Source organism: Gossypium hirsutum, chromosome A09 (genome assembly GCF_007990345.1).
Source record: "Gossypium hirsutum isolate 1008001.06 chromosome A09, Gossypium_hirsutum_v2.1, whole genome shotgun sequence".
NCBI lineage: Eukaryota > Viridiplantae > Streptophyta > Magnoliopsida > Malvales > Malvaceae > Gossypium > Gossypium hirsutum.
Window position 1 is genome coordinate 19,320,630 of NC_053432.1, and position 72,089 is coordinate 19,392,718.

The window sequence follows — 72,089 nt, forward strand, 5'->3', positions numbered from 1 at the left end:
AGACCAAGTATAAGCATAGCACCTATTAGCCATGTACTCAAGACACTTACCCGATCCGCTGTCCGCGATCGACTCAATAGTGTCGCACACATAGTGTCCATAATGATTCACGAATGTATATTGAGTCCGCACACTCAGTGCTATATAATCAACTCGCACACTTAGTGCTACGTAATCAAATCGCACACTTAGTGCTACATAGTCAAACTCGCACACTTAGTGCCGCATGGTCAATTCGCACACTTAGTGCATCATATTCATTTCGCACACTTAGTGCAACATAGTCAAATCGCACACTTAGTGCTGTACAATTTAATCCCGCGCACTTAGCGCTAAATCTCATGGTCATAAATGGTTATACCCGCACGTTTAGTGCCGAGATCAACAACTCAGTACATCTTACCTCTTTTCTTTTCATTCAACAATTTCATCATCACATACGTACATGCATATATATATATGTATATTTATTCATTCCATTCAGCATCAATACATAAACATTATGACCATTTGAAATAATACCAACTACATGCTTAATGACTTACCTCGTGTTGGGTAAGACGGTTCCAACTCGGCTACTCGATAACCTTTCTTTGCCTTTGCTCGATTCACCTCCTTTAACTCCTTGAGCTAAATCAATAATTTAACTAGTTTAACCATCTTGCTAAACATTCATTCTTCAATTGCACATGCATATGTATGTTTGTATATTCGGCAATGACAATGGTAACTTAGCAACCCTTAATTTAACTTATAATTGTTCGTAACACATTTAAAGCATCCACTCCATTCCATCATTTTAAAGCACATACATTACTCAATATTATCCAAATTCACATTCGGCATTTCCACAAACACACATGCCGATTTCATTCACTCATCTCTAATGTTAATTAAGAAATGCCGAATGTCACCAACTAAATGGCATACACACACACCCACATGTATAAAAGTCATCCACACCACCTATAGCTCATTCGGCCTTCACCCTTACTAGTTTTTCCCATTCTTTTGTCGGTTATATATACATAGTCCTAAGGTAGTATCACGAATGGCTTACATATATATGTATATATATATATAGCCGAATATGCAAAGCTTAACTCAACATCACATAAGCTCCTAAGTGATGGCCGAATATGTATATCTATATATATTCATCAACTATACTATTACCTTTAATTTATCTAATCACACAATTTCATCTCATGAATACTTGACCCATTTCTCACAAAAATGAAACAACAACTAAAATGAACATCCCATTTTTACCCCATATGGCCGATTACTTCATTAGTTACCAAGCTAACAATTCAACAATTTCAACCTCATTACAACCTCTACCTATCCAATATAACATGAACACAACCCTCCACCCCTAAATTAGATTCGGCAATCACTTAACCCCTTTAACCTCAACTTTCAAGTTAAAAGCAATTAACCACTCACCATATCCTACATTACTATCCATTTTAATGACATTAACACATCTACTAAGAGTTTCAAGCTTCTTGGCCGAATTTCAACCTCAAAATCCTAAGTCTAATCTATAGGATGAGTAGAATTTGAACTAACCATCTCAAACATGCATAGATTTTCAAGAATCATTCAATACATACCTCATTCTAGCCATCTTCCAAGCCAAAATCCAATAACCAAATCTCCCTTCCTTCTCCTCACTCACGGCAATAGCCAAAGAAAAAAAGATGAACACTCCCTCTTCCCTCCTTATTTTATTCATCTCTTCCTTTTTAATTCCTTTCTTTAATTTATTTTAATTTACTTACCAATATTAAATAATAAACAACATAAACTTGGAGGAATGGAGTCATGCTTGGCCGGCCACTTATCAAGAATTGGGCACTTTGACATGCAAGTCCCCTTTTTCTTCCACATGCACTAATAGGTCCTCATGCATTGACCTATCACATTTTAAAATTTTCTCATATAAGTCCTATTGACTAAATTCACATGCAATCGACTAAATCGAAGCTTGAAATTTTCACACATTCATGATTACATATTCTAGACAATAAACATCACATTCAAACCTTTTGGTGACTCGGTTTAGCGGTCCCGAAACCACTTCCCGACTAGGGTCAATTTTGGGCTGTCACAACTCTCCCTCACTTAAGAAATTTTCGTCCTCGAAAATCTTACCGGTAAATAGGTTTGGATATCGTTCTTTCATCGAGCTCTCGGGTTCCCAGGTTGCTTCCTCGATCCCGTGTTTGAGCCACAACACCTTAACCAACGGAACCCTTTTATTTCGCAACTCTTTCACTTCACGAGCTAGGATACGAATCGGTTCTTCTTCATAGCTCAAGTCAGATTGAATTTCAACTTCTAAGGGATTAATCACATGTGACGGATCGGATCTATAACGTCGAAGCATTGAAACATGAAAGACATCGTGAATCTTTTCAAGTTCATGGGGTAAAATCAATCGATACGCAACTGGACCGACTCGTTCGGATATTTCGTATGGCCCAATGAATCTCGGGCTCAACTTGCCTTTACGGCCAAATCTGAGTACCTTCTTCCAAGGTGACACTTTAAGAAACACTTTATCTCCCACCTGATATTCAATGTCCTTTCGTTTCAAGTCCGCATACGATTTCTGACGATCTGTGGCTGCCTTCAGACTTTAACGGATTACCTTTACTTTCTGTTCGGCATCTTTAATCAAATCAACTCCGAAAATTTTACTTTCACCAAGGTTGGTCCAAAACAATGGCGTACGGCATTTACGACCGTACAAAGCCTCATAAGGTGCCATCTTAATACTTGATTGAAAACTATTGTTGTAAGCGAATTCAATCAAAGGTACATACCGTTCCCATGAACCACTAAACTCAAGGATGCAGCATCTCAGCATATCCTCGAGTATCTGAATTATCCGCTCGGATTGACCATCGGTTTGGGGGTGAAAAGCGGTGCTAAAATGCAGCTTGGTACCCAAAGCTTCTTGCAATTTCTTCCAAAATCGTGAGGTGAATCTCGGATCTCTATCCGACACGATAGAAATAGGTACTCCATGTAATCTCACAATCTGAGAGACATACAGTTCGGCTAGTTTATCCAATGAAAGATCCGTACGCACGGGGATAAAGTGGGCCGACTTAGTCAGCCTATCAACAACAACCCAAATCGCATCCTTCTTACTTGCGGACAATGGCAGTCCGGACACAAAGTCCATTGTGACTCGGTCCCATTTCCACTCGGGTATCATGATCGGCTGAAGTAACCCTGAAGGCACTTGATGTTCTGCTTTCACTTGTTGACATATTAAACATCTCGAAACAAAGTCGGAGATGTCTCGTTTCATACCATGCCACCAATACCGACGTTTCAAGTCGTTGTACATTTTCGTGCTCCCCGGGTGGATTGACATTCGGCTACAATGGGCTTCGTTCAGAATCATCGGAATGAGTTCCGAATTCCTTGGAACACACAAACGACTTCTAAACCTCAGACAACCATCATCATCAATCTGAAACTCCGATTCCTTGTTCGGAACACACTCAGCTCGTTTTGCAACCAATTCATCATCGACTTTCTGAGCTTCACGAATTTGATGAGTCAATAATGGTTTGGCTTTTAATTCAGCTACTAACACATTGTCAGGTAGAACAGACAAGTGTACATTCATCGCTCGCAAAGCAAACAGTGATTTCCGGCTTAAGGCGTCCGCAACCACATTAGCCTTTCCCGGGTGGTAATCAATGACAAGCTCGTAATCTTTCAACAACTCAAGCCAACGTCTTTGTCGCAGATTCAAGTCTCGTTGAGTCATCAAATATTTGAGACTTTTGTGATCCGAAAACACATGACACTTCTCACCAAACAAATAATGTCGCCATATTTTCAATGCAAACACAATGGCGGCTAGTTCGAGATCATGGGTCGGATAATTTCTCTCGTGTGGCTTCAATTGTCTCGACGCATAGGCCACAACTCGACCTTCTTGCATCAATACGCAACCCAACCCAAGTAGGGATGCGTCACTATAAATGGAAAACTCTTTACCCGATTCGGGTTGCACCAAAATTGGAGCTTCAGTCAAATGAGTTTTCAGTTGATCGAAGCTTTTCTGACATTTCTCCGTCCATTCGAACTTAACATCCTTTTGAAGTAGCTTCGTCATTGGTGTGGCTATCATCGAGAAACCTTTGACAAATCGTCGGTAATAACCGGCGAGCCCTAGAAAGCTCCGGACTTCGTAACATTTCTCGGAGGCTTCCAGTTAAGTATGGATGAAATTTTGCTCGGGTCAACTCGAATACCCGATGCGGATACCACATGACCCAAGAAGCTAACCTCTCTTAACCAGAACTCACACTTACTGAACTTAGCATATAACTGCTTATCCCGCAAAATTTGCAACACTAGCCTCAGATGCTCAGCATGTTCGGTCTCATCTCTTGAATAGACCAAGATGTCATCAATAAACACAACTACGAACCGATCCAAATACGGCCTAAAGATCCGATTCATCAAATCCATAAACACCGCAGGGGCATTAGTGAGCCCAAACGGCATCACTAAGAACTCGTAGTGACCGTACCTCATTCTGAAAGCAGTTTTGGGTACGTCCGAATCTCGAATCTGCAACTGATAATAACCCGATCTCAAATCTATCTTTGAAAACACCGATGCTCCCTTTAATTGATCGAACAGATCATCAATACGCGGTAACGGATACTTATTCTTTATCGTCACTTTATTCAGTTGACGATAGTCAATGCACAACCTCATGGTTCCGTCCTTTTTTTTCACGAACAATACACCCCAAGGTGAGAAACTCGGTCGAGCGAAACCTCTATCCGTCAATTCTTGCAACTGAGCTTTCAACTCTTTTAACTCGGTTAGTGCCATACGATACGGAGCGATCGAAATTGGCGTAGTTCCAGGTACAAGCTCAATGCCAAACTCTACCTCCCGAACAGGTGGCAAACCCGGTAACTCTTCAGGAAAACATCCGGGTATTCACAGACCACCGGCACCGATTCGGGTTTCTTTTCTAACTCCTTGTCATCAAGTACATACGCCAGGTATGCTTCGCACCCTTTCCTTACATATTTCTGGGCCAACATTGCTGATATTACAGCTGGCAACCCCCTTAAGTCCGCAGACTCAACTCGGATTATTTCGTTATTTGCGCACCTCAAATCGATAGTCTTGCTTTTGCAATTCACAACCGCATCATGCGCGGTTAACCAATCCAAACCAAGAATAACATCAAACTCTTCGAACGGCAAAAGCATCAAATCGGCCGGAAAATAGGATTCTCGGATTATTAGAGGGCATCTCTTACACACTTTATCAACAAGTACGCATTGACCCAAAGGGTTTGATACTCGAATTACGAGCTCAGTAGACTCAACAGGTAGAGTCTTACTGGTTGCTAAGGTTTCGCATACATATGAATGAGTAGAACCAGGGTCAATCAATGCAATCACATTAGTATCAAAGAGAGTGAAGGTACCAGTGATGACGTCGGGGGAGGATGCCTCCTCTCGTGCTCGAATGGCATATGCTCTAGCAGGAGTACGGTTCTCGGCTCGATCGGCCGTATCAGAGGCCCCCCTCTGACTACCACCCCTGCCTCCTAATATTCTCGGTGGTCTACCTCTAGATGTCACTCCACTAGGTCTTGCACCTTGAATCTTATTCTTCTCATCCAGCTCCGTGCAATCTCTAATGAAGTGGTCCTTCGAACCGCATCTGTAACAGGCCCTGCTAGTAGACTTGCTCCAACATTCACCTAGGTGTCGTCTTCCACATTGGGGACATTCAGGTTTCTCGTGACGATTATTGCCCACACTAGCTACCGAAGCAGCTCGGGAGCCCATCGATGGTCTTGCCCTGATGGAAATTCCCGCAGTCGCCCTCGACTTATTAATGTCCTCCCTGAACTTCTTTACAGCTGAGAATGGAGCTTTACCCGTCGATCTTTTACGATAATCTCTAGCTTCAAATTCAGCCTTCCTCTTCTCCTTTCCAAGTTCTTCCGCCTTGCAGCCTCGTTCGACTAGTGTTACGAATTCTTTTATTTCCAAAATACCCATTAGTAGCTTTAAATCTTCATTCAATCCTTCCTCGAATCTTTTGCACATAGCAACCTCATAAGCTACACACTCCCGGGCATACCTACTGAGTCTTACGAATTCATGTTCGTATTCAGATACAGTCATACGGCCTTGCTTGAGTTCCAAGAACTCCTTACGCTTCTGATCAATGAACCGTTGGCTAATAAATTTCTTCCGAAATTCCGTTTGAAAGAAGTCCCAAGTTACTCGCTCGTTCGGGACTATGGAAATCAAGGTCCTCCACCAATAGTAGGCTGAGTCTCGCAACAAAGATACAGCACATTTTAGACATTCGTTGGGTGTGCATGACAATTCATCGAACACCCGAATGGTGTTATCAAGCCAGAACTCGGCCCTTTCGGCATCATCAGTTACTATGGCCTTGAACTCCTCGGCCCCACGCTTCCTAATCAAGTCTACAGGTGGCTTACTCAGCCTCACAGGATCAGCGACTGATGGCATTACAGGCTCTTGGGGTGGATTATTCAAATTTGGGAATTGTTGGACAGCCGGGTTGGTTCGGGCATATTGCGCGACCCACTCATTCATCATGGTAAAGAAGGCTTGTTTAGCCCCCTCACCTTGATTATTCGCAGATGATTGAGGTTCAACAGGCGGCGTCCCTTGTGCAGGAGCAGCCGCTACGCTCTCAACGTCATCCGCTAGGGTTCTTTCCTCACCGGGGTCCATTTACTAATCAAAACAAAAACATCTCAACCGTCAGAAGTCATCACACATTTAAACATTAACATTCGGCATGTATAGCTAGACTCATACGCGCTATGGTAGTCCTAGAACCGACTAAACCATAGCTCTGATACCAATCAAATGTAACACCCCGAACCCGAAACCGACACCGGAGTCGAAAACGAGGTGTTAACTGACTTTAACCCCTTATAAAATTTATTTTCCAGATACTGCCCAATCTGTGTACTAGTCGTTTTAAAAATCATATCTTGAGTTTCGTAACTCGAAAATCAGTTTCGTAATTTTTCCCAGAAACTAGACTCATGTTCCCATCTATGTATTTTTTCTAGAATTTTTGGTCGGGCCAATTAGTACAGTTTATTAGTCAAAGTCTCCCAAGTTGCAGGGGTCGACTACACTGACCTTTTCCCATTACGACTTGGATATCTCCCTGCACGGGGCTTCAATACTGATGCCGTTTGTTTCTATGAAAACTAGACTCAGAGAGGAATCTGTACATATATGGTACGACCCCTAATTATCTCTGGTTAATTTATAATGAATTTCCAAAGTCGGAGCAGGGAATCCAGAAACCGTTCTGGCCCTGTCCCACAAAAATCTGATTATCTCTTAATATACTGCCCATATGATCTTTTCGTTACTTCCTCATGAAAACAGAGTCATCGAGCTTCGATTACATAATTTATTCATCAATTAATTCCACTCCTACTATTTTTTAGTGATTTTTCAATCTCATGACACTGCTGCTGCCAGCATCTGTTACGAAAGTAACTAGGTCCATTTCATGCCTACCCTTGATCCAACTCAATCGAACATTCGTGCCATTTTCGCATGGCTTAAAGTTTACATGCCAAAATTCAAACACAACGTAATAGCTTATACATGCCAAAATGTTCTTCTAAGCCAACTAAGAAGAAAGTACCAAAACTTGCTATCCGGTGTGATGACTTCGATGACGGCCTGACCCCGCAAAAATAGATGAGTCCAAGCAACCTATAATGGGTGACAAGGAAACACCGAGTGAGTTTATAACTCAGTAAGTCATAAGCAATGCACTACCATCCATCAATAACATTATCACAAGAGGAAACAAAATGGAATGAGACAATTTACTCCATCCATACCGAACCATACCATAGTTCCTCCAACCTATCGATTCAATTTCATATCAATTCATGCATTCACATTCCATATACTCATCAATAGGACATTGAAGCATTTTCATAAATCAATTTATTTTCGTTACAATCAACGACTAAACGGCCTTTCACCCATCCTACGATAAATTTTATGTACGTGACTTCAAGTATATTTGTCACATAGGTTCAAACTTACCGAGCTCAACACCAAGTATAAGCATAGCACCTATTAGCCATGTACTCAAGACACTTACCCGATCCGCTGTCCGCGATCGACTCAATAGTGTCGCACACATAGTGTCCATAATGATTCACGAATGCATATTGAGTCCGCACACTCAGTGCTATATAATCAACTCGCACACTTAGTGCTACGTAATCAAATCGCACACTTAGTGCTACATAGTCAAACTCGCACACTTAGTGCCGCATGGTCAATTCGCACACTTAGTGCATCATATTCATTTCGCACACTTAGTGCAACATAGTCAAATCGCACACTTAGTGCTGTACAATTTAATCCCGCGCACTTAGCGCCAAATCTCATGGTCATAAATGGTTATACCCGCACGTTTAGTGCCGAGATCAACAACTCAGTACATCTTACCTCTTTTCTTTTCATTCAACAATTTCATCATCACATACGTACATGCATATATATATATGTATATTTATTCATTCCATTCAGCATCAATACATAAACATTATGACCATTTGAAATAATACCAACTACATGCTTAATGACTTACCTCGTGTTGGGTAAGACGGTTCCAACTCGGCTACTCGATAACCTTTTCTTTGCCTTTGCTCGATTCACCTCCTTTAACTCCTTGAGCTAAATCAATAATTTAACTAGTTTAACCATCTTGCTAAACATTCATTCTTCAATTGCACATGCATATGTATGTTTGTATATTCGGCAATGACAATGGTAACTTAGCAACCCTTAATTTAACTTATAATTGTTCGTAACACATTTAAAGCATCCACTCCATTCCATCATTTTAAAGCACATACATTACTCAATATTATCCAAATTCACATTCGGCATTTCCACAAACACACATGCCGATTTCATTCACTCATCTCTAATGTTAATTAAGAAATGCCGAATGTCACCAACTAAATGGCATACACACACACCCACATGTATAAAAGTCATCCACACCACCTATAGCTCATTCGGCCTTCACCCTTACTAGTTTTTCCCATTCTTTTGTCGGTTATATATACATAGTCCTAAGGTAGTATCACGAATGGGCTTACATATATATGTATATATATATATATAGCCGAATATGCAAAGCTTAACTCAACATCACATAAGCTCCTAGGTGATGGCCGAATATGTATATCTATATATATTCATCAACTATACTATTACCTTTAATTTATCTAATCACAGAATTTCATCTCATGAATACTTGACCCATTTCTCAAAAAAATGAAACAACAACTAAAATGAACATCCCATTTTTACCCCATATGGCCGATTACTTCATTAGTTACCAAGCTAACAATTCAACAATTTCAACCTCATTACAACCTCTACCTATCCAATATAACATGAACACAATCCTCCACCCCTAAATTAGATTCGGCAATCACTTAACCCCTTTAACCTCAACTTTCAAGTTAAAAGCAATTAACCACTCACCATATCCTACATTACTATCCATTTTAATGACATTAACACATCTACTAAGAGTTTCAAGCTTCTTGGCCGAATTTCAACCTCAAAATCCTAAGTCTAATCTATAGGATGAGTAGAATTTGAACTAACCATCTCAAACATGCATAGATTTTCAAGAATCATTCAATACATACCTCATTCTAGCCATCTTCCAAGCCAAAATCCAATAACCAAATCTCCCTTCCTTCTCCTCACTCACGGCAATAGCCAAAGAAAAAAAAGATGAACACTCCCTCTTCCCTCCTTATTTTATTCATCTCTTCCTTTTTAATTCCTTTCTTTAATTTATTTTAATTTACTTACCAATATTAAATAATAAACAACATAAACTTGGAGGAATGGAGTCATGCTTGGCCGGCCACTTATCAAGAATTAGGCACTTTGACATGCAAGTCCCCTTTTTCTTCCACATGCACTAATAGGTCCTCATGCATTGACCTATCACATTTTAAAATTTTCTCATATAAGTCCTATTGACTAAATTCACATGCAATTGACTAAATCGAAGCTTGAAATTTTCACACATTCATGATTACATATTCTAGACAATAAACATCACATTCAAACCTTTCGGTGACTCGGTTTAGCGGTCCCGAAACCACTTCCCGACTAGGGTCAATTTTGGGCTGTCACATGAATGGACGGAAGAATGTCAACAGAGTTTCGAAGAATTGAAAAAGTTATTAACTGAAGCACCAGTGTTGATACAACCCGAATCAGGTAAAGAATTTGTGGTGTATAGTGATGCTTCTCTAAATGGTTTGGGGTGTGTACTCATGCAAGAAGGAAAAGTGGTGGCTTATGCTTCGAGATAGTTAAAACCTCATGAGAAGAATTATCCTACTCACGATTTAGAATTGGCTGCGGTGGTATTTTCTTTGAAGATTTGGCGACATTATTTGTATGGTGAAAAGTGCCGAGTATATACTGATCATAAAAGTCTTAAATACTTGATGTCACAAAAAGACTTGAATTTGAGATAGTGAAGATGGTTGGAGTTATTGAAAGATTACGAGCTTGTTATCGATTATCATCCAGGAAAAGCGAATGTGGTTGCTGATGCTTTAAGCAGAAAGTTGTTGTTTGCTTTGAGAGTTATAAACACTCAGTTGAAAATTTCAGATGACGGTTCGATTCTAGCATAGTTAAGAGCAAGACCGATGTTTTTACAAGAGATTTCTGAAGCTCAAAAAAAATGATCAAGATTTGCTAGCCAAAAGAAAACAGTGTGAAGCTGATATGGGGTCAGATTTCAAAATCGGTTCTGATGGTTGTTTGATGTTTAAAAATCAGATTTGTGTACTAAAAAATGATGAGTTGATTCAAAAGATTTTGCATGAAGCACATAATGGTTGTTTAGCGGTTCATCCGGGCAGTACGAAGATGTATAATGACTTGAAGAAAATGTACTAGTGGAGTGGAATGAAAAGAGATATTTCCGAGTTTGTATCAAAGTGCTTAGTTTGCCAACAAGTGAAAGCTGAACACCAAGTACCTTCGGGATTACTCCAGCCTATTATGGTTCCTGAATGGAAATGGGATCGGATTACTATGGATTTTACATCAGGGTTGCCGTAACTCCAGGGAAGAAAAATGCCATCTGGGCAATAGTTGACAGACTGACTAAATCGGCTCATTTTATTCCGGTACGTACAAATTATTCTCTTAATAAGTTGGTTGAATTGTATATCCGAGAGATTGTAAGACTTCATGGGATACCTTTGTCAATCATTTCGGATAGAGATCCGAGGTTTACCTTACAGTTTTGGCAAAAGTTGCAAGAAGCATTAGGTACAAAGTTAAATTTCAGCACTGCCTTTCATCCACAAACAGATGGACAATCAGAGAGAGTAATTCAGATTCTTGAAGACATGCTCAGATGTTGTGTATTGGAATTTCAAGGTAGTTGGGAAAAGTATTTATCGTTGGTAGAATTTGCTTATAATAATAGTTATCAGACAAGTTTGAAGATGGCACCTTATAAAGCATTATATGGTCGTAAATGTCGGACGCCATTGTATTGGACTGAACTCAAGAAAAATCAGATTTATGGAGTTGATTTAATAAAAGAAACCGAAGAAAAGGTGAAAGTGATTCGAGATTGTTTGAAAGCTGCTTCAGATAGACAGAAATCTTATGCGGATTTGAAACGAAAGGAAATGGAGTTTCAAGTTGGTGATAAGGTATTTTTGAAAGTGTCTCCATGGAAGAAAGTCCTTAGATTTGGACGAAAGGGCAAGTTAAGGCCGCGTTTTATTGGACCGTATGAAATAATTGAAAAAGTTGGACCGGTAGCATATCGGCTAGCGTTACCACCCGAATTAGAGAAGATTCATGATGTGTTTTACGTATCTATGTTACGTCGGTATCGTTCGGATCCTTCACATATAATTTCACCGACAGAAATTGAACTGCCACCGGATATGACTTATGAAGAAGAACCGATTAAGATTTTAGCTCGAGAAGTCAAACAACTAAGAAATAAAAGTGTTGCACTTGTAAAAGTGTTGTGGCAAAAGCATGGGGTAGAAGAGACTACATGGGAACCTGAAGAAACTATGAGAAACCAATACCCACACCTGTTTACCGGTAAGATTTTCGAGGACGAAAATCCTTAAAAGGGGGGAGAGTTGTAATATCCTGAATTAGGGCTTAATCGGAATAGTGGTTTCGTGACCACAAATCCGAGATAGAAATAATTATTTTACAATGATTTTGATGTTTATGATATGATTGCATGATTGTGTGAAAATTTCATGTTGAAATTCTATGCCTAAAGTGCTTAAATTGAAAGTAGGGACTAAATTGAATAAGTTGCAAAACTTGCATTCTAGAAGTTTTTAGTATGAAATTGTTTTGGAATATTAATGAGGAGGTCTTAAATAGCAATTTGACCAATTTTAAGTTCATGGACAAAATTAGGACATGGAAGGAATTTTTGGAAAGTTTAGTAGTAAGGGTATTTTGGTCATTTAGTTATTAAAATGAATTAAAAACAAAATTAAAAGCCAATTTTTGTCCATCTTCTTCATTAGCCCGAAATTTCAAGGGTTCTCCATAGCTAGGGTTTGTTTCAAGCTTCCAAGCTCCATAGTAAGTGATTCCAAGCCCCGTTTTTAATGTTCTTTACGTTTTTGGAATCCCGGAAGCTCGATTAAGCTTATGCTAGCAATAATTCAACCTAGGGTTTATATTTGGAAAAATACCCATAGGTGAAATTTGTGTATTTTGATGTTTTATGATAGAATATGGGGTTTTAAATTATGTTAGACAACTTGTGCTACTCGGTTTTTAGTGAAAACAAGTAAAAGGGCTTAATGGGCAAAAATACCTAATAGTCACAAGTATATGTTAGAGAGAGAATTTGATGTTACCATAGAAGGGAAAAGTGATCAGCATGTTATAAAACATAAGAATAAGGAATAAAGTTTAATTCCCGAGCCTAGGGGCAAAAGTGTAATTATGAAAAAGTTTAGGGGCAAAAGTGTAATTTTTTTAAAGTTCGTATTAAATGCTGTTTTGATAAATGTATGTATTAAATAAGATTAATTTGGTATTATAGATCAAGAAAAACGAGATTCAAGTCGTGATCAAGGAAAAGAAAAGATTGTGGACTAAATTGCAAAATCTTTATATTTTGGTACCAAGGTAAGTTCATGTGTAAATAATGTAGCATAAATGTTATTTTTAAGTTATTAATGTTAATTATATGATATGCTGATTTTTAATCGTGAAATATTATGCTTTGTGGTTAATGTTGAGTAATATGCAAATTATGTTTACTACTTGATAAATATGAATTGCTACCGAGTATCGGTTCTGATATTCCATGGAAGACGGCAAATGTGAGATCGAGGGAAAAAGCCCGTTTCAACCTTAGGAATAGATTAGGATACAAGTGACATGTCACTAGGATGGTTGAGCATCTGAACTCGTTGAGTTGAGTCCGAGTTCACTTATGGATGCAAATGTCCGAACTCGTTGAGTTGAGTCCGAGTTCGTGAGATGTAACTAGGCATCCAAACTCGTTGAGTTGAGTCCGAGTTCATTTATGGATGCGAACGCCCGAGCTCGTTGAGTTGAGTCCGAGTTCACTTAGGGGCGGGTTACATGATTTCTTGATTACATATGTGGCACTTATGTGCAAATTATCCATGTATCCGAGTTATATTCCGATGTGTTCAACGGGTGAAATTTCTAGTTTAATGGAAGAGCACTTAAGATATAAGTGACGTTTTGGGTAAGTGTTGTGAAATGGACACTTTGGACAGGTATGTTCTTAACCCTCGGGTTGAAAATAGATACAACAACGATAAGGTGGTAAGATGATGAATGATGTTTAAAGATGTGATATATGTTTTGGTGGTACTATGCTAAAGTTGTTTGGTATATTTGTATTGTTATGTTACTTGTTATTTACATATGAACTTACTAAGCATTTATGCTTACTCCTTCCTTTTCATTCACTGTAGTTTTGAACAAGCCGGCTCAGGAATCGGGACAAGTCGAAAGTTCGATCACACTATCCAAAGGACTTTTATCTTGGTAAATGGCTTGTACAACTACTTAAGTATGGCATGTATAGCAATATACCTATTTTGTGTAAATAATTTTATGATATGGCCATGTTTGGTTGAGAAAATGTTTGATATTGATAAGTCATGGTGATGGCTAATTTAGATCATGTTTAATATCATGGAAGTTTAACAGGTTATCTAGTTCATAAAAATTCATGGAAAGATGAAACTTGCCTTAAAATAGGATATTGCTGCAGCAATGACATGAATTTGAAAAATCACTAAAAATAGTATAAATAGAACTAAATGATGAGTAAGTTATGAAATTGAAGCTTAATGAGTCTATTTTCATATGGATTGAACAAAACAGGAATATAAATTATATTTTATGAGATATTTAAACTTTTGTGAAAAAAGGCCAGAGTGATTTCTGGATCCCCTGTTCTGACTTTAAAAATTCATAATAAATTTTACTAAAATAATTAGAAGTTTTTATTTATATGTAAAAATTCCTTATTGAGTCTAGTTTTAATAGAAACAAACCTCACAGTCATTGAAATTTTTATAGAGATATATCTGATTCGTAATACACAGAGGTCAGAGCAGTCAAACCCTGAAATAGGGGATACTTTAATTAATAAACTGTACTAATTGGTCCAATAAAAAATTATAGAAAAAAATTAGTAAATAGATAAATGAGTCTAGATTCAGGGAAAATTTACGGATCTTGATTTCAAGTTTTGTAACTCGAGATATGATTTTTCTTGTAACTGTGACGCGAGTAGCTAGAAAGCTGTGAATGTAGAAACAAATTATTTGAAGTTCTTAAATTGATAAATTATGTTCGGTAACCCCTCAAGCTCGACTCCGGTGATGGTCTCGGGCGTGGGGACGTTACAATTATTCAGTGACATCTCTTCAATGAACACACAAGCCTCTTCAGGTGTTTTATTATTTAAGGTTCCACTGGCCACTGCATTGACCATCTGTCTCATTGAGGGATTCAAACCATTGTAGAAAGTTTGAACCTGTAGCCATAAAGGTAATCCATGGTGAGGGCACCTTCTCAATAAATCCTTGTATCTCTTCCATGCATCATATAGTATTTCTAAATCCATTTGCACAAAAGAAGAGATATCATTCCTTAATTTAGCCATTTTAGCCGGCGAAAAATATTTGAGTAAAAATTTTTTGGTCATTTGCTCCCAAGTAGTGATTGATCCTCATGGTAAAGAGTTCAACCACTGTTTAGCCTTATTCCTTAATGAAAAGGGAAACAACAGAAGGCGAATCGCATCATCAAAAATGTCATTAATCTTAAAGGTGTCACAGAATTTCATAAATTTGCTAAATGAGTGTTTGGATCCTCGTCTTGCAAACCATCAAACTGAACAAACTATTGTATCATTTGAATAGTGTTAGGTTTCAGTTCAAAATTATTTGCAGCAACAGTAGGTCTAACTATACTCGATTCAGTTCCTGTTAAAGTAGGTTTATCATAATCATACATAGTACGAGGAGTGGGATCTTGATTTACTGGATTTGCAGCAACCATAGGAGGTAGCAGATTATTCTGATTATCAGTTATCTCCTTGGTCGTAGTATGGATATTGTCCTCTCACTCTTCCTCTATGTATTGTACTTCACCTTATTTCTCTTCGGTTTCTGCGAGCTATGCTCTCGATCTCACTGTCAAAATGCAAAGGTCCTAATGGGTTCCTTCTAGTCATATACTAAAGACACCTTCCAGAAGCAATTAAAAAGAAAAATTTAGAAAAGAAAATTTAAACTAAAAATAAAAAGTAAATTGCAATAAAAGTAAAAATGGCTTAAGTAATAAAAATCAAGTGTTCCTAATATCGTAGTCCCCGGCAACGACGCTAAAAACTTGATGGTTGCTAAACTAACTAAAAATTCGACTAAGCCAAGCGCACCTATCGAACAGTAGAATGGTTATGGTGAGACCAGAAATATCGTATCCACAAGGACTAAAAGTACTAGTAATTGTTAACTTTTTATTATCTAGCCTAACAATTAAGAGAATGTTTTAAACTAAGACTAATTATCTAATTAACTAAAATTACGACAGAGATAAAAAATTGGAAAATACTTTTTAGAAAACCGATGGAGGAGACAATACCTAAGGAAGAATCCACCTAGACTTTACTTATCACTTCTGAATTAGACAATTTATTCACTTGACTTATTCCATAGAAATCCATGAGTTATGTCAATATCTCTCCCGAGACTAAGAATAATTGACTCTAGGTTAATTAATCGAAATCTCTTTCTAATTAAAACCCCTATTGTCACATTAACTCGATCTATGGATTCCCTTATTAGATTTAAGTCTAATCCAGCAGATTTATGTTGTCCTATCTCTAGGATTGCATGCAACTCTATTTAATTATGAACGATCTAATCTTAAATAGGGGCTTTTGCTCCAGTGAATAAGCACATCAAAACCTGAATTAATATCTTAAAACATTAAAACAAGGATTAAATCTCACAATCAAGAATAAGAAGTATTTATCATATAATTCAAATAGTAATAAGATTTGTCTTAGGTTTCATCTCCCTTAGGTATTTAGGGAGTTAAGTTCATAACGATAGAGGAAAACATCTTGAAATTGGGAAAATATCAAAACATAAAGAAACCCAAAGAACTTCTAAGGAAATTGAATGGAGATATTCAGTCTTGAATGAGATCCTACTTCTGAGCAAATTTCAATGGCTATCCTTGAGTATTTTCAGATTTCGACTCTGCGTCCTACCTTTGATCCTCTTCTAGGGTGTTTATATAGACTTTGGAATGCCTAAAATAGCCCAAAATTAGCCTTTTCCGAATAGAATTAGACTTTGGCTCGACAGGGACACGACCGTGCGCCACGCCCGTGTGAAGGTGCTCAGGCCGTCTGTAATTTTGACTTGGTTTAATGTTGACATAGCCATGGCACATGGGGGAGTGGCCTGCCCGTGTGTCACACATGGGTGTGTGGATTACCCGTGTGGAAGTGCCTAGGCCATGTGAAACACTAAATTAGGCCCAATTTGTCCTTTCTTGGTTCATTTCTCACTCTTTTTGCTATCCTAAGCTCTCCTGAGTTAAAACATGAAATTAATAGATTAGAAGTATCAAATTCATTAAATCTTATGAGAATCCTTCCAAAAATATATCGAGCATAGGGTAAAAACATGTATATATTATGGTTTATCATAGCGTGTAATGCACCAAAAATCCCAAAATCCTGAACCTTCGTTCTTTTGATTTTGATAAAAATTGTGTTTAATATTCTTATCCAATCAATAATTTTAGTAGGTCTTAGTTAAGGCTTGATTTCGAACCTAGGAATAAATGAAATTATATTTTAGATATTAAAAGAATCAGGGCTGGCAAGTAGTTGGGCTTTTAAATAAAGTTAGGGGAAAATCGTATCAAAAAGCCTTGTAGAAGAGTGGCTAAGTGACGCCACTTAGAGTGTAGAGGGGTGGCGTTAATAGCTAGCAAGGAGGTCCAAGGTTCGAATCCTAGCTTAGTGTTTTTAAGAGTTTAATTTTGGCCTTTTAGAAGGATGGAAGTGGCATGAAAGTAGACTCTAACGGTAGTGTTGAGGAGAGAAAATTAAGGAAAGGATCAAGGGGTTATCAGGGAGAAAAACGAGGAGATGAGAAGGGAGAAGTGATGGAGCCGAATAGGGAATTGGGCATGGGAAAAATTTGGCTATAAGGCTTATAAATAGGTGTCGAATGCTAGGGTATGAAGCTCATGTCGAATTTTCTTCACCCTATTACCAGAAAGTCTTTTCTCTAAAAGCCGAAAACCCTCTGCTTTGTTTTCTTTTTCTTCTTCCTTGTGCCAAATTTTATTCTTCCTCTACCTCATTGCTGACTTTTCTTTCTTTTTCCTTGGAGCTGAATAACTCCCTTTTACCATAAAAATCACACGGGCAGAAACTTTCTTGGCCGAATACTCTTAGTGCTGCCAGTACCCTTTCTAATTGGTCAAGCCTAGTGTAAGTGCTTTGTTCTCATAATTGGGTTTTCCTAAGTATTGAGTATACAGTCCCTCACTTCTTCTAATTAGTTTTGGGTAGGAATAGGTAACGAATCTCAGTCCTTGGATCTATGCGGATTTGCTCCTCATGTGAGAGGCTTTGGTAAGTGCTCTTGATCTTGGTTGGCCGAATGTTCATAGTTAAGGTAAGGGGACTTGTGTTGCATAGGAGTCATCTATTATTCTGGGTTAATAGTTAAGATTAATACAGATCTAAGGAGTACATGATCAAGGAGAAGCTATTTGGGATTTGTGTTCAAGGTAAGGTTAAGGTGAGATTCCGGCTTTTGGTAAAGTATTCGATAAGTATGTGAGATTAATCTTTTTGTGATATCAATTGTAGGTTTGGGCTAAGGAGATCACACCACGCTTGCTTACCAGGTGTGTACATACACTGCACACACACAATGAATCGGCATTAGCTAAAATGCCGAAAAGTCGAAAAGCTGAAATGTCGAGCAGCTGAAAGTTGGGCTACGGTAGTTACACGAGTGCACGAACACTCATGGAGAGGAAACCAATAGGTTGCTTGAGGCCCACAAGCGATTCCGTGGACTTGGGTTGAGAGTTGGCCAAATGGGCCGGAATGGGCTAAATGGGCCTGATGGGCTGTTGGGCCCATAATATGCAAAGATTTATAAGTGATGCTATGTGTTAGAAAATTTGTATGTGAGCATGAGTATAATATGATTTGGGCCTAATGGGCCATATGAAGGTGAATTGGGCCTAGTGGGTCATAAGAATATGAACTGGGCTAGATGGGCCATTTGAATAAGATTGGGCCTAGTAGGCTATATGCATGTATGTAGGGATATTGGGCCTAGTATATGATGACTACATAAAACTTAATTAATTAATTGAGATCATGGATAAGTCATAGGGTTAAGGTGTGGTAACGGGTATATGCATGTCTAGGATTAGATCTAGGGAGAGCTTGGTACTTAAGCAGTCTTAACGACCCACCTCCTCTTCTCTGGAATCCTACCTGGTGCATAGTATTCATTCGCCTTAGCTCGCGGGGCTTGTTCATGGGCCATGGTAAGTGAAAACCGTAATTAAGGGAAAATTATCGAAATGCCCCTAAGGGAAAAAATGACCAAAATACCCCTAGGTGTTGAATGTAAGTTTTGTGGATGTGACATGCATACATATGATGTTCTGCTTAGGTTACATATGGGGTGGGAATTATGGTATGGAGGCAGTATATGAGGATCGCATGGCTGCCTGACAATCGTGGATCCACCGACGGCTTTTAAAGCCCAATATGTAAATGAAGGTAGTTCCACATCCGGGCTACCATTGGTGTATGGGCTGGGTGGGTCAATATTTAATCCCAACATGGTGTATGGGGGACGGGGCTGGTGTGTAGCGGATGGATAATTTGAATGGGATTGCATTGCATGTTTGATGTATGATGATTTTTGAATGCTTGTTTTTCGTCGAGGGTTGTACACACTGAGTTTGTGAAAACTCACCCCCTTTTTTATATTATTTTCAGGTTATGCTTAGTAGACAGTTCGATGTTTGGAGGGACTCTGGGTGGCCAGCTAGCAAGACAAACTTGGACTTTATTTTAAAGCTTATAAGTTTTATTTTATTAAGTATGTTTCAGACCAGATTGTAATAAAATTTTCATTAAGCTATTATTACTTGAAGTATTATTATTTCCATTGTAATTACGAGAAGTTGAACATGGGTTTCCTAAATTATAGTATGTTTTCTACGTTTCCGCAACTTAATTTCTAAATGATAAGTTTTCTTAAATCAAACGCTTAAAACAAGGCTTTCACAACTGAAAGGTGTGTTTATTAAGGTTTCTTTTGTTTAAGAAGGGTTTTCAATGAAAACACGATTTTCACTAAAACAGTTCAATGTAAAACGTCAGATTCGGCCATAACGTCTGGGCTAGGTTTAGGGTGTTACATTTAGTGGTATCAGAGCCCAAGTTGCAAAACTCGGGCTGTGACTTGGGCCTTATTACTTGGTTTCTTTTTGTGTTTTAAAAATAATTTACAATGTTTTGGAAAAGATGAAGTCTTGCTGAGCGACACGCTGAGTCTCCGACGTCGAACCAAGTAAGTATTCTTATTCTAAAGTTTATTTAAATTCTTATACAATAGATAGTTAGAGGGCTACTTTAGATGATTTTATTAGAAGGGAACCAAAGCCCGCAGGAACTTGAAACTGTAGAGGAATTCCAAAAATAATCTTCTCTTTAATTACTTTCATAAAACATTGGGTTAATTATTAAACTAACTAAAACTTCATAAAATTTTTAATCTAGATAATACGCGAATCGACGATGAGTGCTAGAAAAGATGCAAGGGGCCGTGGCCAAGGCCGCGAAAGTTTTAGGGCTGAATCATCGGCATCAGGCCATGTGCCTAATATTGGAGTAGAAGAGGCTCCAGCATCACCTGTGGCTAGGGATGGACCGTATGATTGGGTCGCGAGAGAAGATGCATTGTCGTAGGCAATGCTGAGCATTTTGGAAAGGGTCGTTGGGCCCAATAATGGCAGCAAAAATCGAGGGTCCATTCCGAAGTGACTTCGATCAAACGGGGCTGAGATCTTTAAGGGCGTGGCTAGAGTGGCTCCTAATGTGGCGAAATATTGGCTGAAGGCCACTAAAAGATAATGGAGGACTTGGACTACTCACCTGAGCAAAAGTTGAAAGGAGCAGTGTCACTGCTTAGGGAAAAAGCCTACCACTGGTGGTTGACGGTGAAAGAGGGCACCCAATCGGAGCGGGTCACTTGGGAGTTCTTCAAAGCTGCATTCCAAGGCAAGTATGTGGGTACAAGCTATGTGGATGCTAGAAGGAAGGAGTTCCTATACCTGACCCAAGGAAACAAATAGGTGGCGGAGTATGAGGCGGAGTTTCTATGCCTTAGTAGGTATGCAAGAGTAATGGTTGCAACGGAATATGAGCATTGCATGAGGTTTTAGGATGGACTTAGAGATAGCCTTAGGGTATTGATAACTCCACAAAGGGAGCTAGTTTTCTCGGAATTGGTGGAAAAGGCAAAGATAGCAGAGGAGGTTAAGCGCACTGAGTGCTTAAATCGGGAAAAAGAAAGGGGTATGAATAAAAGGGAGGCTGAGACTTCTGGTGTTGGATAGAGGCCTAGGGCTAAGGCCAGAGTTAATGGGCCAGTTAGAGCAGGGCCCCCTGTTGCTAATCTGGGGGTACCACCTTGTGCTGACTGTGGGAGAAGCCATAGAGGCGAGTGTTGGAAGAGGACGGGAGCCTATTTTGCTTGTGGGTCTATGGAACATAGGATCAGGGATTGCCCCCAAACATTAGGTTGAGAGCCGGTAGTGGGCCAGGGTGGTGCTCAGCCGCCACGGGGTGGACAGCTGCCACCAAGGGGTCGTAGATAGGCCAGGGGCGGTAACGATAATGGACGTAGACGCGGAGCACCAAGTGGAATTGCGAGCCATGCTGAGGCGTGACAGCCAATTTTGGTTTATGCTGCTTGTCACCGAGAAGACGGGGATGCCCCGGATGTGATAACGGGTATGTTCTTTATATATGAGTTACCTTACACAACTTTTATTGATATTGGATCAACACGTTCATATGTTGCATGCAATAGGGCTAAGTCTTTGGGTGATTTGTTTGAAATTACTACAAATGAGATGACTGTGATAAGTCTGTTAGGGCAGTCTATAGGTCTGAATAAGTTGTTTAGGGAGGTACCCTTTGTAACACCCCGAACCCGGAACCGACATCGGGGTCGAACACGAGGTGTTAACTGGCTTTAACCTCTTACAAAATTTATTTTCCAGACACTGCCCAATCTGTGTACTAGTCGTTTTAAAAATCATATATTGAGTTTTGTAACTCGAAAATCAGTTTCGTAATTTTTCCCAGAAACTAGACTCATGTGCCCATCTATTTATTTTTTTCTAGAATTTTTGGTTGGGCCAATTAGTACAGTTTATTAGTCAAAGTCCCCCAAGTTGCAGGGGTCGACTACACTGACCTTTGCCCATTACGACTTGGATATCTCTCTGCACGGGGCTTCAATACTGTTGCCGTTTGTTTCTATGAAAACTAGACTCAGAGAGGAATCTGTACATATATCGTACAACCCCTAACTATCTCTGGTTAATTTATAATGAATTTCCAAAGTCGGAGCAGGGAATCCAGAAACCGTTCTGGCCCTGTCCCACTAAAATCTTATTATCTCTTAATATACTGCCCATATGATCTTTTCGTTACTTCCTCATGAAAGCAGACTCATCGAGCTTTGATTACATAATTTATTCATCAATTAATTCCACTCCTACTATTTTTAGTGATTTTTCAATCTCATGACACTGCTGCTGCCAGCATCTGTTACGAAAGTAACTAGGTCCATTTCATGCCTACCCTTGATCCAATTCAATCGAACATTCGTGCCATTTTCGCATGGCTTAAAGTTTACATGCCATAATTCAAACACAACGTACTAGCTTATACATGCCAAAATGATCTTCTAAACACACTAAGAAGAAAGTACCAAAACTTGCTATCCGGTGTGATGACTTCAACGACGGCCCGACCCCGCAAAAATAGATGAGTCCAAGCAACCTATAGTGGGTGACAAGGAAACATCGAGTGAGTTTATAACTCAGTAAGTCATAAGCAATGCACTACCATCTATCAACAACATTATCACAAGAGGAAACAAAATAGAACGAGACAATTTACTCCATCCATACCGAACCATACCATAGTTCCTCCAACTTATCAATTCAATTTCATATCAATTCATGCATTCACATTCTATATACTCATCAATAGGACATTGAAGCAATTTCATAAATCGATTTATTTTTGTTACAACCAAACGACTATACGGCCTTTCACCCATCCTACGATAAATTTTATGTACGTGACTTCAAGTATATTTGTCACATAGGTTCGAACTTACCGAGCTCAACACCAAGTATAAGCATAGCACATAATAGCCATGTACTCAAAACACTTACCCGATCCGCTGACCGCGATCGACTCAATAGTGTCGCACACATAGTGTCCGTAATGATTCACGAATATTTATTGAGCCCGCACACTCAGTGCTATATAATCAACTCGCACACTTAGTGCTACGTAATCAAATCGCACACTTAGTGCCACATAGTCCATCTCGCACACTTAGTGCCGCATGGTCAATTCGCACACTTAGTGCATCATATCCATTTCGCACACTTAGTGCAACATAGTCGAATCGCACACTTAGTGCTGTACAATTTAATCCCGCGCACTTAGCGCCCATCTCATGGTCATAAATGGTTATCCCGCACGTTTAGTGCCGAGATCAACAACTCAGTACATCTTACCTCTTTTCATTCATTCAACAATTTCATCATCACATACGTACATGCATATATATATGTATATTTATTCATTCCAATCAGCACCAATACATACACATTATGACCATTTGAAATACTACCCACTACATGCTTAATGACTTACCTCGTGTTGGGTAAGACGGTTCCAACTCGGCTACTCGATAACCTTTTCTTTGCCTTTGCTCGATTCACCTCCTTTAGCTCCTTGAGCTATATCAATAATTTAACTAGTTTAACCACCTTGCTAAATATTTACAATCCAATCTCACATGTATATGTATGTTAGTATATTCGGCTAATAATCTCATGCAACTACCAAAGCCGAATCAACTAAATATACTTATGTATATACACATATATCATCATCGAAATCACCTAAGCTTAGACATCGATTTTTAATTTCAAGTAAGTTGCCGAATGTAACCTTACTAAATTCTCATGGATTCAATATACCATTACCATGAAATCAACAACCAAATTCATAGACAATTTAGGAAAATCACATTACAAATCTCATATTAAAGCAAAGACCATGGCCGAAATGCACATATGACCTCATAACAAAAATATTGAACCTTTGGTTGCCCAATTAGCTTAACATCCATCAAATTTTAAATCAAGAAACTCACCTCATCTATAATCAACCCTCAATGCCCTAAAGCATCAAAAACAACATCAAAGAAATACAACCATCCATGGCCGAATGTCCTAGCCGAATTGTTTTAACCATGAGTAACATAACAAGCATAGATCGTGTTTATGGATATACCGTGGCCGATCCAAGCTAATCACCTCCAAAATCATCAACCATTTTCGTTGCATATAACATATATAAATATGAATAAGTTTCATATAATCTCTTAACACATTAATTTCTTTCATCAACAACCTTTCCTTGAACACTTTCTCATGACCGATTGCTCATGTTATCAACAAGGTTCAAGGTTTGAACATGGGCTATTTAAAACATGCATGCATCTCTAAGACAACATTAAACATACCTTGGTCTAAAGGACCACCTTGGCCGAATCTTGTTTCCCCTTCTTCCTCTAGTTAGAACAATTGCAAAAGAAAGAAAATATGAACACTCCTTCTTCCCTCCTTATTAAGCATTCAACCTCCCTCATTTTTCATGCCACAACCTCAAACACTCTCCCTAGGCAAGCAATGGCCGAATCCCTCCCAAGTTCCTTTCTCCCCTTCTTTTTTCTTGGTTTTTCGGCTAGGTGATGGCAAGTATGACACCTTTTTTTTTTTTGTTCCCTTTTCTATTATTAATCCCATCATTTGTTCACCAAAGAAACATTTTAAATTAGAATGAGTGGAGCATTATCACTCCTTGGCCGGCCACCATAAATTTTATGGACAAATTGACATGCAAAACCATGCTTCCTCAACCTATTATTAATTGATCCTTATAATTCATCTATCATCTTTCCTAACTTCGTCAACTAGGTCCTTTTTGAATGAATTCACAATCCTAATGCTAATATTAAGCATTTAATTTCTCATGCATTCACTGTCACGCAAGAATTTATGCAATTAAAACACGAAAATAAATTTTTGGCTCGGTAATGTGGTCTCGAAACCACATTCCGACCAGGGTCTAATTTGGGTTGTTACACCCTTAGTAGTCCAAGGGGTTACCTTTTTAGTGGACTTGATGGAGTCGCCGTTTAGCGAGTTTGACTTAATCTTAGGTATGGATTCTGGTGAAGCACTGAGCCACCTTGGATTGTGCTACAAAGCGAATGGTGTTAAGAACGACAGAGGATAAGGAAGTAGTGGTGATTGGTGAATGTTGAAATTATCTGTCGAATGTGATTTCGGCATTAAGGGCTGAGAAGTTAGTACGAAAGGGATGCGAAACCTTTTTGGCCTATATTAGTAATACAGAGGCTAGGAGCCCTACTGTTAAGGAGTTGAGAACAGTTAGGGAATTTTCGAATGTCTTTCCTGAGGAGCTTCCTAGGTTGCCACCCAGTAGGGAGGTAGAATTTGGAATCGAGTTATTTCCTGGGACGGCTCCAGTGTCTATCACTCCTTACCGGATGGCACCAAAGGAGTTAGTGGAACTTAAGGTACAGATTCAGGAATTGTTGGATTGAGGATTCATTCGACCAAGTGTGTCTCCATGGAAAGCACCGGTGTTATTCATGAAGAAGAAGGATGGAACTTTGCAAATGTGCATCGACTATCGACAGTTAAACAAGTTAACTGTTAAAAACAAGTATCCTCTACCGAGAATCGATGATCTTTTTGATTAGTTTAGGGGAGCTTCGATTTTCTCGAAAATTGATTTGCATTCGAGATATCACCAATTGAGGGTGAAGGAGGCAGATGTCCATAAGACGGCTTTCAGAACTTATTATGGACACTACAAGTTTTTGGTGATGCCATTTGGGCTGACGAACACACCTGTCTCTTTCATGGATCTCATTAATTGGGTTTTCCAACCCTACTTAGATCAGTTCGTGGTAGTCTTTATAGATGACATTTTGGTGTACTCAAAAGACGAGGATGAGCATGATGCACACTTATGGATTGTGTTGTAGACTTTGAGGGAGAAGGAGTTGTATGTTAAATTCAGTAAGTGTAAATTTTGGCTAAGGGAGGTTACTTTCCTCAGACATGTGGTGTCAGCTAAGGGGATTAAGGTGGATCCTTAGAAAATAGAAGCGGTGTTAGACTGGAAAACACCCAAGTCAGTATCGAAAATCCAAAGTTTTCTGGGCTTGGCAGGATACTATAGGCAATTTGTCGAGGGCTTTTCAGTCATTACTGCACCCCAAACTAAGTTGTTGAGGAAAGGGGTACCGTTTGTTTGGACGGACAAGCAACAAGAGAGTTTTGGAAAACTCAAGAAAGTATTAACGGAGGCCCCTGTGTTGATTCAGCCAGTGCCTGGAAAGGAGTTTATGGTTTATAGTGATGCATCGTATGTGGGCTTAGGATATGTATTGATGCAAGAAGGAAAGGTGGTTGTGTATGCGTCACGGCAACTGAAGACTCACGAGGTGAATTACCCAACCCACGATTTGGAGCTAGCTGCGGTGGTGTTCGCGCTTAAGATATGGAGGCATTACTTATACGGGGAGAATTACGTAATTTATTCGGACCACAAGATTTTGAAGTACCTCCTTACCCAAAAGGAGCTAAACCTTAGGCAACGTAGGTGGGTGGAATTATTGAAGGATTATGATTGCATGATAGAATACCACCCTGGCAAAGTGAATGTGGTAGCCAACGTGTTGAGTCGTAGGGTTAAGTCAGATTTGAGAGTTATGCCCGCTCGTTTAAGCTTGTTGGACGATGGTAACTTGTTAGCGGAGCTTCAAGTAAAATCAGTGTAGGTTGACCAGATAAGGAGTAACCAGTTAATGAATGAGACCTTAGGTGCTCATTTTAGACAAGTAGAGAGTGAGGAGACATTAGACTTTGGGATAAATAGTTAAGGGGTATTTTGCTTTCATGGGAGAATGTGTATACCAAAGGACGATGATCTAAGGCAGTCTATTCTGCGGGAAGCACATAGTAGTCTCTATGCTATGCATCCTGGCAGAAACAAGATGTATCAAAATTTGCGTGAGCTTTATTGTGGCCTGGACTTAAGCACGAGGTTGTGGAGTGTGTAAGTAAGTGTTTGGTCTATCAAAAGGTGAAAGCAGAACATCAGTTGCCTTCGGGATTGCTTCAGCCAGTGAAGATTCCACTCTATAAGTGGGAAAGGCTAATAACTATGGACTTTGTTAGTGGGCTACCCTTAACGCCTACTAAGAAGACTCGATATGGGTTATAGTGGATCGGTTAACCAAGTCTGCACATTTTATACCGATTTGCACTGATTACTTGTTACAAAAGCTGGTGAGGTTGTATGTGGCGAAGATTGTCAGATTACATGGAGTGCCAGTCTCCATAATATCAGACAGGGACCCATGTTTCACTTCGCGATTTTGAAGAAGCTCCATGAGGCGTTAGGTACTAGGTTGAACTTCAGTATGGCTTTCCACCCTCAAACTGATGGATAGTCGAAAAGGGTGATTCAAGTATTGGAAGATATGTTGAGGGGATGTGTGATTGAGTTTTGAGGTAGTTGGGAGGACTATTTACCATTAGCCAAATTCGTGTACAATAATAGCTACTAATCAAGCATTGGGATGGCTCCATATGAAGCACTGTATGGGCGAAGGTGTCGAACTCCAACTTATTGGATGGAGTTGGGCGAACGAAGAGTTTTGGGCCCTGAGTTAGTAGCAGATACTAAAGATAAGGTGAAATTGATTCGAGATCGTTTAAAGGAGGCCTCGAATAGGCAAAAGTCGTATGCTGAAATTAAATGACGAGAGATAGAGTATTCAATGGGAGACTTAGTTTTTCTTAAGGTCTCTCTGTGGAAGAAGGTATTAAGGTTTGGATGGAAGGGAAAGATAAGCCCAAGGTTCATCGGGCCATATCGGGTGGTAAGGCAGATTGGGCCAGTCGCTTATCAGCTGGAGTTACCTCCTAAACTAAGCCAGATCCACGACATGTTTCATGTTTCATGTTTCTATGCTAAGGCGGTATCGCTCGGATCCTTCACATGTCATGGCAGTTGAATAAATTGAGGTTAGGCCAGACCTAAATTTCGAGGAAGAGCCTATACAAATAATTGGTCGAGATGTCAAAGTATTGAGAAGGAAGTCCATTCCATTGGTCAAAGTACTTTGGCGGAATCACAAGGCTGAGGAGGCTACTTGGGAACCTGATGAAGCAATGCGACGTCAATATCCTCAACTGTTTGAATCAGGTATTAATTTCGAGGATGAAATTTCTTTTAAAGGGTAGAGTTGTAACGCCTCAAAAATCCTGAAACCCAAAAATCCTGAAATCCTGAACTTTCTTTGTTTCGATTTTGATAAAAATTGTGTTTAATATTCTTATCCAAGTGATAATTTTAGTAGGTTTGAGTTCGAACCTAGGAACAAATGAAATTATAGTTTAGAATTACAAGAATCAGGGCTGGCAAGTAGTTGGGCTTTTAAATAAAGTTAGGGGAAAATAGTATCAAAAAGCCTTGTAGAAGAGTGGCTAAGTAACGCCACTTAGAGTGTAGGGGGTGGCGTTAATAGCTAGCAAGGAGGTCTAAGGTTCGAATACTAGCTTAGTGTTTTTAGAAGTTTAATTTTGGCCTTCTAGAAGGATGGAAGTGGCATAAAAGTGGACTCCAAGGGAAGTGTTCAGGAGTGAAAATTAAGGAAAGGATCAAGGGGTTATTAGGGAGAAAAATGAGAAGATAAGAAGGGAGAAGTGATGGAGCCAAATGGGGAATTGGGCATGGGAAAAATTTGTCTATAAGCCTTATAAATAGGTGTCGAATGCTAGGGTATGAAGCTAATGCCAAATTTCCTTCACCCTGTTACTAGAAACTCTTTTCTCTAAAAGCTAAAAACCCTCTGCTTTCTTTTCTTTTTCTTCTCCCTTATGCCGAATTCTATTCTTCCTCTACCTCATTACTGACTTTTCTTTCTTTTTCCTTGGAGCCAAATAACTCTCTTTTACCATACAAATCGCACGGGCAGAAACCTTCTTGGCTGAATACTCTTAGTGCCTCCAGTACCCTTTCTAATCGGTCAAGCCTAGTGTAAGTGCTTTGTTCTCATAATCGGGTTTTTCTAAGTATTGAGTATACAGTCCCTCACTTCTTCTAATTGGTTTTGGGTAGGAATAGGTAACGAATCTCAATCCTTGGATCTCTACTGATTTGTTCCTCCGGTGAGAGACTTTAGTAAGTGCTCTTGATCTTGGTTGGCTGAATGTTCATAGTTAAGGTAAGGTGACTTGTGTTGGATATGAGTCATCTACTATTCCAGGTTAATAGTTAAGATTAATACAGATCTAAGGAGTAGTGATCAAGGAGAAGCTATTTGGGATTTGTGTTCAAGGTAAGGTTAAGTGAGATTCTGACTTTTGGTAAAGTATTCGATAAGTATTTAAGATTAATCTTTGAGTGATATCGATTGTAGGTTTGGGCTAAGGAGATTGCACCATGCTTGCTTACCATGTGTGTACATACACTGCACACACACAATGAATCGGCAAAAGCCGAAATATCGAAAAGCCGAAAGTTAGGCTACGGTAGTCACACGAGTGCGCGAACACTCGTGGAGAATAAACTGATAGGTTGCCTAAGGCCCATGGGCGATTCTGTGGACTTGGGTTGGCCAAATGGGCTGGAATTGGCTAAATGGGCCTAATGGGCTATTGGGCCAATAATAGGCAAAGATTGATAAGTGTGCTATGTGTTAGAAAATGTGTATGTGAGCATGAGTATAATATGATTTGGGCCTAATGGGCCATATAAAGGTGAATTGGGCCTAGTGGGCCATAAGAATATGTACTAGGCCAGATAGGCCATTTTAATTGGACTTTTTTTAAAGCTTATATGTTTTATTTTATTAAGTATGTTTCAGACTAGATTGTAATAAGGTTTTCATTATGCTATTATTACTTGAAATATTATTATTTCCATTGTAATTATGAGAAGCTGAACATGGGTTTCCTAAATTATAGTATGTTTTCTACGTTTCTGCAACTTAATTTCTAAATGATAAGTTTTCTTAAATCAAATGCTTAAAATAAGGCTTTTGCAACTGAAAGGTGTGTTTATTAAGGTTTCTTTTGTTTAAGAAGGGTTTTCAATGAAAACATGGTTTTTGCTAAAACACTTCAATGTAACACGTCAGATTCGGCCATAACGTCTGGGCCAGGTTTAGGGTGTTACATAGCGCGTTACGGTGTACCTTTGAGTTTAAGAGTCAAGCCAGTACCAATATGCATGCCGGCTACTTGTGCAATTGTTCCACAGCAATATACTCACTATGTTTTAGGAATTTTAAAAACTCCTTGGCTTCATTCTCCATTACCGGTTCATTAACCAGTGGTCCTAATTTTTCTCCCCCATGTTCGATCTCAAGGATTTCCTTTTTACAGGTTCGGCTTTTGTGATGTTCGTACTTTCCTCTCCCAGGGCTGTCACATTGCAGTTATAATTCCAGGGCAGCCTTTTGTTATCCTTATAAGGAAAAGCCACGGGTTTCTGAATTACAACTCTCAGTGCCATTTTTGTTCCAGCTTCATTGATTCTTGATCGTGAGATGATCACCACTGGGTGATTGACCTCAAAGACCTTCTCTATCGCCCCTCCCTCTAAGGTGCATACATCTTCTCCTTCGGTAAATTCAAAGAACTTCAGCTATTTGTTGTCCATTAGACCCTATACCAGGGCTCTGAATTCATTGCATCTTTCAATCTCGTGATCTCTCTCATTGTGGAACTCACTATAGTTCCTTGCATCTCAGAATTTGCGTGATTAACCCTCTTTCCACCATTTCCTTCCAAACCTTTCTCAACAAGGTTTTCACTTCCACAACATTCAAGTTGATTCTTTTCCCCGTATTCTCGACTATTGAATTTACCCTATTATCAGTATGATTGGGCAATGGATTTCCTACACCAGGTGCATCATCGAATTTCACAACACCTATTTTCATGAGCCTTTCGATTAACCTTTTAAAAGAGGTGCAATTCTCTTTCGAGTGTCCCGTGATTCCTGCATGGTATTCACATTGAGCACATACGTCATACCACTTGAGGTATGAGGGTTGCATTGGTTTTAAGTAGAAAGGGGAAACAACGTGTGCATCAAATAGACTTTTTTACAGCTCTTAATACGTTATTGGAATGGGAGTAAACTGGGGCTTCTCCAATTTTGCTTTGTATTAGGCTCTTGTCTTGACGAGGCTTGCTGGCCTGTAGCTACCGTTCTTGGTTGGTTTACCGTGATTGGTTTTGCATAACCTATGCTCACATTGCTGACCTCATTTTCTCTTTTCTTTGGGGCAGACCTCCTGGTGCTTTCCCCAGCCTCTATCTTTTCACAACTTATCGCATTCTCTATCATTTCATCGGACATCACTATGTCTGCGAAACTTTAGTTGCGCTTCCCAGCATGTGATTAATAAAAGGTGCTTTCAAGGTATTAATGAAGAGCATGGTTGTTTCTTTTTCCAGAAGTGGCGGTTGGACTTGTGTAGCGACTTTCCTCCACCTCTGAGCATATTTCCTGAAACTTTTACTCAAATTTTTCTCCATGTTCTATAACTTGATCCTGTCAGGTGCTATGTCCATCACATGGCCATACTGTTTCATGAAGGCCTGTGCTAAGTCCTTCCATGATTTAACTTGGGTGTGATTCAGCTGATTGTACCATTTGGCCATAACCCTAGTCAAACTGTCCTGAAAACGGTGAATTAACAACTGATCATTGTTGACATATCCCGTCATCCCTCGACAGAACATTGTAATGTAGGCCTTAGGGCAGCTAGTCCAATTATATTTTTCAAACTCTGATATTTTGAACTTTGGAGGGGTACCAAATCTGGGACCAAGCTCAACTCCTTAGCATCCACTCCACAATGATAATCAACACTTTCCAACGCCTTGAATTTCTCCTCCAACCATTTGTATAGGCCTTCCAGTTGCTTTGCGAGTTCCGCTCTTGCCCTTCCCGCTTCTGCTATATCATTAAGGTCAGGGACTACAGGATTTGCCCGATTATCTTCAGGGTTGGAATAGGAGCCCGCTGGGAAATTTATTGGTGCCGAAGTACCAGTCTGACATTGGGGCTAATATTGACAGACACCCTTTGAAGTGGTGCTTGGGTATTCATTGGGGTGAAACCTGGAGGGTAAGCAAGTCCTCACTATCGTCCCCAGTATTGATCATGGGGCTCTTCCCCTTTTCTGGCCCTCCAACCAGTAACTGGGTCAATTGGTTCATCATATTCCTTTGAGATTCTAGCATCTGATCCCTCATATCCTGTTGGATTTTATTCAACTATTTTTGTATCTGCACTTGCAGCTGATCCTACAATTCATTCTGCATTTGTTCCAGTTTTTCCAACCTTTGATCCATAACTTTGGTTTTTCTTCTTGTGTAATAGTGATGTTCCAGGGTAACTATAATATGATTTCTAATTAATTAGGGTTCCTTTGTGAAATTTAATGCATATGATGTGATGAAATACAAATGCATAAGATGAATGCAAAACTAAAAAGGCGTCGATTCTGATCCAATTCCATTTAGAATAACTTTATTAGAAAACAAAATCCTTTACATAAAACAGATCATATATACGGCTTTGCCTTGATGCTCAAAGTTTTAACCCTCTTAAGAAGCCAAGCCAACTCAAGACCCTAGTCTGACTCTAACTCATATTTCACACTTAGCACGTCAGCCTGAACTGCTAAGGTCTGTAGATGATCGGCCACTTCCCGTATTTGAGCCACAGCTTCGCCCATGACGTAATCCTTATCTCTGACCTAGTCTTGCGATCAGCGAAGCTACTCCTTCCACTACTCATTATTTGACTCAAGGAATTCAATTCGAAGTTCACAGTTCGGTAGCGCAGTCTTAAGTTCTTCTACCTTTCCTTTCAAATCCTCAATCCTGCTCAAGCTAGCCCTTAAATCAATGTCGAAGTTATAACCACGACGCTGATGTAGTGCCTTTTCTAACTTTGCTACCTAAGCTACTAACATCTCCTTCTCATTTTGGCTCTCAACCAAGCTCTTTTTTAAAGCATTTTCTCGTGCTCGAGTATCATGGAACCTCTTTTCCCACTGATCGACTCTAGCCTTTTCTTCTTGGATTTATTGTCACCACTACTCTGACGTCTTTCCCAATCTGACAGTTCTCATCGACATACGCAACTTCTTGTAATCGATTTTTAAGCTGTCCGAATCCTTCTCGATGTTCCTCTTTGCCTTTCTTAACTTCTCAGCCTCGAGTTTTTGAACATCGGCTTCTAACCTCAAATGCATCTTTTCCTCCTCCAATTGTTCTATCTTCTTCCCTAACTCTGAATTTCTCTTTTCAAAGTCATGTTTTATGATTTCTAGCTCTAAGGGGACTATTTGTAGATATTCTTCCATCGGTCGAGAGCCTTCTTGTCTCGGCCTGGGGATATTATAATTGATTCTTCTACTCCACCACACATCATATTTGGGGTTTGTCATCGAAATTACAGCAACTCTTTTCATCTGGTGAGTTTGATTTCAAGCTTTAGAAATCCCCTTAATCCTTTTCTTGTAAATATCTCCTCTATACGAAAATTCATATTGAGCTAGCCCATGCGTTGCCGGTATGAACTGCTTTGATTTGTATTGCCTCAACAGAGTAAAGGAGCGTACCCAATGACTCCCCAAATTCCCAACAGAGGGACCTAGTCAAAATTTCCACATCGGTAAAGGATTTCATCGGGAACCAACTAAGGGGTTCTCCACTCAACGGCCTCTTCCTAGAGATTTCGAAGGAGCGTGATCTAATTTTCTTCTAATATGTCATCTCTCTTGGGCATGGCTACTATCTCCTTTAACGGGGAATAATTCTCGAAGAAAACCCGATAAGATCTTTTTCCACATTCTAAAAATGGTTGTGGAACCAAGCCAGCAATAACTATGCACACCTTATAAATCTGCCCTCGCCAGCTCTCCTACACGCACTCAAAGATCTAAATGTCTCGGCCAAGATCGCAGGAACAGGTGTAACCCCTTTGTCAAGTTGATCGAAGAGATTCGAGACCACCTCATCTACATACCCTAATTCCCTAGGGAAAATCATTAAACCATAGATGCTCAAAGAAAAAACGTCAACTCTCTTCTTCATATCAGGATGCACTAGAATCAAATCCCTCAAATTCCTCCATGGGATGCACTTACACTCACCTTTTTGCTTGACCCTTGCTACAATCCACTGTTCACTCATCCCTGTAATATTCATTAATTTCTTCCAAAAGGTCAGGACATAAATGGCTCTCGAATAGGCCTTATCGACTTGGATCTTCGGACAATGAAGTAAAGTTGTATATTCTTCTATAGTGGGCACCAAATCTGCCCTCCTAAAGGTAAAACAACTATAGGTAGGATTCCAATACTGAGCGAGGGCCCGAAATAAATGCTCGTCTACCTTGATGTCAAGTAGGTAAGGCAAATCCCCATAATTATAATAAAACAGCTGCTTAGTCTCTTCATCCCATTGGTCCCATATCTCTTTTAATTCTTGAAGATTATTTTGCATCACACTAATGCGGGTGTAATCCTATAATTCTAATGTATACCCCTCGGCTAGACTGTCCTCTTTCTCTAATTACGTTTTCTCTGACCATATACAGACAGCCACTTCATCAAGAGATTCGTTCTCCATGATAAGCTCCCTAAATTAGTAATTGAACTTGAACTGACGCCTCTTTAAAATGAAATGACATGCAATGATAGCCAAAATAAAACACAACAAGTCAGTATCATATACCAAAAATAAAATTCAAAGCAAATGAAAAATAATTAAGCACTTATCTGTGTGACTGCTAGGGTTTGGCATAGTTCTACGTTTTTAGGGCTTTCTACATGCAGTTTGGTTCTAAAGTAGAGGTACCCAAACCGAAAGATTCCTCGATCCTTACCCATTATAGGCTCATATGGTTTGAGTTCAGTTCAGGGGAATATATTTCCCTATGGCTTTACGGAGATGAAAATCTCACTAAGATATAGGTACGAATGTATCCTGAAAGCGATCCACTATCGTGGACGGAGGTGAATAAAAGGAGTAAAATAATATGGTCTTTATGCAATATGATGCAAGAGCACCGTAGAAACTCAAACCACAACAATCATATGAAATGACACAAACTAATGCAATAAAAGGATCGTAATTTTCAAATCTAATTTTCAATTTTCGAAAAAAGGATAGAAATTAATCAATTTACTGTTTGACTCTCTTAAGGTCCCCAGCGAAGTTGCCAAGCTGTCAAAACTATTTTTCAATTTAAAAAATGGGAGTCGACTTAAAAACAAAAACGGAGTCGCCACCGATCTTTTTTCGAGGTGTGATCGGATCACCTTGAGATTGATCATTTTAATAATACATTTTGATTTATTAAAATAATAATTTTGGCCTACAAAATTAAAGAAAAAGGGTTAGGGTGTCGGTTACGCACGAGGAAGGGTTAGCATCCTCATAACACCCAGAATTGGTACCTAATTGATTAATTAATGTCATAATGTCAAAAATTTGAAAAGATTTTAGAATACGATCCTTTTATTTAAAAAAAGAACACTTGAATAAATTAAATTAAAAGCTAAGACCCTCTTATCTCGAAGAAATAAAATGTCACACCCAGTAGTTAGGATACAACATTTCAAACCCTAAAAAATAAGCTTGTCTTTTGATTTTCAAAACTCATGCATTTAAGTTTAAAAAGGATATTCGGTTATTTGGGTCAAATATAAAATCGAAACCCAGTAAGTTAGGGCACAATTTCTCAAAATTTCAAATATAGAATATTGCCTTTATTTTTTAGAAATCCTTATCTCGAGAATAAGATTTTATTTGAAACTTATTTGTTTTGATTTAAGTAGGGCATTCGATTACTTAGATTTGACAAGGGAAATTGGAACCCAGTAAGTTAGGGCACAATCTTCTTAAAGCTCCCAAATACGAGTATTGCCTTATTTTGAAAAAACTTTTGAATAAATGTAACAATTAAACGAAATGCATTTTTATTAAAACAACGATTTGTGAATAAAATGTCGCGCTAATAAATTACAAAAAAACAAATATTAAAACAATTCACGAAAATTACAAGATGGACCAATTTTAAAGCTAACATAGACAATCAAAAGAAAGGATAATAAAATAACATAGTTAATAACGCAAATAATAGTATATAATAATGAAAATAATAATAATGAATACAAAAATAAATGATATATAAGATGGCTAAAATAATAGTACTAATAATAACAAAAATAATGAAGTTTGAGACTGTGAAAAGGGTATAAATAAGTAAATAATATTAATATTAATAACAGAATAACAAATAATCTAAAGTTAGAAATTATAAAAGAAAATAAGTAAATAAATAATGCTAATATATAATAACATGAAATATATTTAAAACTTAGGTAAATAAATAAGAATAAAGATATGATAATAACAGTAACAATAACGTAAGTATTTGCAAAAGAAAATATATAATGTAATAATAATAGTGATAATACAATAATAATAAAGCAAAAATAACAATAATAATACATTAATAAGAATAATAATATAATAATAATATGAAAAAATAATCATATATTAAAGAATAATTATAGTATAAAAAATAGTAATAATAATATTAATAAAAAGAATAATAAAAATAAAAATAATGAATATAATAGTAACATATAATAATAATGGAATAACACTAATAATAAAAATATAGAAGATAACAAAAATAAAAAAAATATAATAATGATATGTTAACAATAATGATTATAAAAAAATAGAAAATAATAATATATGAATAATAATATGCTAATAATAACAATAGTAAAAATAGAAAATAGTAATAATAAAAATAAAAATTATATAAATAATAATACTAATAATAACAATAATAATATTAAAATTAATTAATTTTATAAAATAAAATAGCAAAAATAACGGGAAAGGACTAAATTGAACTTAAAACAGAAGTTTTGGGGCTAATTCGAAATGAAATAAGGCGAAAGGACCAATTTGCATGCCTGGATAACAAGGAGGGACCAAAAGGGCAATAAACCCTTGTACTCCAAAATGCACAGCATCAGGGAGGACCAAATTGAAATCCGAAATAAATTTTTGGGCCAAAATTAAAAAAAGGAAGGAATTTAATTTCAAATTAATAAAAAAAATGGAAGGACTGCGCGCATAAATATCCCCAAAACCAAAAACATGCGGATCCCTGGAGCGGGTCAGGTCGGTGCATGGGTCTGGGGTAAAACGACGCCGTTTTGGGCGTTTAAGGCCAGTCCCAAAACCACGTCGTTTTGAGGGCCTATATAAGTCAAAAAATTTTTTGAAAATTTTCATTTTTTCATTTCAACAAAAAAAAATAGAAAGACTCTTTTATTTTTCAAAAAAATCCTCTCTCAATTTTCCAGAATCCGACCATCCTCCAGCGCCGGTCGCCACCGTCAGCGCCGCCTTGCACGATGGCTGGCGCCCAAAAGGTAAAGTTTTTTTTGATTTTTTTGTATATATATATATTAATTTTTTTAAGAAAAATAAAGAATAAATAAATAAAAAAATAAAAATAAAAACTAAAAAAAACCGTAACCTACATCTTCCTTGTTTTTTTCTTTTCGATTTTGCTCTACTATTTGATTCTTGATTTGTGACTAAAACTACTGGTTTTTATTGATCTATTTGTATCCAAAAAAAGAGCCCCTTACAATGGATTTTTGAAGGCTTTTTTATAGCCTTTTTTACACCTTATTTTTGCCTATTTGCAGGTACGTGAGCGAACATGCCATTGACGTGAAGTGGTGGAGCAGCGCATGTCGTGGGGTAGTCGCCTCCGGTGTGCGAGGGAGGCGTACTGGTTGCTGAAGCGGCGCAATGGGGGTTGGGGCTAGGGTTTGCTGAAAATGCATAAGCATCTTGGGCCATCGGGCTTTATTTTTGTTGGGTCTTAAGGTTTGGGTTGGTCTTGGGTATTGTTTTTTATTTGGGCTTGTAAAATTTGGTCTGGACTGTTTATTATTATTTCTTGTTTTATAATGAGCAGGGAAAATTGGGCCGGCTACAGTACTAATTGAAATTCCTTCATGAGAAGATCTCCTTTAGTGAAAAGAATAATATGGAAATTTGATGCAGAAATAGTTAAAGGAATAATGTTCGAAACATGAAATGTCTGAGTATGGAAATTTTAGTGAACCGATGATGGATATCTCTCTCAAGGCACTCTATGTGACAGTCCTAATTCGACCCTAGTCGGGATGTGGTTTCGAGGCCACAAGACCGAGTCCCAAAATTTATTTAAAAATTTGGTTGCATATCCTCTATGAGTATTAGTGCATGTGTGAAAATTTGATGTTTTAATTTAGACTTATGAATGTGAATTTCATGTGATTGACTTAGTTGAGAACTTAAGAAAATATGATAGGGGGATATGTAAGGACCAAATAGTAACAAAGTGAGGAAACTTGGGTTTGCATGTCAAATTGCCCAAAAACCCAAGTAGTGGCCGGCCAAGCCATGATGCCCATCCACTAGGTTGAATTTCAATGCAATTCTTTTATTAGTTAGCAATTAAAATAAATTAAAGAAAGGAATTAAAAAGAAAAGATGAATAAAATAAGGAAGGAAGAGGGAGTATTCATCTTCTTTCTTTTCTTGCAATTGCCGTGAGTTAGGAGAAGGAAAGAAGAAATGCTCTAGACATTCGGCCAACTCAAAAGGGGTTGATTAAGGTAGGATTTATGTTACTTTTACTAAATTCTTGTGAAAATCTAGTTAGTAGCCAATGTCTTATTACAACCCATATGTTAATTTTCTACCTAAAAGGGTACTTAGATGGCATATGGTTAGGAAGAGGTAAATGCTAAGTGTATGGTGCTTTTGATGTTGTGAATGGAAGTAGTGGAAAAGTAAAAGAAAATAGATGTGAAGCCATGCTAGATTAGGAAAAATTCGGTCAAGTGTTCATGAGATGAAATTTTGTGTTTAGGTGAATTAAAGATGATAGTATAGTTGATATCATATATATATGTATGCATATTCGGCCATCAAATTAAGAGAATAGGTGATGTTGAGTCTAAGCTTTGCACATTCGGCCATATATATATGCATGTGTGATTGGATTATTGATAGTAGGGTGATAGCATATGGTTATTAGCCGAATAGCTCAAAAACATATGGTAGGAAGATAAGAATTAGTCATGTATCTCCTATGATATGAAATCATTAATATTTTGATATAAATATTTAGCAAGACGGTTAAACTAGTTAATTTATTGATTAAGCTCAAGAAGTTAAAGGAGGAGAATCAAGCAAAGGCAAAGGAAAGAACATCGAGTAGCCAAGTTGGAACCGTTTTACCCAACACAAGGTAAGTTGTTAAGCATATATTTTGTATTGATTTAAATAATCATAATGCTTATGTACTTATGCCGAATGGGATGATATATAAATGCATGTAGTGACAAAATTATCGATTGTAAAAAGAAGTGAGATGTATTGAGTTGTTGATTTCGGCACTAAGTGTGCGGGTATAAACATTTACGATAATGAGATTGGCACTAAGTGTGCGAGTTTAATTGTATAGCACTAAGTGTGCAAGTTTGACTATTAAGCACTAAGTGTGCGGACTTACTATATATTTTCAAATAATTATTAACGTTAAGTGTGCGACTTTATCGAGTAAATCATGGACAGCGGAATGAGTAGATATTTTGAGTTCATAAGGAATAGACGTTATGTTTATATTTGGAACTGAGCTTGGTAAGTCTTGAACCTATGTGGTGATTATATTTGAAGTTAGGAACATAAGATTATTGTGGAATAGATGAAATGCTATTATTAGTATAATCTAAACGAAAATAAAATGATGTGTGGAAATGCATCAAATATCATATCGAATATCATACGAGATGTCAATGGAGGCTTGGCTAGTTGAGAGCATGTAATGATAAATGTGCGTGAAATTATAGCATAGTCGGTATGGATGGAGTACCTAATCTTGCATTATTTGTTTTCTTTTATGATATTTTATAAATGGACAGCAGTGTAATGCTTATGACTTACTGAGTTATATACTCATTCGGTGTGTTTATTTGTCACTTATTTAGGTTCCTTTGATCCATTTTTGTGTGCTCGTGACCATCGTCGAAGTCATCACACTAGCTTGCAACTTTTTGGTATCTTCTTCTTAGTTGGTCTAAGAGAACATTTCGGCATGTATAGGCTATTATGTTTTGTTTGAACTTTGGTATGTATACTTTTAGCCATGCGAAAATGGCATAAATGTTAAGCTGGATTTGGTCTTATGATACTTAGTTATAAGCAATAGTTAAAGTCTATTTGATTATTATGCCGTTTGTCATGGCTAATCATTTCCGGTGTTACACTCACGATATGGTTATTGAGTAGTAAGGAAATGCTTGGTAATGATTAGCCTTTGGTATGGCTAGTCATGATCATACTTGGTGATATGTTTGTTAAATTACTCTAATAGGTAAAAATTTACTCTAATAATAGATGCAGGCAGCAGTAGTGATGTGAAATTGAAAAATCACTAAAAATACAAGAAATGGAATTAAATAATGAATAAATTATGGAATCGAATCTTGATGAGTCTATTTTCACATGGAAGAAGTAAAACAAGAATATGAGCTATATTGTATGAGATATTTAAAATCTCGTGAAATAGGGTCAGAACGATTTCTGGATCCCCTGTTCCGAATTTGGAAATTCACCATAATTTCTACAAAGATAATTAGAATTCATACCTTATATGTAAAGATTCCTTATTGAGTCTAGTTTTATTAGGGACAAACGACATAGTCATTGAATCTCTGTACAGAGAGATATTTGGTTTGTAATACACAGAGGTCAGAGTAGTCGAACCCTAAAACAGGGGATATTTTAACTAATAAACTGTACTAATTGGACGGACCAAAAATTGTGGAAAAATTTTAGTAGATAGATATATGAGTCTAGTTTCAGGAAAAATTTTCGGAATTAAATTTTGAGTTTTAGAACTCAAGATACGAATTTTTAAGTGACTATAATGCAGATTGACAGTTTGTCTGGGAGTTTTAAAATAAATTGTTTGAGCTGTATAAGTGATGAATTAAGCCAGATTAAACCTCGTGTTCGATCCCGGTGACGGCCACAGTTTTGGGTGTTACATTTTATTGGTATCAGAGCTATGGTTTAGTCGATTCTAGGACTACCATAGCGCGTATGAGTCTAGCTATACATGCCTTAATGTTAGTGTTTAATAGTGTGATGACTTCTGACGGCTAAAATTTTTGTTTGGATTAGTAAATGGATCCCGGCTTAGAGAGAACCTTAGCGGATGACGTTGAAAGTGTAGTGGCTGCTCCTGCGCAAGGGACACCGCCTGTTGAACCTCAGTCATCTGCGAATAATCAAAATGAGGGGGCAAAACAGGCCTTCTTTACTATGATGAACGAGTGGGTCGCACAATATGCCCGCACTAATCCGGCTGCCCAACCATTCCCGAATTTAAATAATCCACCCCAGGAGCCTATAATGCCATCGAATACTGATCCTGTAAGGCCAAGTAAACCACCTGTAGACTTGATTAGGAAGCGCGGGGCTGAGGAATTCAGAGCCGTAGTTACTAATGATGCTGAAAGGGCTGAGTTCTGGCTTGATAACACCATCCGAGTTTTTGATGAACTATCCTGCACACCTGATGAGTGTTTAAAGTGTTCTATATCTTTGTTGCGAGACTCAGCCTACTATTGGTGGAGGACCTTGATTTCCATAGTCCCGAAGGAACGAGTTACTTGAGATTTCTTTCAAATAGAGTTTCAAAAAAAAAATATTAGCCAACGGTTCATCGATCAAAAGCGTAAGGAATTCTTGGAACTTAAGCAAGGCCACATGACAGTATCTGAATACGAACGTGAGTTCGTAAGACTCAGTCGATATGCTCGGGAGTGTGTAGCCGATGAAATTGCTATGTGCAAAAGATTTGAGGAAGGATTGAATGAAGATTTAAAGCTACTAGTGGGTATTTTAGAGATAAAAGAATTTGTAACACTAGTTGAACGAGCTTGCAAGGCGGAAGAACTTGGAAAGGAGAAAAAGAAGGCAGAATCTGAAGCTAGAGACTTTCGTAAAAGATCAACGAGTAGAACTCCATTCTCAGCTATAAAGAAGTTCAGGGAGGACACTCACAAACCGAAGACGACTGCGGGAATTTTTATTAGGACACAACCATTAACAGACTCACGAGCTACTTCGGTTGCTAGTGTGGGTAACAATCGCCAAGAAAAACCTGAATGTCCACAATGTGGAAGACGACACATAGGTGAATGTTGGGGTAAGTCCACTAACAGGGCCTATTACAGATGCGGTTCGAAGGATCACTTCATTAGAGATTGCACGGAATTCGATGAGAGCAATAAGATGCAAGGTGCAAGACCTAGTGGAACAACGGTTAGGGGTAGACCACCGAGAATTTCAGGAGGCAGGGGTGGTGGTCAGAGAGGGACTTTTGATACGGCTGTTCGATCTGAGACCCTCCTGCTAGGGCATATGCCATCCGTGCACGAGAGGAAGCATCCTCCCCTGATGTTATCACTGGTACTTTCACTCTTTTTGATACTAATGTAATTGCATTAATCAACCCTGGCTCTACTATTCTTATGTATGTGAGACTTTAGCATCCAGTAAGACTCTGCCTATTGAGTCTACTGAGTTCGTAATTCGAGTGTCAAATCCCTTGGGTCAATATGCGCTTGTTGACAAAGTGTGTAAGAGATGCCCTCTAATGATCCGAGAATCCTATTTTCCGGCCGATTTGATGCTTTTACCATTTGATGAATTTGATGTTATTCTTGGTATGGACTGGTTGACCGTATATGACGCAGTGGTGAGTTGCAAAAGAAAAACCATTGATTTAAGGGGTGCAAATAATGAGATAGTCCGAGTTGAGTCTACTGATTTAAGGGGAGTGCCAGCAACAATATCCTCGATGATCGCTCGGAGATATGTGAGGAAGGGGTGTGAAACATATCTTGCGTATGTATTTGATAGCAAAGAGACAGAAAGGAAACTCGGATCGATACCGGTGGTTTGCGAGTATTCAGATGTTTTTCCTGAGGAGTTACCAGGGTTGCCACCTGTTCGAGAGGTAGAATTTGGCATCGAACTTGTACCTGGTACCACGCCAATCTCGATAACCCCGTATCGTATGGCATTAACGGAATTAAAGGAATTGAAAATTCAGTTGCAAGAATTGACGGATAGAGGTTTTGCTCGACCGAGTTTTTCACCATGGGGTGCACCAGTATTGTTTGTGAAAAAGGAAGGATGGAACCATGAGGTTGTGCATCGACTATCGTCAGTTGAATAAAGTAACAATAAAGAATAAATATCCGTTACCGCGTATTGATAATTTGTTTGATCAATTGAAGGGAGCCTCAGTGTTTTCAAAGATAGATTTGAGGTCGGGTTATTATCAGTTGAGAGTTAGAGACTCAGACTTACACAAAACTGCTTTTAGAACGAGATATGGTCATTACAAATTCTTAGTGATGCCGTTTGGGCTTACTAATGCCCCTGCGATATTCATGGATTTAATGAATCGAATTTTTAGACAATACTTGGATCAGTTTGTGGTTGTGTTTATTGATGATATTTTAATTTATTCCCAAGATGAAGCTGAACATGCCGAGCATTTGAGATTAGTATTACAGATTTTACGAGACAAGCAGTTATACGTGAAATTCAGTAAATGCGAATTTTGGTTGAGAGAGGTTAGCTTTTTGGGGCACGTCGTATCCACATCGGGAATTAGAGTTGATCCGAACAAAATTTTGGCCATACTCAATTGGAAACCTCCGAGGAATGTTACTGAAGTTAGGAGCTTTTTGGGACTTGCCGGATACTACCGACGGTTTGTAAAAGGTTTTTCGATGATAGCTGCACCGTTGACGAAACTACTTCAAAAAGATGTTGAGTTTGAATGGTCAGGAAGCTATAAGGAAAGTTTCAATCGACTAAAAACCTGTTTAACTGAAGCTCCAGTACTAGTACAGCCGGAGTCCGGTAAAGAGTTTGTCATTTATAATGATGCATCCTTGCTTGGGCTAGGGTGTGTGTTGATGCAAGAAGGTCGAGTTGTGGCTTACGTGTCGAGACAATTAAAGCCGCATGAGAGAAACTATCCGACCCATGATCTTGAATTAGCGGCCATAGTGTTCGCCTTGAAAATATGGCGACATTACTTGTTTGGAGAAAGGTGTCATATTTACTCGGACCACAAAAGTCTTAAATATTTGATGACTCAAAGAGCTCTGAATCTGCGACAAAGACGCTGGCTTGAATTGTTGAAAGATTATTAACTTATCATTGATTATCACCCGGGCAAAGCTAACGTGGTTGCCGATGCTTTAAGTCATAAAGCGTTATTTTCTTTGAGAGCGATGAATGTTCACCTGTCCGTCTCACCCGAAAATCTGCTAGTAGCTGAATTAAAGGCCAAACCATTATGGATTCGTCAAATATTTGAATCCCAGAAAGTCGACGATGAATTGGTTGCTAAACGAGCTGAATGTGCTTCGAATGAGGAATCAGAGTTTCGGATTGACGACAATGATTGCTTGACACTCAAAGGTCGATTATGTGTTCCAAGAAATTGGAACTTATTTCGATGATTTTGAATGAGGCTCATAATAGCCGAATGTCTATCCACCCGGGTAGCACAAAAATGTACAATGATTTGAAACTTCAGTTTTGGTGGTCTGGTATGAAAAGAGACATCTCTGACTTTGTGTCGAAGTGTTTGATTTGTCAACAAGTGAAAGCGGAACATCAAGTGCCTTCGGGATTACTTCAGCCAATCATGATACCCGAATGGAAATGGGATCGGGTAACAATGGATTTTGTATCTGGTTTACCATTGACACAAAATAAGAAAGACTCGGTCTGGGTTATCGTTGATAGATTGACAAAGACTGCTCATTTTATCCCTGTCCGTACAGATTTTTCGCTTGATAAATTGGCAGAATTGTATGTCTCTCAGATTGTAAGATTACACGGGGTACCTATTTCTATTTTGTCGGATAGAGATTCGAGATTCACCTCGCAATTTTGGAAGAAATTGCAAGAAGCTTTGGGTACCAAGTTGCATTTTAGCACCGCTTTTCATCCACAGACTGATGGTCAATTCGAACGGATAATTCAGATACTCGAGGATATGTTGAGATGTTGCATCCTTGAGTTTAGTGGTTCATGGGAGCGGTATTTACCTTTGATTGAATTCGAGTACAACAATAGTTTTCAATCAAGCATTAAGATGGCACCTTACGAGGCTTTGTACGGTCGTAAATGCCGTACACCATTGTTTTGGACCGAGCTCGGTGAAAGTAAAATTTTCAGAGTCGATTTGATTAAAGATGCTGAGCAGAAAGTAAAAATAATTCGTGAAAGTCTGAAGGCAGCATCAGATCGTCAGAAGTCGTACGCGGATTTGAAACGAAAAGACATTGAGTATCAGGTGGGAGATAAAGTGTTTCTAAAAGTTTCACCTTGGAAGAAGATACTCAGATTTGGCCGTAAGGGCAAAGTGAGTCCGAGGTTCATTGGGCCGTACGAAATATCCGAACGAGTTGGTCTAGTTGCATATAGATTGATTTTACCCCCCGAACTTGAAAAGATTCATAACGTTTTTCATGTCTCGATGCTTCGACGATATAGGTCCGATCCATCACACATAATTACTCCATCTAAGATCGAAATTTAATCGGATTTGAGTTACGAGGAAGAACCGGTTTGCATTCTAACACGTGAAGTAAAAGAATTGCGAAATAAGAAAATCCCATTAGTGAAGGTACTGTGGCATAAACATGGGGTCGAAGAAGCTACTTGGGAGCTCGAGGATTCGGTGAAAGAACGTTATCCAAATTTATTCGCTGGTAAGATTTTTGGGGACGAAAATTTTTGAGTGAGGGAGAGTTGTGACAGTCATAATTCGACCCTAGTCGGAATGTGGTTTCGAGGCCACAAGACCGAGTCCCAAAATTTATTTAAAAGTTTGGTTGCATATCCTCTATGAGTATTAGTGCATGTGTGAAAATTTGATGTTTTAATTTAGACTTATGAATGTGAATTTCATGTGATTGACTTAGTTGAGAACTTAAGAAAATATGATAAGGGGATATGTAAGGACCAAATAGTAACAAAGTGAGGAAACTTGGGTTTGCATGTCAAATTGCCCAAAAACCCAAGCAGTGGCCGGCCAAGCCATGATGCCCATCCACTAGGTTGAATTTCAATGCAATTCTTTTATTAGTTAGCAATTAAAATAAATTAAAGAAAGGAATTAAAAAGAAAAGATGAATAAAATAAGGAAGGAAGAGGGAGTATTCATCTTCTTTCTTTTCTTGCAATTGCCGTGAGTTAGGAGAAGGAAAGAAGAAATGCTCTAGACATTCGGCCAACTCAAAAGGGGTTGATTAAGGTAGGATTTATGTTACTTTTACTAAATTCTTGTGAAAATCTAGTTAGTAGCCAATGTCTTATTACAACCCATATGTTAATTTTCTACCTAAAAGGGTACTTAGATGGCATATGGTTAGGAAGAGGTAAATGTTAAGTGTATGGTGCTTTTGATGTTGTGAATGGAAGTAGTGGAAAAGTAAAAGAAAATAGATGTGAAGCCATGCTAGATTAGGAAAAATTCGGTCAAGTGTTCATGAGATGAAATTTTGTGTTTAGGTGAATTAAAGATGATAGTATAGTTGATATCATATATATATGTATGCATATTCGGCCATCAAATTAAGAGCATAGGTGATGTTGAGTCTAAGCTTTGCACATTCGGCCATATATATATATGCATGTGTGATTGGATTATTGATAGTAGGGTGATAGCATATGGTTATTAGCCGAATAGCTCAAAAACATATGGTAGGAAGATAAGAATTAGTCATGTATCTCCTATGATATGAAATCATTAATATTGTGATATAAATATTTAGCAAGACGGTTAAACTAGTTAATTTATTGATTAAGCTCAAGAAGTTAAAGGAGGAGAATCAAGCAAAGGCAAAGGAAAGAACATCGAGTAGCCGAGTTGGAACCGTTTTACCCAACACAAGGTAAGTTGTTAAGCATATATTTTGTATTGATTTAAATAATCATAATACTTATGTACTTATGCCGAATGGGATGATATATAAATGCATGTAGTGACAAAATTATCGATTGTAAAAAGAAGTGAGATGTATTGAGTTGTTGATTTCGGCACTAAGTGTGCGGGTATAAACATTTACGATAATGAGATTGGCACTAACTGTGCGAGTTTAATTGTATAGCACTAAGTGTACGAGTTTGACTATTAAGCACTAAGTGTGCGGACTTACTATATATTTTCGAATAATTATTAACGTTAAGTGTGCGACTTTATCGAGTAAATCATGGACAGCGGAATGAGTAGATATTTTGAGTTCATAAGGAATAGACGTTATGTTTATATTTGGAACTGAGCTTTGTAAGTCTTGAACCTATGTGGTGATTATATTTGAAGTTAGGAACATAAGATTATTGTGGAATAGATGAAATGCTATTATTAGTATAATCTAAACGAAAATAAAATGATGTGTGGAAATGCATCAAATATCATATCGAATATCATAAGAGATGTCAATGGAGGCTTGGCTAGTTGAGAGCATGTAATGATAAATGTGCGTGAAATTATAGCATAGTCGGTATGGATGGGGTACCTAATCTTGCATTATTTGTTTTCTTTTATGATATTTTATAAATGGACAGCAGTGTAATGCTTATGACTTACTGAGTTATATACTCATTCGGTGTGTTTATTTGTCACTTATTTAGGTTCCTTTGATCCATTTTTGTGTGCTCGTGACCATCATCGAAGTCATCACACCAGCTTGCAACTTTTTGGTATCTTCTTCTTAGTTGGTCTAAGAGAACATTTCGGCATGTATAGGCTATTATGTTTTGTTTGAACTTTGGTATGTATACTTTTAGCCATGCAAAAATGGCATAAATGTTAAGCTGGATTTGGTCTTATGATACTTAGTTATAAGCAATAGTTAAAGTCTATTTGATTATTATGCCGTTTGTCATGGCTAATCATTTCCGGTGTTACACTCACGATATGGTTATTGAGTAGTAAGGAAATGCTTGGTAATGATTAGCCTTTGGTATGGCTAGTCATGATCATACTTGGTGATATGTTTGTTAAATTACTCTAATAGGTAAAAATTTACTCTAATAATAGATGCAGACAGCAGTAGTGATGTGAAATTGAAAAATCACTAAAAATACTAGAAATGGAATTAAATAATGAATAAATTATGGAATCGAATCTTGTTGAGTCTATTTTCACATGGAAGAAGTAAAACAAGAATATGAGCTATATTGTATGAGATGTTTAAAATCTCGTGAAACAGGGTCAGAACGATTTCTGGATCCCCTGTTCCGAATTTGGAAATTCACCATAATTTCTACAAAGATAATTAGAAGTCATACCTTATATGTAAAGATTCCTTATTGAGTCTAGTTTTATAAGGGACAAAAGACACAGTCATTGAATCTCTGTACAGAGAGATATTTGGTTCATAATACACAGAGGTCTGAGTAGTCGAACCCTGAAATAGGGGAGACTTTAACTAATAAACTGTACTAATTGGACGGACCAAAAATTGTGGAAAATTTTTAGTAGATAGATATATGAGTCTAGTTTCAGGAAAAATTTGTAGAATTAAATTTCGAGTTTCAGAACTCAAGATACGAATTTTTAAGTGACTATAATGCAGATTGACAGTTTGTCTAGGAGTTTTAAAATAAATTGTTTGAGCTGTATAAGTGATGAATTAAGCCAGATTACACCTCGTGTTCGATCCCGGTGACGGCCACGGTTTCGGGGTGTTACACTCTATGAGTCCATTTATTTTCAGAAATTTCTGTAGTGGTTATATGTATTTTCTCTGATGAATTCTTGTAATATGGGAACATTGACTGATCTTAATGTTAGAGGAAGATATTGCCACTCTGATTGGTTTATGATCTACATGATCTTATTTTCTTTCTGGTATTCCGTTACTTTCCGTCTGTTGGGAATTGATGGGAAATTGTGTATGGTGCCATGATTCTATCACTACTAATCATTGCTCTATCTGATTATATATATATATGTGGGAAATATATTGTTCTTGACATATTTGTTTCCAATGGGTTCAAATGATGTCTTTCTGGATTTCTTTTCTATGAAAAATCATTGAGGCCATTTATATTTTCTCATGAGCTTTGTTCATGGTCTTTCAATACGGTATTGTAATTTGGATTTCCTTATCTTGGACTTCTCTATCTGGGATTTCTTTATGTTGGATTTCTTTATTTTGGGTTTCTCTATCTTGATTTTCTGGTTTTTCTTATCTGGTAACTTGTCGAGCATGGCTTATATTTAAAGTACAATCTTTAGCTTGTGATATATATATATCAAGTATGACCATGTTTTCAGCTTGATCGTAGTGATGTGATGATTCTAGTATTTGGATTTCTCAAGCTTCTGTGTAAGAATTTGACTTTGACGGAGGCCTAAGTGGAGAAATTTTGAGTTTCAAATTGTATGGCGGAGTAAGTTGATCAGCAGAGTAATGCATGAAATATATGATTAATGTGTTTATATGATTACTTGATGATATAACATGCTGTGCTAATGTGATGAAAGTTATTTCAATGATTTATGAATATATGATAATTGCTATGTGAGATGAGACCGACGTTCCGAATATGTCCGACGAAGATTTGTAATCAGAAATCCCTTTTGAACCTTAGGAATAGCTCAGGATACAAGTGGCATGTCACTAGGATAGATATGTGATATATGCTTTGGTCAAGGGTGCTGGGTATCCTGAGTGTGTTGGATACTCTTTAGTTCTTTAAGTAGCCCCGTGAGTAGCATTTATGAGTTCATTTGACATGTGATACATGCTAGGGTCCAGGTGCTGGGTATCCTGAGTTGTGTTCGGATACTCTTTAGCTCTTTGAGTAGCCCCCATTAAGAGCGGCATGTGATTCTATGATATGAGGCACTTTGATGCACATTCTGTTTGGTAGCCAAGGCTACATTCAGGCACTTCGGTGCATTATATCCGCGTATCCGATCTTTATTCTGAGTGTTCAACGGGAAAGAAAGAGAAATGTAATATGAAGTTTGATGGTAAATACGTGTACCAAATATTATGTGCGAATGGGCACAGGTATGTATTTTAATTCATGTGAAACTTTGGAAAATGATGGTTTTGTGGATGGTATGTATATATGTGTTTATGTGTATAAGTATGTATGTGTTCATGTGTATATGTATACGAAGGTGCATGAACTTAGTTAACATCATTATGACACTAAAATAGCCTTGGGTAGTAGATGTAGTCTAACTTTGATAATCCACCAAAAATTCTAGAAATTGAATTAGAGGATGGATAAAATATAAAATTAAAGCTTATCGAGCCTAGTTTCACATAAAAGAAACGGTGTAAGTAAAAGAATTTCATATTATGAGATATTTAAATTTATGTGAGACAGAGTCAAAATGATTTTGGAATCCCCTGTTCTGATTTGGAAAAATCATTAAAAATTGTAAAAGAATAATTATGAGTTATAATTTATATGCTTAGAATTATTAATGAGTCTATTTTCAAGAAAAATAGACGAGAATATCATCTGAGTCTCGTATTATATGATAATTGATTTTTTGTAAAGAAAGGTCATAACTATTGGATAACGAAATAGAAACAAATTTAACGAATAAACTGTACTAATTGACTAAACCAAAAATTTTGAAACTTTTATGGTAATAATATATGTGATTCTAGTTTCTATGAAAATTAGCAGATCTAAAATTAGAGTTCTATAGCTCTAGAAATAAATGATTTAGCGACTGTGACTCGAGAAAACAGCCTGACTAGAATATGAATAAATAATAAGAATTTGGCAAGAACTTGTTAATAATTTCCTTATTATTTTCATACAAACTTACTAAGTGTAAAGCTTACTCCCCCTTTTCTTTTCTCTTAGTGTTGTCAAGTCGGTTCGGGGTTGGAGATCGTTGGAGGCAGCATCACACAATCAAGTCACCTCTTTTGGAGTATTGATGCATATGTTAATAATTTCAAGTGAGTGGCATGTATAGGGACTAGACAAATGCTATGTGTTCTTATGATTTAGTCAAATATGTTGGCTATATTGAGTTATTTGTATATGGCCATGAGATGTAGCTCATATTGATTATGGTTTGTAAGTTTAGCTAATTATGCTATGTTTAATGTTTATGATGTGATGACGAAATTATGTGGTTGCCTTGCATGATTGATAGCATGTCATGTGTGTTGGATGTATGCTTTATGACCATTCGAGATGGTCATAATTTTGAAGTAATTGCATGATTTAGAAACAAGATGATGATGGTTAAACATGAGTGTTTGATGGATAAGATGGTAACCTTGGTTTAATGGTAAAAGTGGGCATCAAAATGACAAGTCTTATGAATGGGGATTAATGAATCTGGACTTGGTATTTCATGAGTAAGTGCATTATATGAAGAAGGATATGTAAGTATGATAAATGTGTCTTAATATAGAGTGTTTACCTATTAAAATGATGCTATGAATTGTGATTTGGATGTGTTCAAGGTTGTAAGGGATTATGAGTAACATAAAGGCTTGGAAAATAGCCTAAGTGTTGGCCATATGGGCTGAGACACGGCCGTGTGTCACAATCGTGTGAGGGACACAGCCTAAAGACACAGGCGTGTAGCTTGGTCGTGTGGTTCAATTTGTGTGCTGACTTCATAAACAGAGAGTTACACGGCCTGAGGACACGAGCATGTCAAAAGCATACGGGCGTGCCCCTGTGTCTACACGGGTGTGTGACTCTGTTTTATGGTAAATTTTTCTAAGTTTTCTTAGAACTTTCTAAAGTTCTCGGTTTAGTCCCGAACCCTCTCTAAAGTATGTTTTCAGCTTTGCAGACCCAAATAAGGGACGATGTGTATGAGTATGAAAAGTTTTGAATTAAAAGAAATTTTATGGCCTGATTTTGCATGTTTGTTTATGCTTAAGTCCGGTAATGCCTCGTATCCTGTCCTGGCATTGGACACAGGTAAGGGGTGTTACAATTCTGGCTCATTTTACTTTAAAAGAACTTTTGATGAATTTTATAATTGTCATATTACTTTGTAAGTGTTCATACTCTCATTGTTCTCCATAGATTGAGTTGACTTATCAAGCAACCCTTATTGCATCAATTCCGTTTATTTCTTGAACTTATCACTTGTTTTCAAGTGTGGCGTTCAACATACCGAGGTTCCTATCTTCATATATAGCAGGTCAAGGTTTATCATCAAACTATCATTACCATTCTTCCCATTCCTTTTCGTCATCCTAAGTGCCTATTTTGAGACTCGGGTCAACAATCACTATTGTTGGTTCAATCTCTGTACTTAGCCATTTATTCCCCATCCACCATCCTTTCATTTCTCCCATTCAGCCAACTACTTTGTTTATCAAATCCCTTAGCCTAATTTCATCTGCCATTCTTCTAAGCCATTTTAAAACTTCTTGTTTAGTTCTACTTTCTATCCATTTTTACCCTTCTTCGAAACAAGTCAAAACTTACCCAATTTATCGATCGGGCAACTATTACAACTCGAATCATCATCGAGGTGAGTTCGTATCAATTACCTTGAGAAGCAAGTTGATACATTTCTTATTATTTTCATTCGGTCTTACTAAGCTATAAAGCTTACCCTCTCCTTTCCATTTCTTTTAGCTTTGTTAGGTTAGCTCAGGGTTGGAGATCGTCGGAGGCAGCATCACACTATCAAGTCACCACCTTTGGAATAATAAAGCATATGTTAGAAACTTTCAAGTGAGTGGCATGTATAGGGATCTAGTTTTATGGCATGTGTTATTATGCTTTGGCCAAAGGCATTAGCTTATGTTAAGTTATATGTATATGGCTATGAGATGTGGCTCATATTGATTACGGTTTGTAAATCTAGCTATTCATGTTATGTCTGGTGTCTATGATGTGATTATGTTTTTTTCCAAGCTTGGTTGGTAATATGACATGAGTGCTGGATGGATAAGTTGATAACCATACTATAATGGTAAAAGTGATCATCAAAATGACAAGTCTTATGGATGTGAAATAAGGAATCTAGACTTGGTAATTCATGAGTAGATGCATTGTTTGTAAGAGGACATGTTTTGATTTTTGGTTTTAATATGTATAAGGTTTAAGGGTTTATGGGTAACATGAAGGCTTGGAAAATAGCCTAAGTGTTGACTATATGGGCCAAGACACGGTCGTGTGTCTCAACCATGTGAGGGACACAGTCTGGAGACAAGGGCATATGGCCTGGCCATGTGGTTCAATTTGTATGCTGACGTCATAACCAAAGAGTTACACGGCCTGAGGACACGGGCATTTCAAAGGCACATGGGTGTGTCCCTATGTCCACACGGGGTGTGTGATCCTGTTTCATAGAAAAAAAAATTCTAAGTTTTCCCAAAACTTTCTAAGGTTATCGATTTAGTCCCAAATCAATCTTGATGTATGTTTTAGGCTTCGTAGACCCAAATAAGGGACGACATGCATGTGTTTGAAAAGTTTTGAATCAAAAGAAATTTTATGGCCCAATTTTTGCATGTATATGTATGATTAAGTTCGGTAATGCCTCGTACCCTGTCCTGAAGTCGGACATCGGTAAGGGGTGTTACATTTAGTGGTATCAAAGCTATGGCTTAGTCGGTTCTCGAACTAACCTAGCACGTGTAAGAGTCTAGCTATACATGCCACAGATATATGATAATGTGATGTATCTCGACACGAATGAGAACTATCTTGCTCAGAACAAAGTACTATCCAACCGAGCTACACCTAACTATGTTGATGGTAATATCGAAGTATTTGAATGAAATGTCATGGTGATGAGTTGAAACTCGAAAAGGTATGAACAAGATTCATAATATCATGCCACGAATAAAATGACATTGTCCGATTGGACAGTAAAATTTTGATGGATTGCAATGGTTCCTTGAAATGAGATAAATGACTATATTGTAATGAGTTTATTTATGTTTAGTTGATGATTCTATGATGTATATAGCCGATTTACTCTGGCGAAAGCATGTGTTTAGATAACTTATCGAATATATCGATGGAATGAATGTTCATGTATACTTATTTGAATGAATATGGTTGGCAAATTTACATAGTCTGAGTATAAGTGTTTAATTGCTTGGATTGATTTACATGTTTGTAATAATATGCATACGATGATGTGCGAGATGAAAGTATATATTGGAATATACTTATCCATGTTTGTTGGCTCTCGTATGGTATTATGTACATAACTTGTTTAATTAAATGAATGGGATAAGTATAGTTATTCAGAATTCATAGAATGCATGTATAAGTGTACTTGTCTAAATGAGATAACTAGAAAGTTGGCGTAAAACAAATATGAGTGTCAATTTGTCTGAAATGAATGATATGATTTTGATGATGTTGCTAGGATGATGAAAGTTGAGTCACATGTATGTGTATACGAGAGTTGAGTCAGAGGCCCTACGACCTCACCCCCTTACCAGAGTAGTGTTTTATAATGGGATTTCATGAGATTTGTATTAAATAAACTCACAAGTGTGAAACCAAAGAGTTCAGTGGAGGAATAACTATAACCATGATTAGAGACTGAATGAGTTGATAAGCAAGCCAGAGCTAGAAAAGTATTAGGTTGACATAAAGATTATTTGAGTTATGCACCGCCATAGTTAGAGAAGAAATTTACTTTGGTAAATCGAATTACTCAGGTACGAGGTCGAGAAAATGTAATGATTGTGACCTTCTCAGAATTGATCTTCTTTAGTGAAAAGAATAATATGGGATTTATGATGACAGAAATAGTTGGAGAAATAATATTTGAAATATGAGATGTTTGAGTATGGTAATTACAGTGAACAGATGATGAATGCCCCTCTTGATATATTCAAAAAGGATCGTTGTTCTCGGAAGTGCTATAGTAGCTATATATCTCCTGATGAAATTCTTGTTATATGAGAATGCTACCTGATCTAAATGTCAGACAAAGGCATTGTCAGCCTGACTGGTCTATAATCTATTCTGCTCTACTTCTCTCTGGTATTCTGTTATATCCTGTCAGGTGAGAACTTATGAGAAAATTGTGTGACGCTATGATTTTGTCTGATATGTATATGGAAAGGTATATTATTCTTGTTGCATCTATCCTTAGTGTTCCAAGTGATGTTTTCTTCCGGATTTCTTTTCTCAGAGGGACCATTGAAACCTTCCATATCTTCTTATAAGCTTTGTTCTCGGTCTTTCGATACGGTATCGTATCTTGGATTTCTCTATTCTGGATCTCTTTATTCTGGGTTTCTCCGTTTTGGATTTCTTTATCTTGGTTTTCTTACCATCTCTATTACATAATTTGTCAATTATGGCTCATATCTAAAATATGATTTTCATTTTGTGATATATATATCAAGCTTGACTATGTTTTTTATTTGATTATGGTAATATGGTGATCTTAGTAATTAGATTTCTCAAATTTCTGTATAAGGGTTTAATATTGGCAAAGGATTAAGTGGTAAAATTTTCATCTTGTGAAAGTTAATAGCTTAATTCATGATTAGAAAAGTTTGGACAAATTACTAACCGAAGCCTTTGAACTAGTTTAGTAGGCATTGGGTAAAGACTTCTTAATTTTCAGTGATAGTTGTTGTATGATCTCTGAGAAGAGCAGAATGCAGTGACAAACATTTAGGTAGAAAATCTGGAACTTGTACAAAGATTTCCCAAGAAAACTTATAGGAGTAATGTATTAGCAATCGAGTTTGGAACTCAACATCGTTGATCCTTGTGTATGAATACTTGAAATGTTGAAAGGTTTAAGGATGTATATCAAGTGTCATTAGAAGTATCTTTGCCTATGTTGGCGACAAAATGGAAATAAGAAGAAGTTATTATGGATTTCATGTCTGATTTATTACTATCTCTGAAAGGGAAGAATGTTATTTGACTTATTGTTAAATGTTTGACGAGATATGTAAATCATGCTGGTATGTATTGAAATTTTGGTCATCATGTTTGAGGAATTTCGTGTCTTTATGAATGTTGGACATCTTGAGATTCTAGTCTCCACTAATCGGATTGAGATCCGGGTTTCATATCATGATTTCTTAGGAAACCCAGAGGAGGCTTCGAAATGAAAGGTAATTGAGAATTGAATTCGTAAACTATTGGATTGTGTGAAATTATAGAGAGCATAAGACCAAAATGAACTGACTAATTTCACTATTCGAATTTGAAAAGATTCAAGTAAGAGTGTATATGTAGCATGATGGTATGGATCAGACTTTTGAGTGCGCGAACTCTCTGATAGAGGTTAGGGTTTAGTGAAAGCATTGTATAACAAAGAATTGCTCATGATTCGAATATGAGAAAATAATGAGATAAGTATTAAAGGCGTAGACAAGTGAAGGTTCTTTAGCAATGATTGTGAGAAAGAGAAGTTTATGTGAGAAACCAAACCACTTTCCTGGTAAGATTTTCGGGGATGAAAATCCCCAAATGGGGGAGAATTATAGCAGTCTAATTTTGGGCCTAGTCAGAACAGTGGTTTCGGAACCACTATTCCAGGGGCAGAGAAATTGTTTTTAATGTTATTTTATGTGTTATAGCATGATTATATGAGTGCATGAAAATTTTGGTGAAATAATTTTAGTGATTTTGTAACTGCCCGATTTAGACCCTATTTGAAATGGTAGTTTTGAGACCACGAATCCGAGTCATAAAAATATTTAAAAATTATTTTCAATGTTTACTATGTGTGAATTTATATTTGTGAAATTTTCATGCTTTAATTTTAAGTGTCGATTTAATTAAAAGTACTTAATCGCGTAAAATGAAAATTTAATGATTAAATGTGAAAGATGCAGAATTGATAGTCTTTATAATATGAAGTACTAATGTTGTAATAAGGCCATTTATTATATGTGTGGACGATTTTAGATATGTTTTATTTTTCTAATTAAACTTTAAAGGTTAAATATATAAAATAGTAAACAATATATATAATATATTATAACATAATTAAAAGCCATGTGAATGTGTTCATACTTTTGACCGAAAATAACAAAAGAAAAAAAAAAGAAAGCTTTAGGTATTCTGTAACACCAGAAACCTGGCCTGGACATTATGGCTGAATCTAGCTATGTCATATTGAAGTGTTTTTCGTAAAGCATGATATCTTTGAAAAGCCCAATGTTCATTTAGCCTCTTTGTGTGATCTAGAAAATAATTTAAAACCTTGAGCCACTATCAAAAGCATTTACTTTAAAATGTTATTAATTTCAAAATCCCATTTATCGGGGAAACTTTTGAAACGATTTTGTATATTCGTGGTATTTTGGTAAATCATGCATATCTTTTGAAAACCCACATCCTACTACTAGAAGATATAAATCAAGGTAAATAAAACCCCAAAAATTTAAAATTATAGAGGCCTTATTACCTAAAAATACCCAAATAAAACTACTTATAAATTAAAAATCCAATGCGGAAGCAAGAGCGATTGTGTGGCCACCTTTGAGTCCCTCGCAGCACCGATTCGCCTAAGATTGGAGATTACCTGTACAGTTAAAATAGATGGGTGAGTTTACGAAAACTCAATGTGTAATCCCATATAAGCAATCAATCAGACAACAAACACAGTCTGGGCCTAAGCCCCTTTTAGTAACAGTGATAAGATCAGTTTGGGCTTTAGCCCATCTCAATACAGAAACAGTCATGTGTTTGGGCCTTGGCCCATTGCAGTCATCCTACCACATGGGCATATAATAACCCACCCATCCCTACACTCCAAAATTAGCATCGGTTGCGACACTAAACAGTATTTGTAGCAGAGCTACCAGTATAATAGGCTTAGAGCCATCAGTGATTTGCAGCAAAGCTGCCAGTATAGTACACTTCCTCCAATTATATACAAGCCCATCCCCATGCAATGCATCATACAACATGTCATGTCATATCATAATATTAAACATGTACTCAATACAGTTATACATAGCATGCTAAAATATAAAAATACATCACATAGGGGCAAAACAGTCATCCTACCACATAAGGGCAAAATAGCCATTTTACCTCATAAGTGGAAAACCGTAATTTTAACATATAATGAAAAAATAGTCATTTTACCTTACAGGGGTATTACAGTCATTTTACCCTACAAGGGTATTTCAGTCAATTTACCCTATAGGGGTATTCCGGTTATTTTACCTTATGGGGTATTTCGATCATTTTACCCTATGGGGGTATTTGGTCATTTTACCTTATAGGGGTATTTCAGTCATTTTACAAGTAAATAAGGGTCCAGGTACTCTTACCAGCCCACCAATAGGTCCACAGTCGTCATGGGCGACCCGTACAACCTCAACAGTCAATTGGTGATAATGAGCCCACGGCCCATATTACGGGCCCATGTGGGCCCACACACTCGTATGGCCCACATAACCTAAGATGGCCTTAGTAGTGTGATTCATATAGTCGACCCAACATTAACCACACTCATGTGTGATTTTTTCTGTGTGGGGCCTATGTGGCCCAGTTCAGCCTTGAATGGCCCAGTATCGTTTCAGCCCACGGCCATCTCGTTGACCACACGGCCATGTTTTGTTACACGGCCTACCACACGGGTGCCCACACGCCCGTGTGGTGTCGACAACCCACTCTCTGGGTTTTTAGCCTTTCAGCTTTTCAGCCTTTACAGTTTCACGTCTAATGGCAGTGTTACACACCTGTTTACGAGAACGCACCAAAAGGTCCACGAGTACTCCAACATATACTCATCACAAGATCCAATTATTTTCATACCAACCGATCTATCCAAAACACCCACCAAGATAACTTGCTCAAAAACTTACCCTTCACTAGAACCAATCAATCCGATTATGGCTCACTCCCTGACTCTGCTATAAAAGACCAATCAAAAGGCCTTAGGGCTATCTGCAATCCAAACCACACTTATCAACTATCAATCTTTGAACAGTTGTACTGACAGAGAAGTCACTTACCAAAAATGCAATGTCCAGATACGAGAGAAAGTACAACCGGCCACACTCACCCAATGTCAAAACTACAGAGAGTGAATATAGGCGAAGAGTAACTATCGTTTTCCCGAATCGTCAGAGAACTCCTAGAAACCGAAAACAAAACACCAACAATTGACTTAATAGAGATAGAGCATTCGGTTAAATGAATCAATAAAAGAAATGGTTATTGATGGAAACTGGATGAGAGGAGAAGAATGGTATTTGGCCGAAAACCAACAACCGATTGGAAGGACAAAGGAGAAAAGGTTCGGTCTTAAGCCAAAGGCTAGTAACCCAAAAGAATAGAAGAGGGCAATAGGGTATTCGGCTACAATAGTTACAATAAAGAAAGGGAGAGAGCAAGAAACAATCGACCCAATAAAAAGCATCGTTGCTAAAAAGGGGGAAGAAGAAAGAGTTTGCCCAACATACAACATAATGGAGGAATCAAAAGCTGCATCGATTGCCAAAAAAAAGTAACAAAATGCAGACTACCCTAAAGAACTCTATCGCATTCGACCACCAAGCAAAAGAACCCTGAAGTAGACAAAAAATGAAACTTGTGATAGGGTAGCCAACCTCAGCCGAAACTCTATGTGCCTATAGTCCAATTTTAGCACAACACCTTCAAACCACTCAAATTCCCCAATTTCCTCCCCTTCATCTCCTTAGATTCGGCTAGCAACCAATCCATTCAAACCTGTTCAAATTCTTGGTGTTTTGCTCAAACACAACTTCCTCCCATGGCCAGCTGCAAAAATAACCTCCATTTGCATAAGTAGGGGTTCGAACCTCAGACCACTAGAACACTTCACACGCCACTATCCACTAGACCAGCAGGCTTTTTATGTCATGCTTTGCCAAAATAAACCTATAGCCCTACTGGCCAAAGATAGGGGTTTTATCCTTAAAATGCAAAAATTTTGTGGAAACCAATACTTGAACCCATGACTTTCCAGACACTTCTAGAGCACACAACCACTAAGTCAAACACTCAATTGTGTCACTTCCTTGCACAATTAAATATTTATGTGCAGTCTCCTAACTACATCCCTGTTCAAAACCTAATACTTCTAGGCCGAAATTCGGGACGTTACATATTTGGCACTTTGGAGGCCTAATCAAGGTATGTAACTAGCTCAGTTTTTTATAATTTTTACGTTTTTGAGATTGTTGCTAAGTTATCTACAAAACCCATGCTTGGATTTTTTATTTTGATGAATATTTTGAGTTATGCCATTGTTGAAAGCTTGTGATTTAGGTTGTTTGATGGTAGAAAGTAAAACATATGTGATAAATTAACATGTTTTGTATTAGAATTTTTGATGATTTTGAGTAGTTAGGACTAAATTGTAAAAATAATAAAATTGAGGGACTAAAATGTGAAATAAATGAAATATATGGACTTATATGAACACAAGAAAGATTCAACCTAAGCATGACATATTGAAATTTTGCATATTTTGTGTTTTGTGCAATAGGGACTAAATTGTAAAAAGTTTAAAATGTTAGGGGTAAAATGGTAATTTTGCTATTTATGTGTTTTTGGACTAAAATGAATGAAAATATGTTTGAGTAAGTGTATATGTTTAGATCAAGAACCAAAGAAATCGTATTTGGATCGGGGGAAAACTAAAGTTGTCAACTAGTCGTCCCGTTCCGTTTTTCATTGTCTAAGGTAAGTTTATAAGCAAATAAGTGTTAATAATTTTTAATATATATATTTATATGTTTTAAATGCTGAATCAAATTTTATAGTTGTATATACTTGATGACCGAATGTGTATATGCTTGAGAATTGAGTTTATGAGTTCGATTCGATCGAGTTACAACGTCCGAAAGCCCCGTATGAACCTTAAGAATAGCTAGGATACATATGTCATGACATAGGATTTCGACATGTGATGTGTAAGAGTATGCCCAAAGATCAATCACGAGATGGTTGTAATAACATACTTGATTTATCATGTTTATTGATATAAGGCGTTGCCATTATTATTTCAGTTTCTTTTCTGTGTACATAAATAAACTATTTTATAATAATGTCCTGAGAATAATATGATTATTCTTAAAAGATCCTTAGTCAAGTATTATTGTTGGCTAGGACAACAATAATGCATTAAGAGTAAAATGTAGTTGATTGATGATAAAGAGTTGTCATTGATATGGAGTGTCAAAATCAATGCATGAATGTCTATTAGAGAACAACATATTGGACTGACCTGCTATGAGTATGTTTCTTGGATTATTATATAATTGTCACAACATTACTCATAGTGATTAATATGTATATGATCCTCATACTTGAGATCATCATTATCCCAACATCGTGAGTTGTATATTTTGATATAGTCAAACGAACATCGTAACTGGTTGTTCTATAAAGACTGATGTTGGATATACCACAATCTATGTAGAGGGATATGGTTGATCAATATAGGATAAGTCCCTCCTACATACATAAAAACCCTAAAGAGATAATATATAAATAAGCCTGAAACTATGCTAAAGGGTCTAGCAGCCGTTAAGCATAAAAATCACTGAAATAGTTTCTGAGATTTTTCTACCGTTCATTGTCAACTGGGTGGACTACGTAGAGGCCGACATCGGAAAGGTTGCGGCTTGGTTCGATAGTGGCTCAGGATTCCAGTTGCCTAGGCATTTCTATCTACTCAGATTGAAGTTTCAGTAATTTCGAAACCTTTTATCACCCTTACACATGGATCCATGGTTTGGATCGCCGGAATATCTTTAATATTTTATTTTTTCGTTGCGCCTTAGAGGCACCGGCGTTCCAATAGTGGTATCAGAGCCACTTGTGTGATACGGACTTGGGTTTAAATACTTGGGTGATGAAATTGTATGAGATGCATGTTTCAATTTTATTATGTTTTTCTGTTTAAATCGTTTAAGTAGAATCTGATAACTGTTCCTTTCGATAAGTGATTAAATGGTGTTCTGGCCTATTCAATTTTATGTTATTACTGTAAACCTTAATAAATCTATTATAATGTGGCGGTGATTTTACAATTTCCAGTAAGAGTTTATTGGCCAGTGGAACAAAGGGTTGTTCCGATATGAAACCTCAAGGATTAAAATCCTAAAAACACTATTCTGTTGATAAAAGTTATCAAATCGTGAGGTTTCATTCGACTAGGGTATACGGTTCGTACAGCGGGTCCATACCCCTACGGTCGCGGGCCTTCGGCCCGCTCCCTTCGACCGCCTCAGATCCCCATCATCTTCCAGTATGTTTTGTAATAAATAAAACTTAATGGGCCATAAAAAGGTTGAAAGGATTTTTTAATATTTTACTTGAGAAAAACGTTGAATGATATATGCTATTTTTGAAATGCACGGTGTTTGAAGTGCATAGTTATAGCCCGATGACCCATTTGATAAAAGGTTTTAATTTTATAAATACAGCCTGCGTGTCGTGCCTTACTACTATTCTTTTGTATTTCTCTTCTCATCTTACTCCCTCGTATGTAAAATGAGTTTCTGAATTTTGTAATTTGTAAAAGTTGCTATGGACTAAACGAGAAGGAAGATGGGCTGACTAGTCTGGATCGACAGCTTGTGAAACGGCTTACACCTTTAGGTTCCTTTTTGGTTTTCCCATTGGCTTGGGTTGAACCACCATAGTTTATGGGCTATAACTATTGCATTTATTTATTCCTTTACTTATTCATGTATGAGATGCTATGGATGTCTAAAGCATGTAAATTTGGTAATAATAAACCCCATTAATTGATGAGATCAATTAAAAGATTAAATGGACTAAAGTAGACCATAATTGGTGAGATGTAACACTCTAATAAAATCCTTCTATTAAAATATTAAGTCAACATGTCCTTCCAATATATGCCCTCGTTAGGGCCTCAATCAATACTATGTAGGTTTTGCCAAAGCGAAGTACTAGTATTTATCTTGGTTAAAGGCGAAGAATAAACAAGTGATATTCACTGGTTAAAAATTGGTTAATGACTTAACTAGGTTACTCTAATAGGATTAGAAACCTAGAGGCAAGTAATTTGGATAAATCATAAGATGATTAGAACAAGAGTTGTTCACCAAATTGTAGGAGTTACATATGATGTAATTAGCAAGTGTTGCTTACCTAAATAACCATAATCTTGAGAGTAAAGCCAAAGCTGACTTAAGAAGAGGTGAAATATGGATCCTTGACCCACTAGAAATACTTTCAAGAAAGTCTTTCCGAAATTAATAAATGAGGGTTATTAATTTTGAAATAGAATAGTGGGAAACATCATATAATAAGGTCCTTTTAATGATTGATATAAACTTGGTAAATTTATTCACACGTATATTTTATTGTTGTAGATATATTATGGCTGCAAACACTAATACACTCTCATTGCGATTGGTCTTTGAGAAGGACAAATTGAATGGTTTGAACTTTCTTGACTGGTTCTGTAACTTGAGGATTGTCCTCAAACAAGAACGGAAATTATATGTCATTGAAAAATCACTTCCTGATGAACCACCTACTAATGCCTCGAGGGTTGATAAAGATGCTTACAAGAAGCATCTCGATGATATGGTAGATGTTGGATGTCTTATGCTTGCCACTATGAATCCTGAGCTTCAAAAGCAACATAAGGATATGGTTGCTTATGATGTGATCGAGCACTTGAAAGAACTATATCAAGGGCAAGCAAGGCAAGAGAGGTTCGATATCTCTAAAGCCCTATTCCAATGTAAGCTGGCTGAAGGAAGCCCAATAGAGCCTCATGTCCTTAAGATGATTGGTTATATTGAAAGCCTGTCTAAGCTTGGGTTTCCATTGGGCCAAGAGTTGGCCACTGATGTTATTCTGTAATCGTTGTCAAATAGCTACAGCCAGTTTGTCCTCAATTTCAATATGAATGAAATTGACAAGACTCTGCCACAATTGCTTAGCATGTTACGAACTACTGAAGGCAACATGAAAAAGGTTGGACCCAAGCCCATACTGATGGTCCGTAACAATAAGGGCAAGGGAAAGGCCAAAGTCCCGACAAAGCCTAAGGGCAAAGGTAAGCCCAATGTTGGAAAAGGAAAGGCTGCACTAGAACCTAAAGGGGGGTGTCTAAGGAAGGAAACTGTTTTCATTGTGGTGTGACTGGACATTGGAAGCAGAACTGCCCTGTCTATCTTGAGGAAATCAAGAAGGCCAAAGCAAGCGGAACGTCTGCTTCAGGTATTTATGTTATTGATATTAATTTATCAATTACTACTTCTTGGGTATTAGATACTAGTTGTGGTTCTCATATTTGTACTTCTGTACAGGGACTACAAAGGAGTAGGACTTTGGCTAGAGGAGATGTGGACCTGCGAGTTGGAAATGGAGCAAGAGTTGCTGCATTAGCTGTGGGAACATATACTTTATCTTTGCCTAGTGGACTTGGTTTAATTTTAGAGGATTGTTATTTTGCGCCCAGTTTGACTAAAAATATTATTTCAATTTCTTGTTTAGACAAAATTGGTTTTGAGATAATAATTAAGAATAATTGTTGTTCCTTTTATCTCAATAATGTTTTCTATGGTTCGACACAATTGATTAATGGTCTCTACATTTTAGATTAAATGAATCCCATTTACAACATAAATACTAAAAGATCTAAAATAAATAACTCAAATCAAACTTATCTTTGGCATTGTCGTTTGCACCACATAAGTGAGAAACGCATATCCAAACTCCGTAAAGATGGTCTCTTAGATTCATTTGTTTTTGAACAATGGAATGGAATGGAGTTTCTGAGAGAAGAAATCGAACTCTATTTGTGACAGCCCAAAATTGACCCTAGTCGGGGAGTGGTTTCGGGACCACAAAACCGAGTCATACTAATAATTAGCCATCATATTTGATGTTTATTATATGTATATATGCATGTGTGAAAATTTCATGTTTGAATTTTGTTAATTGTAAGTGAATTTTATTAAATAGGACTTATGTGAGAAAATTTAGAAATGTGCTAGGCAAATGTGAAGTGGCCTATTAATGCATGTTATGAAAATGATGGGTTTGCATGTCAAATTACCCAAAATTTGAGCTAGTGGCCGGCCATGCTATGAGTGGAAACATGTTGGGAACATGTTGGCTTAGTGAGGTATGTTAGAAAAAAATAAAATAGGGAGTATGGGTAATAAAGAAATAAAAACAAAAAAATGTGTGGTTGTTTCCCCCCCATGGTCGTGAGCTAAAGAAAAGAAAAAGAAAGGATAATAGAAAAACAAAAGAAAGACAAAATGTTGGTTTCATCTTCTCCCTTAGTAGCCGAACTTTAAAGAAGAAAAGGGATATAGCATTCGGCCATCTTAAGCTTAAAACAAGGTTAGTAATTCATGTTAGATTTTGAAATTTTAGCTTATTTTAAGTTAGTTACTAAGTTCCTTACTTTGCCCATGTTAAAAATTTGGATTTGGGTGGTGAATGGAGCATTCGGCCATGGTGGTTAATGAGGAGATTTGATTATTTTCTTTATGTTTTAATGAATAAATGTTGATGAGAGATGTTTGATCTAGTTAAAAATTTAATTTGATAGTATTTATATGTGTAATAGCCGAACTTGGACTTGCTTAGTTACTTGAATAAATGTTTTGTATTTAAATGCTAGAATGTGAGTGTTGCCGTTTAGATGATTTGAAAAGAATAGGGTAGATGTTTGAATGTCTAAAGGTTCGGTATTGTACATGAATTGTAATGGTATGATTTTGTGAATGCCGAATGAGCTATAGGAGGTGTGGATGACTTTTATGCATGTGAGTGTGTGTATGCCATTTAGTTGGTGACATTCGGCATTTCTTAATTAACATTAGAGATGAGTGAATGAAATCGGCATGTGTATTTGTGAAAATGCCGAATGTGAACTTGGATAATATTGAGTAATGTATGTGCTTTAAAATGATGGAATGGAGTGGATGCTTTAAATGTGTTATGAACAATTATAAGTTAAATTAAGGTTTGCTAAATTACCATTGTCATTGCCGAATATACAAACATACATATGCATGTGTAATTGAAGTATGAATGTTTAGCAAGATGGTTAAACTAGTTAATTTATCGATTTAGTTCAAGAAGCTAAAGGTGGAGAGGCAAGCAAGGGCAAAGAAAAGATCATCGAGTAACCGAGTTGGAACCGTCTTACCCAACACAAAGTAAGTCATTAAGCATATAGTTTGTATTAATTTAAATGGTCATAACGTCTATGTAATGACGCTGAATGGAATGATAAATATATATATACATGTATGTATGTGGTGATGAAAGTGTTGAATGAAAAGAAAAGAGGTGAGATGTATTGAGTTGTTGATCTCGGCACTAAATGTGCGGGTATAAACATTTGTGATCATGAGATTGGTGCTAAGTGTGTGGGTTTAAATTGTACAGCACTAAGTGTGCGAGTTTGATTATATAGCACTAAGTGTGCGAGTTTGATTATGTAGCACTAAGTGTGCGAGTTTGATTATATAGCACTAAGTGTGCTAGTTGATTATATAGCACTGAGTGTGCAGACTTAATATATATTTTTGAATCATATGGGCACTAAGTGTGCGACATTATTGAGTTGATCACGGACAGCGGATCGGGTAAGTACCTTGAGTTCATGGCCAATAGGCGCTATGTTTATAATTGGAGTTGAGCTTGGTAAGTTTGAACCTATGTGACAATTATAATTGAAGTCACGTACATAAGATTTATCGTGGAATAGGTGAAAGGTCGTTTAGTTGTATGATTGTAACGAAAATAAAATGATGTATGAAAATGCCTCAAATATCCTATTGATTAGTATATGGAATGTGAATGCATGACTTGGTATGAGATTGAACCGATAGGTCTAAGGAACTATGGTATGGTTCGGTATGGATGGAGTAACTAGCCTCGTTCCATTTTGTTTCCTCTTGTGATAATGTTGTTAATGGATGGTAGTGCATTGCTTATGACTTACTGAGTTATATACTCACTCGGTGTTTCCTTGTCACCTATTTTAGGTTTCTTGGACTCGACTCTTTTTGCGTGATCGGGCCGTCATTGGAGTCATCACACCGGCTAGCAAGTTTTGGTACTTTCTTCTTAGTCGGCTTAGGAGAACATTTCGGCATGTATAGGCTATTATGTTGTGTTTGAACTTTGGTATGTAAACTTTTAGCCATGCGAAAATGGCATAAATGTCGGTTGGGTTTGGTTTATAACGTTAGGTCGTAAGCCTTGGTAATTCGACCCCCTTTTTTTTTATGCCATATGTCATGGTTGATTATTTTTGGTGTTAAAATTCATGATATGGCAATAGTGTAGTAGGGGGATGTTTGAAAATGATTAGCCTTTGGCATGGCTAGTCATGATCATAATTTGTGATATGTATGATGAATTACTAGTTAGATCAAGGAGAAATCACGAAATGGGCATAGTTGCTTTCGTAACAGATGCTGGCAGCAGCAGTGACGTGAGATTGAAAAATCACTAAAAATAGTAGGAGTGGAATTAATTGATGAATAAATTATGTAATCGAGGCTCAATGAGTCTATTTTCATATAGAAGTAACGAAATGATCATATGGACAGTATGTTAAGAGATATTCAGGTTCTCGTGAGACAGGGCCAGAACGGTTTCTGGATTCCCTGTTCCGACTTTGGAAATTCATTATAAATTAACCAGAGATAATTAGGAGTCATGCCATATATGTACAGATTCCTCTCTGAGTCTAGTTTCTATAGAAACAAACGAAATCAGTATTGAACCTCTGTTCAGGGAGATATCCAATTCGTAATGCGCAAGGGTCAGTGTAGTCGATCCCTGTAACATGGGAGACTTTGACTAATAAAATGTAATAATTGGCCCGACCAAAAATTCTACAAAAATTCTACCATATAGGTATATGAGTCTAGTTCCAGGGAAAATTTACGGAACTGGATTTCGAGTTTCAGAACTCAAGATATTATTTTTAAAGCGACTAGTACGCAGATTGACAGCTTGTCTGGAAAATGTCAATAAGTGGTTTGAAGTCTGTTAACACCTCGTGTTCGACTCCGGCGATGGTCTCGGGTTCGGGGTGTTACACTATTAGACATGGTTCAATCCATGATGAGTCATGCTGATCTATCGACTTCCTTTTGGGGACATGCACTTGAAACAACTATTTTCACACTAAATCGTGTTCCATCTAAATCGGTTCAAAAGACGCCGTATGAGATGTGGACTGGGAAACGTCCCAGTATGTCTTTTATGAAAATTTAGGGTTACGAAGCTTATGTTAAACGTCAGACGTCTACTAAGCTTGAACCCAAATCTGAAAGGTGTATCTTTGTAGGGTATCCGAAAGAAACCAAAGGATATTATTTCTTTAATCCCACTGAGAACAAAGTGTTTGTTGCTTAGACTGGTGTCTTCCTAGAGAGAGAATTTATTTCTAGAAAAGGAAGTAGGAGAAAGATTGAACTTGAAGAAATTCGAGAATCACAAGATACCACTGAACCAGAGATAGAACAACAGCAAATTCCACAAGAAATTGAGGAACAAGTAACTGCTGTAGAAACACAACCACCGCGTAGATCTTTAAGAGATCGCCATGAACCTGAGAGATATGGATTTCTCATTACAATGCATGGTAACATTCTTCTTATAGATCAAGATGAGCCTAGGACTTATCAAGAAGCGGTGGCGAGCCTAGACTCTGAGAAATGGCTCGAGGCCATGAGATCTGAGATGGATTCCATGTATGAAAACCAAGTATGGACTTTGGTTGACCCACCCAAAGGGGTTAAACCTATAGGGTGCAAGTGGGTTTTCAAAAAGAAAACGGACATGTATGGTAATGTACAAACATACAAGGGGCTATTAGTCGCTAAAGGTTTTCGTCAAATTCATGGTGTTGACTATGATGAAACTTTTTCTCCTGTAGCTATGTTTAAATCCATCAGGATCTTGCTCGCCATAGCTGCATTTCATGATTATGAAATCTGGCGATGGATGTCAAAATAGTTTTCCTTAACGGGAAACTTGAAGAGGATGTGTACATGACACAACCTGAACGTTTTGTCAATCCAAAGGATGCTGGAAAGATATGTAAGTTACAAAGATCCATTTATGGATTAAAGCAAGCTTCTCGAAGTTGGAATCTTCGTTTTAACGATGCAATCAAAGAGCTTGGTTAGGAAGTTGTTTTTCTATGAAGGACTTGGGCGAAGCCACTTACATCTTAGGAGTCAAGATCTATAGAGATAGATCAAGACGACTACTAGGTCTAAGTCAAGGTACATATATAGATAAAGTATTGAAAAGGTTTAATATGGAAGAATCTAAGAGAGGATTCTATGAGACATGGTATTTCACTCTCGAAGGAAATGTGTCCTTCAACTCCACAAGAGAGAGAATGCATGAGTAAAATTCCATATGCTTCTTCTATTGGATCTATCATGTATGCCATGTTATGTACTCATCCAAATGTCTCATATGCCTTAAGTGTGACGAGCAGGTACCAAGTAGATCCCGGTGAAGGTCACTGGACCACAGTCAAGAATATCCTTAAGTACTTGAGAAGAACTAAGGATACGTTCCTAATATATGGAGGTGAGGAAGAGTTAAGTGTAAAAGGTTACACTGATGCCAGCTTCCAAACCGACAAGGATGATTCTCGATCGCAATCAGGTTTTGTGTTTTGCCTTAATGGTGGTGCTGTGAGCTAGAAGAGTTCAAAGCAAAGTACAACAGCCAATTTTACAATAGAGGCCGAGTATATTGCAGCTAGTGAGGCAGCGAAAGAAGCTGTTTGGATCAAGAAGTTCATTACTGAACTACGGGTTGTGCCTCGCATATTAGATGCTATAGAACTTCGATGTGATAATAATGGAGCTATTGCACAAGCTAAAGAACCCATATCTCACCAGCGATCTAAACATATACTTAGACGCTACCATCTTATTCGAGAGATTATCGATCGAGGGGATGTAGAGATATGTAGAGTACCTACAGATGATAACATTGCTGATCCCTTGACCAAGCCTCTGACACAATAGAAGCATGATCGTCACACTAAGTCACTAGGTATTAGATATATGAGTGATTGGTCTTAGTGCCAGTGGGAGATTGTAAGAGTATGCCCAAAGATCAATCACGAGATGGTTGTAATAACATACTTGATTTATCATGTTTATTGATATAAGGCGTTGCCATCATTATTTCAGTTTCTTTTCTGTGTACATAAATAAACTGTTTTATAATAATGTCCTGAGAATAATATGATTATTCTTAAAAGATCCTTAGTCAAGTATTATTGTTGGCTAGGACAACAATAATGCATTAAGAGTAACATGTAGTTGATTGATGATAAAGAGTTGTCATTGATATGGAGTGTCAAAATCAATGCATGAATATGTGTGTTAGAGAACAACATATTGGACTAACCTACTATGAGTATATTTCTTGGATTATTATGTAATTGTCACAACATTACTCATAGTGATTAATATGTATATGATCCTCATACTTGAGATCATCATTATCCCAACATCGTGAGTTGTATATTTTGATATAGTCAAATGAACATTGTAACTGGTTGTTCTATAAAGACTGATGTTGGATATACCACAATCTATGTAGAGGGATATGGTTGATCAATATAGGATAAGCCCCTCCTACATAATGGGAGTAATATCTTAGGCCACTTGATTGAGTGAGACTAGAAATGCAGGGCCATGCTCAAATAAGTTGATATGAGATGTCATACTTATTTGTGTATCATAGTTCACTTAAGGTATCAAGAAACATGGGATGGACTATGCAAGTGTGACTATTCCATGACTTGTGTCCATTCCAAAGATATAGGACTTAAGGATTAATGCATGAAAGGTTAATCACAAAAGGTTATGTCTATAACACCCCTAGCCAGAGTCCGATCGCTGGTTTAGGCTATAAGGTATCACCGAGCTAAACATTTAATTTTTCATTCACAAAATTTAGCAATAAAAGTAGAAATCGAGTTGAACATATACCGAACCTTGAGTTATATATATGACATTTTTATATGGCCGAAATATTTACAATTACAAAACATATTTTGTCAACAGCCTAACCTATACATGCCATATCGAGTCCAAAATATAACTGTACCAAAAAGATTGATAGTATGAAGAACTGCTGACGATCCCCGAGACGGTGGCCAAAATTAACAATCTATAAAACAGAGAAATAAGAAACAGAGTAAGTTTTCGAGGCTTAGTAAGTTTTAAGCAATTCATACTATTAAAACTTGTCATTAAAATTGAACATTGAATATCACAAAACTCGTATTCTAATTGTAATTCACTTGGCCAAATATACACCAGTACAGTAGTTATAAAACCTATTAGCTGATTATCTATGTATGTATACACAAGAAAACTTCTAGCACATATTTCACTATCTACATAGCTTATACTATACTTTTAGTTACATACTTTCATATGATGACTTACATTGACCAATTGTATCCTTGTCTTATCCTCAAACACCAAATTCATTCACACACATATATATATCTTTCTTTGATACTAATAAATCACTTAGAATTCAATTCAAATATGAGCACATAACACGAACCTTAATATGTAAAATATATAATACTTACACAACAATGTTTACCACGGACATTCGAAGTCGCAATTTTACTTAACTTACTGGCATCGGTTCTGTCAAGTCTTAGAGCTCAGAATACATTACTAGCGTAAGCCTACGGGTCTTTAACCCAGATATTTTTCCAGCACGTAGCCTGCGGACCTCAAGTCCGGATATATTTCCAGCATATAGCCT

The 72,089-nt window shown here is 37.3% G+C and overlaps 1 protein-coding gene and 1 non-coding gene across 2 annotated transcripts; both read left to right on the forward strand.

The window, feature by feature from the left end:
- The first annotated feature begins 15,193 nt into the window (after positions 1 to 15,193).
- Positions 15,194 to 15,300, forward strand: LOC121207306 (small nucleolar RNA R71). The gene has a single exon (XR_005902397.1). It is a non-coding gene; the product is annotated as a small nucleolar RNA R71 (small nucleolar RNA).
- Positions 15,301 to 21,606: 6,306 nt separating this feature from the next.
- On the forward strand, positions 21,607 to 26,902 carry LOC107889941 (uncharacterized). Its single transcript, XM_016814472.1, has 4 exons — positions 21,607 to 21,713; positions 25,387 to 25,630; positions 26,447 to 26,653; positions 26,744 to 26,902. Exons 1-4 carry the CDS (start codon positions 21,607 to 21,609, stop codon positions 26,900 to 26,902), a joined length of 717 nt encoding a protein of 238 aa, XP_016669961.1.
- The last annotated feature ends 45,187 nt before the right edge of the window (positions 26,903 to 72,089 follow it).

Bases quoted from the DNA above. Each gene is read 5' to 3' on its own strand.
- LOC107889941 (XM_016814472.1), top strand. From the start codon at position 21,607: ATGGACGTAGACGCGGAGCACCAAGTGGAATTGCGAGCCATGCTGAGG. The intron at 21,714-25,386 runs GTGATAACGGGT...TTCGGCATTAAG, and splicing joins AAGACGGGGATGCCCCGGAT to GGCTGAGAAGTTAGTACGAA. The intron at 26,654-26,743 runs GTAATTTATTCG...GAATTATTGAAG, and splicing joins ACTTATACGGGGAGAATTAC to GATTATGATTGCATGATAGA.